The 72,089-nt window shown below is 41.4% G+C and overlaps 1 long non-coding RNA gene across 1 annotated transcript; it reads right to left on the bottom strand.

Moving 5' to 3' along the window:
• Positions 1 to 53,816: 53,816 nt before the first annotated feature.
• Positions 53,817 to 66,971, bottom strand: LOC104004869 (uncharacterized). Its single transcript, XR_677917.1, has 6 exons — positions 66,922 to 66,971; positions 64,955 to 65,131; positions 63,414 to 63,521; positions 56,532 to 56,605; positions 54,820 to 54,854; positions 53,817 to 54,112 (listed from the first exon to the last, which is right to left on the bottom strand). It is a non-coding gene; the product is annotated as an uncharacterized LOC104004869 (long non-coding RNA).
• Between the last annotated feature and the right edge of the window lie 5,118 nt (positions 66,972 to 72,089).

The raw sequence follows: 72,089 nt of genomic DNA, 5'->3' as shown, positions 1-72,089 counted from the left end.
AGAGTTTCCATTGGATTATTGCTCTTTTATTCTTCTTGACATTTCCTAAGTGTCTTCTTGTTAAAATACTATATTTTAATGCAATTATCATATTTAGAATTAGTAAATAAACAGAAACCATTTCCCTATCATTTTATCTCTTTTCCAGTAAATTTTACTATAAAAATATGATACCCTTTAAATTAAAATTTTTAACAAACAAAATCTCTATTTTCTTCCTTTGAACTTGGAGCCCTGGCCCAGCCCATCCTACAGACATGGTGCCATTTATCTTGGCCTTTTACTTTGTCACCCCCTTAATTCTACCAGAGGTATTGCTAACATCTCCAGTTAATAATTTCCACTAACAATGCAGAACTCAATTAGCATAATAAGCATTTCCCATCTGCACTGAGCGCTCTTCCCGTCATTAGTCTGGAAACTAACTACTGTACAGAAAAATCATGGGGAATAATTAGAATTAGCACACACGAGCCACTCAACACAAAGTTCTTGCCATCCATTGGGCATAATCAGTAGGTTACGCAAACGTGGTTATTGTCATTTCCACTCAAACTAGAACATACGTGTGGAAGAAGATGACTTTGGAGTTTGATAAGAGGTTCTGTGGAGACTTGCCCAGGAGATGTCAAGCAAGGCAATGGCCTCCTGAGGGAGGAGCACACAACGCAGTCAGCCTTGGGGCCACCAGCCCAGCTGGGGCCTCTGCTCAAGTAGTTTTCTCTCTTACAGCTTTGGGACCCTCATCTGGAAGAAAAACGAGTGGCTGAAAATGAGGGAAGGCTTTCCTCAGTGCTGTTCCCAACAGCATCCAATGTGTAGACCCCTACATGCAAAGAGACCCCAATGCCTTCTCAGTTCCACATGCTGTCGATGCCTCAGATCGTCCTGGTTGCTGTCTATACTCACCTTGTTGACTACCCAAAGATATGGACCTGCTGAATTCTTGACCTCCATAATGTCAATGGTCTTCACCTCATCTGCATTTTTGCCATCTTTTCCCTGGTCACCCCTCAGACCTTTGCACCATCCCAAAGCACACTGCCTTCTAAATGTGAGTTGTGCCTTGTTTACTTTTTACTTCTGATTTGATTCCTAATTTTTTGTTTTATTTTGTGGATACTATGCATATAAAAGAATATAAAGAAAGTGTACATGTATATAAAAAATATAAGCATGTCACCCAGCATAGTAAAAGCACTTTTATCCGAGATTTGGAGGCCACATGTGATCATTCCCAATGCAAAACCTCAACCTCAGTACCAAAGATAAGTATCACTTTGAATATTTTACAATTATTCTCCTGCATTCTTTCTAGTCTTATTATTTCCCTAAATAATTTAGTGTTGTGTGTTAGAATTTTATATGAATGGTTATCATACCGTATGGATGTCTTCTTCTGTGTCTCGTATTTACATACAATGCCGTGTTTGTGATTTGGCCATGATAATGTTATCAACACAGGTAATTCATTTTTGCAGCTGAGTTTTTCATTCTATGGACACATTGTATAAGTATATAACGATATATTTCTCTATTGTCCTGTCATTGGACCTTTGCATGGTTTACAATTTTTGGCTATTAGAAATAATGCTGCGATGAACATTCTTGCTCATGCACACTGGTATGCACTGGGGATATGCCAGGAAGCAAAGTTGCTGGGCTATAATAGCCTATGTGCATCTTCAAATTCGCAAGACAATGCCAAACTGCTTCTCCACACTCTCATAGATATTTTGTACTTTTCCCAGCATTTAAGAATCCTCATTGCAGTCAGGCGCAGCGGCTCATGCCTGTAATCCCAGCATTTTGGGAGGCTGAGGTGGGTGGATTACTTAAGGTCAGGAGTCCATGACTAGCCTGTCCAATATGGAGAAACCCCGTCTCCACTAAAAATATAAAAATTAGCCGGGTGTCGTGGCAGGCGCCTGCAATACCAGCTACTCAGGAGGCTGAGGCAGGAGAATCGCTTGAACCCAGGAGGCAAAGGTTGCAGTGAGCCGAGGAGATCGCGCCACTGCCCTCCAGCTTGGGTGACAGAGTGAGACTCTGTCTCGAAACAAACAAACAAACAAAAAGTATCCTCATTGCTCCACATACTCCCCAATACTTGGTTTTATTACTTTTTAATTTGTCTTGTAAAATGGTGATATCTCATTGTTATTTTACTTTGTATTTTCTTGATTACTCGTTAAGAGTGGACATATTTTCATGCTTTTATTGCCTATTTGTTTTTTCTGTTCTATGAAATGCCATTCATGTCTTTTGCTTATTTATCTGTGGGTGGTCTTTTTCTCCTGTATTGCTTTTGCATGTTTATTCAGTTCTCTTCTGCCATTTAAGTATTAGTGTTCTTAAAGCTCAGTCTTGGGCTCTCTTTTCTTCTTAAGCTTCTTTCTTCTCATATAATCCCATCTACTCTCAGTTACCATCTAGTCATGCCATATGTATGCAAATTACTTCTGATTTTATATTTCTAGACAAGATCTAATTTCTAGCTTCACATCTTAAATCCAACTATTTCTCAGTATGCTCACTTGGATGTTTCAAAGGCATCACAATTTTAACTTCAAAACCAAAATTATTATTTTCCTCCAAATCTGTTATTTTTAGTGTTCCCAATCTCTAAGTGTTGTACAAGGCAGAAACCTAGAGGGCATTTTGACTTTCCTCTCTCTCCCATACATAATTTCTCAGAAAGGTCTATCAAGTTTACCTCCAAACCACTTCTCAAGTCTATGTTTCTTTCCATGCCCTCTATAAAACCCTAGTCTAAGCTATGTCACCTTTCAGCTATGGCCACAGTTTTCTACTAGCCTCCCTGAATATATCCTGTGTGTGTCCATTTAGTTCTCCACACTAGAGCAAGTGAAGTATCCATTTTAAGTGCACAGTTGATGATATGGGAAACATCAACAGCTTCCCATCTCTTAGAATAAAGTCTGGCATTGCTAACATGTGACCGAGAGCATAGTCCATTTCCTGGCCTCTGCCTACATCACCTCTTGTGATTTCTCTTGCTCCTTGTGCTCAGCTGCACCAGACTGGTTTCCATTCCTTGAAAATCTGCGTTTTTTTTCTGCCCTCATTGTTGGACAGGCTACTCTCCATTCTTGGAATGATACCTACATGGTTCCATTGTGCTTTACTTAGTTATCACCTAAGAATCTTAGCCCAAGCACAACTTCCTCTGAATGTCATTCCCTGATAAGCCTGTCTGTTTTATAAGCTCACCAGGAATTACAGTCATTTTGTATGGACATCTTATGCATCTGGAAATATGAATATCTACCCTCCCCAGGAGTTCCGTGGGGGTGGGGAAGGTGTTTGGTTTTGGTCCCCATTAAACCTAAACCTAATGCAGTGCCTGGCTCGTTATAAGAACTTAATAAATATTTATTAAATTAATAAATTATACTCTCATATCATCTGGTTTTTAAAAGATATATCAGGTTTTATTTTTTGTTGTTACTTGGTATCACTGATCTGTAATAAAGCCCAACTCTGCACATATATGTTGTAAAATGTTCGAAATAAGATCACAGGGCACAGGGGGAGGTGGGAGGGAGTTGGTAGGCATTTTGGTGTGATTTCTAAAATAGGTCCTGGGAAAACACGTGGTAAAATGAAACTTAGAGGCAACTAGGCCACTCATCAAGTCACTGACTCAGGAACTTGGAAGGGCATCTACCGCGTGGAGCATCAAACTGTTCAAGGTGAAATAGGTCAATCCTGGGGCTGCTTCTTCGTTTTTGTTTTGTTTTTGTTTCTGTTTTTATATAACCAACTTATTCTCAAAGTTCCCTTATACATTATTCTGTTTCATTTCATTTTGTTTTCATTCTCTTTCACAATTATGGAGATAAGTTGGAAAGGAAAAGTAAGAAGAGATATTATTTTCAAATTCAGAGTCTTACATGAGACATCTAACATTACTGTCCTGTGAATTCTAAGCAAATTAGAAATAAAATAAGATGATGAAATTTGGGATGGCAGAGAGTCAAAAATTGAGATCCACTCTGGGTCAGAAGAAATGCCTGTAGAATTTCAAGATGTATCAAAGGGAAATCATAATAAGATCCAAATAAACAGGACAAAAACAATACCAGGTATTGCAATTATGCTAACCTAATTAGGATGAATAGTTAAGACAAAATATTTAACTGTTAAATGGGTTTGCAAATCATAAATATAAATATTGTGCCTAGCAAAGGGAATGGTGTGAAAAAAATATAACAAAAACTTAAGTGGGTTGCCGTATTCAATAATTTCCTCAATCATAAATACAGATTGTAAAGAAGACATTCTTTAGAAGACTTCAACTCTTTTGCAGTAAGAAGACTTTGCAAAATTGCAACTGAAAGATTCTACTAGATTATAATTGGTCAAGCTGGTGCTTTACAACCAATCAGAAGGGATAGGCTTCATAAAGTTCTGTAATTTCAGAGATTTCAGAGGAGACTATGTTCATTTCCAGCACACATACATGCACCTTTTCAAGGACACATACTGGCTGTGTTACCAGAAGGAGCATGGAATAATGAAAAAGAATATTCTCTGCCATGTTATTCCTAAAGGATCCTCTGCAACCCCAGGCAATGTATGCCCAGTGCCTGTCCTCAGCACAATGTGAAATTGGCTTTTATTATTAAAGGGCATGGTTCAAGTAGAACACATAGGATGTCCCCTGGGTCAGGGCAATTAAATTGTCCTAGTCAGGAGAAATGAGTTTCTCCTGGATGGCGGATCCAAAATTTAGTTCCAGGTTCCCCAGGTGCCCCCTCTTCTTAGTGATCTCCCTGGAGAGTGCATTCTTATTAAATTTCTTGTGCACAAGTTCTCATATCAAGGTCGGCTTCTAAGGAAACTGCCTTACAAAAGTGACCTGAAAGTCTTATCCATCATACCAATTAGTATTTGTTTTAAGTCAAAGAAATGTATCTCTAATTGTGGAATTGGGTCTATTCACAGAGGTAAAAGAAGGGGTTCCCAAAGGTCCAGAAAACCATCTGACATAACGATTACCACATACAGGTAAAAGGCTTGTCCCATGGGGAAGGCACAGTATGGAAACATGGACTCCGAAAAATAACAAAAGAATAAGTAAATAATAGCTAGTCCCATAGTCCAAATGTCAAATGTTAATAAAGTATCACCCAGCATAAGCCGAACTTCATTGTGCTGCTGGTACTGTGTTGGTAAAACCTCCCGTGCAGAGGCACCCTGCCAAAGAGGCAATGTGGGCATGCTGCATTTCAGCAAAGGATGCTTCGGACAGACTCAGGTCCCATCAGCGTCATCACAGTGGCCCCTGATGGGCTCATATGACAGAAATGAAGGAGACTGTTAGAAGAACAAATGATGCTTCTCCAGCAAGGGATACACTATGTGTGTGGCTGAAATCCCAGAGGTTGAAGAATAAACCTGCCTGCCCATCTCACATAGACCTGAGAATGAGAACGAAAATAATGGCCTGAAAGGGTTGAGGTGAAAGATCCACCGTAACAAATGTGGGAGCAAAAGGAAAATGGCCCATGTTAAGCAAAACTCCATGGTCCAAGTCATTTCTGTGCAGGATGCAAGCCCCTGGGATAGAAGGGACAGACAAACAGAGCCTTGATCTCCTGTTGGAGAATGAAGAAATGACCAAAGATCAGGAGCCAGTGCTACGCAGGATGCAAGACACGGATGTTGTCCACTGTGAATGCTGGTAGACAGTGAAGCTAATGTCCCCTGTCAGAGACTGGAACTGATGCAGCGTGGGAATATCAGAGATGTTAGAATCAATGAGTGCACCGAATAAGAAGTGAGAGGCTTTAAAGAATTGGCAAAGAAAATTCCTCAATAAACATTTGTCCCACTCTAGCACTTTTCTTAAATTAAGGTAAAAAAGGAACTTTTGATGCCACTCAAGGGGGAAATTGTTTTTACAGGTGTGTTTTTCCAGCCCATCACCCTTACTTCCCACACATAGGAAATAGAAGCATGATTTCCTAGTTAACCATTTGATGAAGGATTCATTTTCTCAGTTGACTTAAGCTCGTAGGTCTTCATCTATGTATGCCCAGCCTGAGCTGACTGGCACTTTATTTTGCTGAAATGAGAAGATATATATTTTATTTATATCTTCCCCCCAGTGCAAGTGACTGAATGTTTGTGTCCCTCAAAATTCATTTGTTGAAGTCTTAACCTCAGTGTGATGGTACTAGGAGGTGGGGCCTTTGGGAGGTAATTGGGAGGTAATTAGGTCATGAGGGTATAGTCCTTATGAACGGGATTAGTGCCGTTATAAAGGGACCCCAGAGAGTTCCCTTGCCCTCTTTTGGCCATGTAAGGGCACAATGAGTAGTTGGCAGTCTGCCACTCAAAAGAGAGTCTTCATCAGCACCCCACTATGCTGGCACTCTGATCTTGGACATCTCAGCCTCTAGAGCTCTGAAGAATAAATTTCCATTGTTTATAAGATACCCAGTCTATGGTATGTTGTTATAGCAGCCTGAACTCTGACAACAGATAATATTAACTCTCCACTATGGTCTGTAGCTGAAAACAGCCATGTGGGTCTAGGTTACCGTTTCTCCAATATTGCCTGAAGACCATCTGCATCAGCTACCTGCTTAGCTGGAATGGGAGACGTTTGACTCCCTTCCCAGACACAATGAAGCAGAATCCACCTAGTGGGCTCAGAGCTCTCCATTGTTAATCAGAACCCCCTGTTGATTTCATGTATTAGACTTTGGGAATTTCATGTCTATCTGAGAAATATTATTACATATACCTGAAAATTGGTATTTAGCTTGCAAACTGCTATAACGGTAATATATGAATATGTCATCTGTCTACATTTTCTACATTTTGTGGATAGGAACTGTTAACTTCTAACTTCCCCCAAAAGGGCACCAAAACAACCCATTGATATAGTAAAGCTGAGTTTACTGCTTGCTGCAGCAAGGAATCCACTAAACCATTATGACAGCATCTAAATAGCATCTGAGAGGAGTTCTATGGCTTTGGCGAGGGTTGAGTTTCTGTTTTAAGATAAGTCTTTTCATGCTATTAGGAATGGGCTAATCGGGATTATGTAAAGCGCATGCATTATAGTTTGGGACCAGTGGGTGCAGCAAAAGGAGACTTTAAAGAAAGTTTCCAAGAATAGGCCATTGTTTGGTGAGAAAACAGTTATTTACTGAGACTAGTTAAGCAATCTATTGCCTGAGATGGGGATAAGGACTCAGTTGACAAGTCTGTTCTCCAGATAAATATATTTTTGAGAAGACCCAGATACCATAAAGTAATTTGTAAGTTTATCATCTCGGCAAAGGTTTCCTAGAAGAGAAAAATTACATTAATACAGACAGTCAAAGGCTAAAGTCTTGCTAATGTGGACAGTGAACTGTGTAGTTGCAGATGCCTTAAGTTCTTCAAATTGGGAGTTGGAGTTGCCTGTGTCTTATTAACTCTATGGACTGTTCTGTTGGCTCTGTATCAGTGTCAGTGGAGTAAGACCCAGACTGCAATTTCAGGAAGGAAATCAGACCTGAACCTGGCACTCAGAGATGCTCTTCCAACTGGCGTTAAGCAGAAATAAATAGAAGACAGGATATGCTTCATTGCGTCTCTCAGGTCTAATGTCTGTGGTAATAGGATAAAGGAAATTGAAATGTTTGGTCTCTGATTTCTCTGTGGGAAAGGCTTGAGAATATTTCATTTTTGAGATGTGCTACTGGTCAAGGACTTGCTTTGTCACATCACTATTGTGGCTGCAAATTTCAGGGTTGCTGTATTTTTTAAGCAACATCATCACCCAAACCTGGTACACTTTATTTATCACCGCCTGTGAACTTGGATAGACAAGAGCGATCTTAGTTTATTTTTTGTTGCTATAAAAAAATACCTGAGGCTGTGTAATTTAGTTCATAAAGAGGTTTATTTAGCTCATGGTTCTGCAGGCTGTGCAAGAAGAATGGCAGCAGCATGTGCTCGGCTTCTAGTGCGGCCATTTGTGCTGCACTGAAGCATGACAGAGAAGTTCAAAGGGGAAGTGGGAACATGCAAGTGCAAACAGAGACCGCACCTGATGGGCTTCCTGCCTTTATAACAACCCGCTATCCGGGGAATTAATTTGTTTCTCAAGAACAAATCCAGTCTTAGGAGAGCCAGAACTCACTCACTACCCTGAGCCAACACCTCCCACGACACTGGGGATCAAATTTCAACTTGAGATTTAGTGGGGACAAACAAACTATATCCAAACCACAGTAGTAGCTAAGCATATTATTGAGAAGGGAAATAAACCAACGTAACTAATCAGCTAACTTCAGAGTGTGCTTGGTAGGTAAACTTAAGTAATATTTGGTCCTCACTTATTTCATAACTCTAGGTCATAACATCAAAGAGCCATTAATTCACAAAGGCGTGACCTGTACTCTGCATGTCTGAACTTTGAATAGTAGTTACAAAGAAAAAAACAGAGTGTGCTTGGAGAATGTGTCTATGCAGGCGGCTATAGGATTTTCTTATATTCCAGAGATGTTATGACCTACGTGAGGATAGCAGTACCTTGATGAATCCTGGATGTGGCAGCTGAGATAAACAGGATGGCAAAGAACAAAATTGCTGGAAGGTGTTTGCAGGAACAGTGTTTCCCCAAGTCTTCATGTAATGGTACACATAGAAAGTAGTGGTATTTATAAAATCTACTGGTCAGGTTCAGGAATTTCTGCCCTGAGGACAGGAGAATCAATAGCTCAACAAACCTATGCACATTCAAGAACTCAGGTTGGAAAGCTCTGATCTAGAACAAAAGAGTTTCTCTCTGGATCTGCATCCGCATTCCACCATCAGAGAACAGGAGAGGAGATAGAATCTCAAGTTCAAGAACATTCACGGAGCCCCATTTTTAGGTGGAAAATGGTAGCTTGATTGCTTTAAAAATGATATAGATGGAAGAAAGGCTCTGCTTCTGGTTGATTGAGTTACTTTTTTTTTTTTTTTTTTGTAAGTTGGCCTTTCTCTGTCACTGGAGAGGTGAGAAGGAAATTCCATTGCTGTAGTGGGCTTAGGGAACAGGGGAAAACTTTGCCTTGATCTTACATCTGCTGAATAAAAGAAGAAACCCCTTTGTGGCCATTGAAATTTCATTTGGTTTGGGGGATTAAGGCCTCAGCTTGTCATCTAAGTTGCCATTGTTTGGTGCAAGATCAAATGCACAGCTGGATAGTTTGGGAAAACTGAAGCTAGAGCTCCATGTCCTCACTTTCTCACCAAACAGTGGCTTTTACAAGCACTCATTGCTGCTTGGGTTCAGGGGGCATGCAGAAGGAATGCTGATGCCTACGTCTCCGAGGCTTGACCCAGGGAGGAGACATCATGCGATTACCAATAAGCTCCTTCAAACTGAGAGCCCGTAGGATGCCACCATCACTGACAATGGCTACTTGGGTTTTCATTGCTTGGAGAAGACAATTGCTGTTCATTGTGCCCATTGAGCAGACACGTTTGTGGGCATGCAAGAAACAGCATATAGTAATCCTTGGACTTGATTATATGCACATTCTTTTTTCCTTTTTAATTACTGTAGTCTTCTGTGACACAAGTGGCACTTCTGTTACTCTCCTGAAGGAGGACCCTCTGAATCACCCTCGAGGACAGGCACTTGCTCTGCACAGACTTCCCTGTTTGGAGAGCCGTCTGTGCATCCAGCTTCCCACTCTCCCCAGGCACCAAACAATGACGTTCTGTCTAAGGCTTCTTGAATTTGTCAAACCAGGACAGTAAGGAATTGAATTCTATGACAGCAAGTGTTTTTAGAAACAAAAAAATGAAGGTCAAACTTGGGTATTCTAATTCATTTTCTTCAAAGCAACTAGACATGGTAACAAAGATCTCTCTTTTTCTCCTAGACACACACAGAGACCACACTTAGTGAGAAGCAACATTAAAATTGCTTACACAAATTTCTATAAAAGCAGGCTTTGAAGCTTCAAGTCATTGCACTGTCCTCAGTCCATGATATTTGATTCCCTTTTCTTTACATACAATTTCAGTAAGTAAATTTAGTATATATGTACACACGCATATTTATACATTTTAATTCACACAAAAATCCTGTGAGCTGGTTGTAATGATTAATGTTATGTGTCCACTTGACTGGGCCACAGAATGCCCAGACATTTGGTTAAACGTTATTCTGGGTGTGTCTGTGAGGGTGTTTTGGGGTGAGATTGACATGTGAATTGGCAGACTAGATAGAGAAGACTGTCCTCCCTACATTGGGTGGGCTTCATCAGTCAACTGAAGACCTGAACAAATATCTGAGTGAGAAGGAATTCCCCTGCCTAAGTGGCTGATTGGGATGTTAGTTTTTTCCTGCTTTCAGATTCTAATTGAAAAAATGGCTGTCCTTGGATCTCAAATCTGCCAGCTTTTGGACTAGAACTCACAACATCAGAAGGTTCTCCTGGTTCTCAGGCCTTTGGATTCTAATGAGAACTATACCACTGAACTCTCCTGAGCCTCCAGTTTGCCAATTGCACAAGCCAATTCCATATATATATACACACACATACATATACGTGTGTGTGTGTGTGTGTTTCTCTGGAGAACACTGACTAATACAGTGGTATTATTCTTCCCATCCTAAAGAGCTCAAAAAGGCTTTATGGCACCCTAAAGTCACGTAGCTAGCAAGCTACATCTAGTATTCAAATTCAGTGCTTTTCCCATTTCACCGCAGCTGCCATGATATCAAAGCCCCAGCCCCTCTACTGTAAAGTGTCCAGACCATGTGACTCTCTGCAAATCTGGTACAAATGCAGGGTTCCCTGAAGGTAAATGTCTACAATCCAACAACTCCACTCTCCCCAGGCATCTCCTTTAGAAACACACACCCCTACTCATCAAGAATGATTGATTTGTCTTCTCAGTATCTGCATTTTCCCTGAGCATGTGTCCAGCTCTTACTCATAAATCCTCAAGCACCACCTCTAAACATAAGAGAGGGACCCCACTTCGTCACCCCAGAGGAATCCCAAGGCCCGACTGGGCACAAACATGCTTACTAACCTCATGCACACAGTTACCACATGATTCATAATCCAAAATAAGACCCTTTGGAGAAGAGAGTGGAGAGGTGCTATAAATCCCAACACTAGGACAGCAGATATAAATGGTGACTCTCCTGGGTAGACTGGGAAATACAGTCATCCTGTTTATACACCTAATGTCTATTGAGCATCATGTTAGCAAATGCCGTGGCTTTAACATCCCTGAAATAGAGGATCAGCATGTTCTGATAATCGACACTCACATTTTCTCCTTTTCTACCTGAAAAATAATGTACCAAATTTCAGGTGGTGTTGCTCTAAGGACCTAAAATTCATTTTTAACAATCCAGTCAAAATTCATGTGTGTGACATACACATACACTTGTTTCTTTCTATCCCCTTTAAGTTCAAGGAAAGTGCTGTATCTAAGGAAGTTGCTTTGGATTATTAGAAAATCATCAATTAAAGATAAATGGTCAGGAAAGAAATTTCAGGACTTGCCCATTCAGGAAAGCATGTATAATTGGGTGAACCTAAAACTTCTCGTGGAGTTGTAAGTGTTCCTCATGCTCCCCAGACACATGGTCAAGGCTTCTGGTGCCCTGTGTCTGAGAGAGGGTGGAAAAAATTTCCTTGCCCATTTTTTATCCTGCCTTTGAATGTGAGAATAAACAGGGCTGAAATCAAACATCAATAATTTATTCAAAAGGTTTAAATTTCAAAAAGAGGATTGACTTATTAGAACCAGTTTTGGCAGTAAGAGTGAAAGTTGTTGCTGTTGTTTTGTTTTGTTTTGTTTTGACATTGTACAAAGAAAATAAAATGAATATAATTCAATTTCTCAGTTCCAAACATGTTTCCACAAAAGTCAAGTTGAAATGTTTTTCCATAGCATTTAAAAGAGTACAGTAATAGCACATTAACAAAAAATAGGTCAATGGTCATGACAGATTCCAGAGTACTCCACAGGTTTTACATAGGTGATAAGCTATAGGGAAAGTAGAAGCTATTCTAGAAATGATGTTTAAAAAAGTAATTATTAATTCAGAAAACAGTCTTGAGTTATATTTCTACATTGTACCATTCACAAAAAAGTTGTTTGTAAAAAATCAAATAAGTAAATTAGAACTATAGAAACATTCAACAAATATAAAAACAGACAAATATTAAAAACATGTTTATTATGTTAGTTTAGAAAAGGGATTCATAATTGAAACAATAAGACAATGTCTATACAGTAATAAATGATTCCTTTCTCTACATTAAAAGGTAGAATTTTTATATGACTAAAGATGTCATGAAATATTTAAGTACAAAGGAGAGAGCAGGAAGAGAAAATAAAACAAAATCTTGATTATTAATAAAAAATATATGAAAGACTCAACAGAAAAAAATGGGCAAAATGAGTGAATAGGCAATTGTCCAAAAAAAAAAAAAAGAAGAAAAGAAAAAAGGCACACAAAAGGTTACAAAATATATGGAAAAAGAACCCATCTAAGAAGTAACCAGAAAATTTACATAGAAATCCAATCTAAAAAGCAATTTTAGATCCATAGAATTGACAGTTTCAAAGGATTGGCAATGTTTAATGTTGACTAGAATGAAAAAACTGCTGTTACTCTCACACAGTACTGGTGGGAATGTAAATTGGTCTTTGGAAAACTTTCGGGTAGATTGCATTAAAATGTTAATGCAAAGATACCCAGCACAAGGCTATCTTTGCATTATTTTGTTTTGTTTTGTTTTGTTTTTTGAGATGGAGTCTCGCCCCATCGCCCAGGCTGGAGTGCAGTGGCGTGATCTCAGCTCACTGCAAGCTCCGCCTCCCGGGTTCGCACCGTTCTCTTGCCTCAGCCTCCGGAGTAGCTGGGACTACAGGCGCCTGCCACCATGCCTGGCTAATGTTCTGTATTTTTACTACAGACGGGGTTTCACTGTGTTAGCCAGGATGGTCTCAATCTCCTGACCTTGTGATCCGCCAGCCTCGGCCTCCCAAAGTGCTGGAATTACAGGCATGAGCCAGCGCGCCCAGCCTGCAGTATTTGTTTAGTGAAGAGTTGTAAACAACCTAAGTATTGGCCTTAGGTAGAATAGGCTAACTGTTATAATAAATGAAACCAAATGGTAATGACTCAACAGACAGTTCACTTCTTGCTCAGTGACTGTCCTGATAGATGTATGGTCAATGGGCTGCACTCCTGCTTTTTTTGTTTGGCTCCTTTTATTTTAGGGCTCAGCCAGCCTGTGGAGTTTTCTGAGTCTATATCCGGCTGGGGGAGAGGAGAGACCACGGAACAAAAGCCCAAGGGGGTGTAAAGGGGCCAGGCCCCGAAGCAGCATCTACAAGGTCTCCACTGGCTAGCTGCAAAGCATGCTGGGAAATGTGTCCATGGCCAAGGGAAGTAACGTTTGGTGAACTCTAAGCTGTCTGTGCCTCAGTGTCTAACAGGGGAGAAACATCTAACTGTAGGACAACAATCCATACACAGAGATTGAGGTGAATGTACATGTATCCTTTCAAGTCAGAAATAAAAATGAAAACGCAGAAATAAAGAAAATGATGCCATTTATTGTAAAATAACATCATTATCATATTTATTTAGAGACACATGAATGCATAGGACATAGTGAGTAAGGACGTACTCGAATGCAGTGGTCCCCAACCTTTTTGGCACCAGGAACTGATTTCGTGGAAGACAATTTTTTCATGGACTGGGTTGGGGGGATGGTTTCAGACTGGGGTTGGGGGATGGTTTTGGGATGATTCAAGAGCATTACATTTATTGTGCACTTTATTCCTATTATTGTCATACTGTAATATTATGATGAAATTATTATACAACTCACCATAATGTAGAATCAGTGGAAGTCCTGAGCTTGTTTTCCTGCAACTAGATGGTCCCATCTGGAGGTGATGGGAGACAGTGACAGATCATCAGTCATTAGATTCTCATAAGGAGCGTGCAACCTAGATCCCTTGTGTGCACAGTTCACAATAGGGTTTGCACTCCTATGAGAATCTAATGCTGCCACTGAACTGACAGGAGGCAGAGCTCAGACGGTAATGCTTACTCGCTGCTCACTTGCTGCTGGGTGGCCCAATTCCTCCTGCTGGGCGGCCCAGTTCCTAACAGGCTACAGACTGGTACTGCTCTGTGGCCTGGGGCTTGGGGACCCCTGCCCTAATGGGTAGCAAAAGTTAACTCAGAGACTTTGTTGGGATTCAGATTGTGGTCAAAGGGAAAAGGAGAGTGTGCACTTTGAAGTGATATTTGAATAGTTTTCAATAAAATGAGTGTGTTTGTTCATTACTAATATAATAAAAAATAAGGTTGATAATGATGGTGTTCTACAGCTCTGATTTTGGGGGAATTTTGAGGCCATTGGGAAGTGATATGTGGATTTTTTCTTTTTCTTTTTTTTTTAATTAAAATTTTATTTTTATTTTAAGTTCCGGGGTACATGTACAGGATGTGCAGATTTGTTCCATAAATAAACATGTGCCATGGTGGTTTGCTGCACCTAACAACCCATCATCTAGGTATTAAGCCTAGAATGCATTAGCTATATTTCCTAATGCTCTTAAGAAACAACAGATGTTGGTGAGGTTGAGGAGAAATAAGAATACTTTTACACTGTTGGTAGGAATGTAAACTAGTTCAACCATTGTGGAAGACAGTGTGGAGATTCCTCAAAGATCTAGAACCAGAAATAGCATTTGACCCAGCAATTCCATTACTGGGTATACCCAAAGGAATATAAATCATTCTATTACAAAGATACAGGCATGTGTATGTTCACTGCAGCACTATTCACAATAGCAATGTCATAGAATCAACCCAAATGCCCACAATGATAGACTGGATAAAGAAAATGTGGTACATATACACCATGGAATATTATGCAGCCATAAAAAGGAATGAGATCATGTCCTCTGCAGGGACATGGATGGAGCATTTTCCCTTTTTTTTTTAACTGCCTTTTTCTCTTTTTTCTCCCATACACAAGACTGTTAAAACAAGTGCCTCAAAGATAAGTTTTGCTTTCTATTACACCACAATGTTTCTCAAAATACTGTTTCTAGAACTCATCTGAGCTTCTATATCTGTGGTTTCCAAACTTCAGTATGCTGCAGAATCATAGGGGGGCTTATTAACACAGATTTTGAGTCCTATTCCACCAAAGTTGTAGATTCAGTAGTTGGGGATGCACATGAGAATTTGCATCTTCAACAAGCTCTCAGGTGATGCTGGTGCAACTGACCTGGGATAACACACTGAAAACCATGTTGCATAGAAATGTGCATGTTATTTGCTTTAGATGTCTTGCTTGTATACCACCAGCTATGCTTTCATGAAGGTTATTTACTTCCATTACATGTGTATGGTGTAAATACCACATAACAGTATTTTTCTGAGCATCTCTTCCCAACTACCTGTTCAGTGACATCACCTTGATAGGTTGAAATCAGCCAAAGCAGGATGTTTATAGCATGGAAATCAGCAAATGCTACAAAGTCAGGGTTCCCCTACTACCTCCCACAAGAGACAGTTGTTAAACATTTACTAACACACTGTTGATTACACAAAACCATCATTGCTGCATAACTCTTTAATATGCATGTCTGGGGTTCAAACGGGTGCTGGCTTTCTGGCTTAGACACCCTAAATTCTCCTTACTTCACCTAGAAAGGAGGCTGTTGTCTGGCTAGGATATGTTTTTGAGCTTGGTAAAGCACACTTTCTTGAAAAAAAAGGAAGGGAAATAAAAACCGAAGGCCGTCCAGTTTGGGGTGCTGGGTAGTTCTCTTTCTGCAGAGTGTGGACAGGGGCACAGTAGGAACAGCCATATTTGTTGCTGTGGTCTACACGTCTTCTTCACCATATCATAGAAATGTAACTGAACTATCAGGGATGTCCATGCAAGCCTTCACAGTGCTCATCTCAAAGCCAGTTCTTCCCAGATAAAGCTGTCTCTGCTTTCATTTTCTTGGCTCTCTCTACCTCTTTGCATTTTAATAATTGCTGAGCACAAAAGCATTGCTCTAATACCAACACTGATGTTTCTGGCTCACTGGCTGAATAAGTTGATGAAAGGCTTTTTAAGGTCCAGGAGAAAGATCCTGCCTGGATGTGGACATCAGACAGCTCAGACCAAATCCCAGCTCACTCACTGTCTACACCATGGCATTGGCCAAGTGATGGATCTTCAGTTTCCTCCTGTGTAAGATGAGGATAATAGTACCTAACTCAAGAGTTGTGGAAACTGGGATAGATCATTTAAAAATAAGCTAGTAGAGAAGCTGGCTACATTAAAATAAGCTTCTTACTATTGCCAAAATATATACTAGAGTATCTTCTTTTGAGAAACTCAGGAGAATAATTTTCTGAAGAATGAAATTAGGATAGCCTCTGAAACCTGAATGCTAAATCCCATTATAGTATTTAAGTTGTCCAGCTTTATTCCTATGTGGCATTAACTTTCCATGTATAAAGTTATAGGAAAGAGCTCCTTGCTGAGGCCCTGGCTAATACCTCTTTGTGTTTGAGCACTGACACCTGTGAGCATCAATAATCACTTTGTTCACTCGCATTATTAAAGGAGAAATGTGCCTATGAGAAATCCAGAAGGTTTGCTCTATTTATTTGGGAAGACAGAGAAGGCCTTCTCACATCTTGACATTTTAATGACAGGATAATATAGTATTATCCAACCCAACTTGTCCTGACTCGTTCTGCTTAGGTTCAGCAGGAAGAGCCCACTGAACACCAGGAATACAGTTGCATCAAGCTGCTCTGCATGCTCTGTCCAAATCAGGTTTGGAGACACCCAAAGCATTTTTCCTTAGAGATTGCGTTCCTGTTTTGAATCCGAGTCCTCGTATTCTAGACCTGGCACAGACAGTAGAAATCGCTCAGCCCAACCAGATCATTTTAAGGAGGAAGGAACAAAGCAGAGGGCAGGGATAATCCCTCCCCTCCCATCACAGCTAGGGAGCAGCCGAGCCAGCATTTCACGCCAGGCATCAAAACAATAGTAAACCTCAAAATTTTGTCAGCCTTGTTCAAATTTCTAGAAATTAGTACTGGGATTTTTACATCAAACAAAGCGAACTCTTAGACTGAGAAAAGCTAAGACTAATGTCAAGAACCATAAAGGTCTTACAAATTGTATATCCTGGTAAACTTTTCGAGAACATAGATAGTAATGATTGTAATAATATTAACTGATAAGCCTATGTACTTTACATATCATATGTACTGTACAAATATATTGTTATACTGTTCTGGGCTTATTCTATACAATAATACACTTTAATTTTCACAATAATACATAAGCTACATATGATTATTTCTATTTTAGAGAGAAAAAGATACTAGTAGAAGTCTACAGAATTGAAACCTCAGGCTGGTTAGTGGGAGAGCCAGGATTTGAACTTGGCATTTGTTAGAAGCCAGAGCCCATTTCTTTCTTCTGAACTGTCAAGGACCAGTCTTTCCATGACTCCCCTCAGAACTCCATCTCAGAGTGAAATCTGTGTCCAGACAACGCTGATCTTTTGTTTTGATTGTCTTCCTGCCTCCTTGCCTTTCAGGCAGTGGACAGCATCCTATTACTCATAGAGCCTGACTTTGAAATGAGTTCAAATATCCCAAGCACTTCTGAGGCATGCAAGGTCTTTCTGTTTAAAAGATTGTATGCTTAATCACTTCCATGAGGCTGGGACATCTTGCAGAGGACATGCCAGCTGAAGTCAGAATACTGATAAAACCTCAGAAATCAGAGCAAGAGTCTCTAGGGACCAGGGTGTGGAGTGAGGGATTGGACGGCAAAGGGGAATTGGAAAATTTCAGAACATCTTGATACAAATACTCTACATTTTTATTGTGTTATTCGTTACAGGACTATTTACATGTGTCAAAACTAATCAAATTGTACACTTAAAAATTAATGAATTTTATTGCATGTAAATTATGCTTCAATAAAGTTTATTAAAAACAGTCTTCAAAGTTATAATCCCTAGGCTATAATTCTTAACAGCCTTTGGAAATCCAAAAAGTATGCCTCTGTAACAGTCAATATTTCTGCAGAAAGTAGACGGCATGCCCAAATGAGATAATTTTAGTATAATTCAGTAAAGGGATTGTTTATAAAGAAGCAGGCAAGGTGTAGGGTGAGCACGAGAACAGTCTAATTTCCTGGGCTAGTAACATCCTAGAGCTGCCAACCCTTCCAGCCTGAGAGGGGAGGGGTGGGAGAAATTGCACCCCTAGAGAGGTCAGCAGTGTGGGAAGGCCACTAAGCAGGGGTGGGGGCCTCAGGAGAGTCAAGAGATCCAGCCAGACCCTGAGCCCATCAGAGAGAGGACAAGGGCATAGAAATATATATGTGCAAAGTTATTATGTGTTACAAAAATTAAGTCACTAATTATTAGATTGCAATGAGTTAAAGACATGTATTGCATTCCTTTAAGGAGCCAGTATATATAGACATAAAATTTAATACATTACTAACAGTATACTGAAAATAATTTGTTTTACACAAAAGAAGATGTCGAAGGAGAAACAGAGAAACAAACAAGATGAATAAACAAATAGATACACACCTGACCCTTCTCTAACTCTCCTTATGCGGGTGCTCCTCAATACCCAAGTTCAACCTGAAGCCAGAGGCCCCAGAGGCATTCCCTAAGGATGTGTCCTGGGGCACGGGCTGGACTTGGAAGGAGGCAGAAGGGTCTGAAAGGCAAACAGAGGGTGGCCAGCATGGCCTTGCTGAGCACCTGCCGCTATTTGATTTCCAGTGCTCTGGGGGCATCAGCTCTCCCCCAACCCCCTACCCACCTCTTTCTAGTCCTGCATTTAGTGAAAAGGTGTGAGGGGTGCTCATTTCTCTGATACAGTCCATTCAGGATTCGATCAGGACAGATCAGTGGGTGTGGGATTTCCCTATGTGGGCCCTTGGCCCCATGATCCCAGCAGAAGGTGACCACCAGAGCCAGGAGCCTCCTCTGCAGGGAACAGCTCCTCATGGGCATGGACCACGAGTGTGAGGCCACTGCTGCTCACTAGCTTCCAAGATCAAAGCCGCTGGGGTGCCAGGATTTTTAAATAAAAAGAGATGGAGAGATTGCTTTGGAAATCAGTGTCATCCATGGTTCCGTTCATTCTTTGACGCTTATAACCTATCCATCAACAATCCTAGTGGCTCCACAGAACACATCCAGAAAATGGCTTTGTCTAATCTCCTCCCTGGCTTCTAGTTTAAGTGAAATCCCCATAATTTCTTACCTCAATGATTGCAATCACCCCTTGATCAACCCTGAGCCTCTCTATCCCCCAACCTCCTTAATTCTATTCTCAACAGGACAACCTGTGGAATTCATTCAGAATGAAAATCCAATCACGACACTTCTGGACTCAAAAGCTTCCCTTGGCTTTTCATCTCACACAGACACAGAAGCTGAAATTCTTAGAATGGTTCATCAGGCATTTTTTTTTTTAATTTTTTTGTAGAGTCAGGGTCTCACTATGTTGCCCAGGCAGGTCTGAAATTCTTGGTCTCAAGCTATATTTCCTGCCTTGGCCTCCCCAGTAGCTGGGATCACAAGCGGGAGCCACTGCACTGGCCACCAGAACTGATGTGTGATTGTGTGTAAGCCGTACCCATACCATACACATCAGTTCTCTCTGGCCTCATCACTTACAACTCCCTTCCTCACTCACGCTGCTCCATCCACACTGCCCTCCTGGCTATTTCTGGAGCATCTCAGGAACGTTCCTAACTCAGGGCTTTTGCATTTGTTGTTTGCTCCAACCTTATAGAAAGCATAGCTCTCACCTACCTCTTTCAGGCCTTTTCTCCAGTAATGTAGGCAGAAGTGCTTTGTATATTTACTCGTGTCATTAATTAGAGCATGACCCTGCTCTCCAGTACAAATTTTAAAAAGCCACAGATGTCTTCTATACAAATTCATGAACTTCAGGGATCCCTAGAAGCTTCCTCATGTATTCCCTTAGTTTCAAATGATTTCAGTAAAGCATAAAATCATAAAGACGTACATTCACAGAAACACACACATACACAGTTTTGTGTGTGTGTGTGTGTGTGTGTGTATGTTGGCTTCCTGAAACCTTGCCCAGAAGCAACTACTCTCATCTTCAAAACAAAAGTGAAGGGCAAAAGCCTGACTCACTCTACAGAAATGCTTTCCAGGCAATTATTCAGAAATACCTGAATCAATAGCAACCTCAATGATCGGGTAATGTTTCTCAGTATAAGTCTTCTTGTTTCCAAAGAAACTTTCTTTTTCAGTAGCTCTCTGCAGCTGAGCAAATGCTAAAAGCCACTGGTGAAACCTATTACCTGACGCTAATAGGGTTTGAGAAAGAAGCAGGCAGTGTTACTAATATCCTCATTCTGGACTCTGAGATAAGAGCCCTTTCTATGCTGAGCTTTGTTGTGAGTGAAATTTCTCATCCATGCTGCAGATAAGGTGTCCCCGCTTGTTGAAAGCATTCCTGAGCTTCCATTTAACAAGTTATGAATGGAGCTGTCTGTGCTGCGAGCTCTGAGAAGCTGTTTATCACCTTCTTCCCCAGACGCTCAGTCACCTCTGCTTTTTTAGCTTCCCTGGGTCCTGAAACCATAAGTGTGATCGCTTCTCCTTCACCCTCCATACACCCACCCTATAGGTGGGGGCATTCATTTGAAAGGTGTTCCATTTGGGGCCACCAAGACGAGGACCCCTTCCTGCAGTTACCCAGGAGGCTCTGATGCTGGCCTCTGGATGATGCAGTGTTCTCTGCATGATGCTGAGGCCTGGACCTTGCTGTGAGATAAGAAACAGTGACCATGAAGTAAAGCATTAAATGAACACAGGATATCATGCCTTTAATTAAGCAATTTCAGCGGCATGCATTCCCACTGGCCACTCTGCACTCCAGGCTGACTTGGAGAATTAGTTTGATATTCATAAAAAAAGATGTTCCCAGTGAGCAATTCTATCAAAACGGGTTCTTGTCTTTTCTTTTTGTCCCTACACACCATCCTGCCCCACATCCAGTGGCTTCCTAGCTAGTCTGTTTCCATCTCACTTTCTTCAAAAGCACCCACTACCCACAGGCAGGATCCACCTCCTGGGGCATTTCCCATCGTGCGGTGTTAGTGGAGACCACAGCATGGGCACACAAGGGCATAGGCCACAGCTGCCAGCCACCTAGACAATTACCTTCATCCTTCTCCATAGTAATTTTTAATGTGTTTGTCCTTTTATGACAGCCCTCTTGGTGTTATGCTGTATTGAGTTGCTGAGCCACCATTCCCACTGTTGGACTGAGATGCCAGAGGTTAGAGATCATTGAACAATTTGTATCCACAGGCCCTTGCTCCTCAGGACCATGTCTTATCTGTAATAGTTTCTCAGTAAGTATTTGTTGTAAGGGTAGATGCGTATCCAGTGGATTAAGTGAGCTAAACTCAATGAGGAGACAAATATACAAAGCTTGATTTCTTTCTCCAGCCTGTGCCAGATCTCAATTACATATAATTATTTTAGATAATTAAGAGTCATCGTCAGCTATTTTAAAAGACTAGTACTGTCTAATTGGAACCTTCCAGTCCAGGGAGATGTTCCTCTCCCGGAGCCTCGGAGGAAGGAGGAGTGTGGGCTCTTCCATCTTTCCTCCTCCTCCTCTCTCCCCAGCTTTATGCTGCCTCTGGATGCTCCAGGATCTGCGCAGAAAGCTGGGAAAACACAGCAATGGAGGCAGAGTACCGAACTGACTGCTGGCATTGGCTGTTCTCTCTTGCCACCCTGGGTGGAGCATGGGAGCCACTCTGGGGGTTGAGGGTGGGATCCATGCCTTAGCTGGCCTCCTATGGCCCTGCTTCCTGGTGGAGACTCACACCTCCTCACCATGGCAAGACACCGGCCACAGGCTGCCCACTGTGCCCACCATCCCTGCCCTGACACCTTGGCGGCTGTCCTCAACTCACCAATGCAAATTCTCCAGGCATGAAACAGAAACCAGGCAGGCATCACTCTTGACATTGGGTGCACTTATTAAAAGGACACAACTCCTGTCTTTAAAGTGTTTTTACTTGGTTGGGGCATTAGGCACATGATCAGACCATTACAGTAGACTGTGATCCACATTGTGATGGTTATAAATGTGGGTCTGGGGAGACGAAGGAGGTCACTAACCATAATAGAATTCCCGTCGGACACACTGGCTGCTAAGATCTTGAAATGCATGCTTTACACAGCTTGGCAAATCACCACTTCTCCAAGCTCCCTGAACCTCTTCTCCCTACCCCCACAGCCCCTCGTCTTTCTCCTCTACCTGCCTTGGAAATTCCAAATGGCACCTAAATCTACCAGCTAATGGGTACATTCCTGGTACCGCACAGGCCTCTGGGACCCCACATCAGGACAAAGGCTGTGGTCTATTCTGATTATTTGGTTCCTGGGCCTCAGTGGCTGATAGATATTTTGAACATTGCTCTTGAACCTAACCCTATTCTGAGGGGCTTGGGAGCCTGTGCATTTTCCACCACTGCCCCAGGCAAGAGGTATGGTGGGACTGTGCTCCATCCTGTTTCTTCTTCAAAGCATCCTTCTGGAGAGTTGCACGTCCTCACAGAGACAGGGGCTTTGTGAAATACACCATCAAGCACAGGTGAGAATACGTGGCTTCCCACACTTGCTGCTGTGTCTCCCAACAGGTAAAAGGTCACAGGATAAAGAGCCCTGGGGCCGTCCTAAGGGATGCTGTCCTCCTCTGCAGCCTCCCGTCCATTAGTTCCAGACAGTCTTCTTTCCAGGTGTGGGTTCATTTTCTCCACATGCATGATTTCATCTCTCAAATTCATAATTGGAAATATTTTTCCATTTCTACTTTCCAGGAGATTTTTTATTAGCAGGGCTGGCGCCAAGGGGCTTCTGCTTAGTTCCCAGCTAACCAAGAAACCCATCAGGAACGTGGTCCCCAAGACACCTGACAGCGAGCCCTGATTATCCTGACTGCACCAGGAGGCAGTGAGAAAAACGACTGCCTTCCATCCCGTGGGTCCTTGAGATTAGGAGGCAGTGAGCAAAAGGACTGCCTTCCATCATGTGGGTCCTTGAGATTATTCACTTTTTACATGGAGGCCCAGGAAGGTGAGAGGCTCACCTGAGTTTTCATAGGAAGAGAAAAAATGAATTCCAGTCCTCCTGGTTCTTTAGGATTTGGGAGAGGAAGATGGGCCCAAAATGACAGCTACAATTTTCTTATTTTAAACATAATGCAGACTAAACATGAAATTTGGAAAGCACAAAAGAATGAAAAAAAAACTTGTTAAGAGATAGATTACTGAGATTATTAAGAAACATATAAAGATATAGATATTAAATGGGCATAGCTTATTAAGGGAGATTTAAAAGAATATTCAGGTCATTTAGTTTTTGAATTTTTTTCCGTGTTTCAGTTTATAGATCCTCTGGTTGTATGCCTATTTGAATGTATTATGCTTTCTTTCTATTTGTTTTGCTTAGTTAGATCTGTCAGGGTTTATATGCTTTATTATTTTCCTTAAAGACACAACTCTTGATATTTACGTATTTCACATTTCTTTTTTTCTAATTTGTTAATGCCTGCTTTTGTCTTAAATATATTCTTCAACTTTTTTTCATTAATTTAATATTGTTCTCTTACCAAACATCTGAGTTAAATGTTTTATTCATCATTAAAGCTTAATAATAAAAATACTTAGGATTATAACAGTAACTTGGAGTAGAATATTTATGCTTCTCCAATGTTTATACATAATAGCCTCAAGGCTATTATTTTTTAAATAGTCTGTATTAATTTTTTTAAATCCTTCTTTGATCCAGGAGTGATTCCAGAGGCAATTTTTATATTTTTAAAATGTCTAATGATTAAGACTTTTGTTTGCCCTTTTGTTATTAATATTTTCATTTACCCATTTTTGAATTGCTCATTTCTATTCATCTTTTAGTTGACTATGATATTGTTTAGTTTTCAAAAATAATTTCTGAATGATCTTGTTTCTTAATATTTTTAATTTCTGTTATTGCATTTGTAATTCCTTCTATTAGTTTTTTGTTATTGCCAATAGAAATAGAAATTACCACTAATTTAGCAGCATAAAAGAAGAAACATTCATCATGTCAGTTTCTGTGGGTCAGGGGTCCCAGAAGCGTGGCTCAGCCAGGTCCTCTACCCAGGTTCTCCCAAGGCTGCAGTTAAGGCATCTGCACAGGGCTGGGGCTCATCTGAGGTGGAGGGCCTTGCCATTTCCCATGGCTGTTGCCAGGATTTGTTTCCTTACAGCTGTAGAAGTCTTGGTGGTGTGCTTTTTATAAAGCCAGCAGGAGAAACTCTAGAAAGGGGCAAGACCTCCTTTTAAGGATCTTCACCTAATTAAGTCAGGCCCACCCACAATACTCTCTATTCACTCAAAAACAACTGATTTGGAACTTTAATTATATGTGCAAAATTCCTTCCCCTTTGCTATCTAACACAATAGAATCCTGTGTGTGACATCTCACCATAGTCACAACCTACCCCCTCAAACTCACACATCTGGGGCAGGAGGTCAGGGTATTACAGAAGGGAACAGGAACCTAGAGGCCATTCTAGAATTCTGCCTACTTCATTCCTTATTTTGCCCATTTCCATTGTAATATGTCTGTCCTTTCATGTCAGCTTTGCCTCTTCCTTTGGCATTTTATGCCACTTTTATAGGTCCCATACATTTCCTTAAATGTTGATGAAAATCCTTAGCCCACACTAAGAGAGTAAAGAACATGTCTATTCTGACCGTGGTAGGATTCCTCTCTCACACAATTCTCCGGATTCCCACCATAGTTCCTACATTGCTCTTACCCAGATATGCCTTATGGAGAAGGCTCCTCCATGTTTTAGACTTCATCTTACTAGTCCCAGCTAATCTTTGACTATTGATTATGCACTACATAAAGATATTTCTAAATCCTGTTTCAAGCTTGCCAATTTAGTTGTACACAAATATGAGGTAACTTTCAGTAGATATGGCCAGACAGGTGAGTTTTCTCTGCAGCCATAACCTCTCTATCAATTTTCATGGAAGTACACCAGCATATAGATTGGCTTTTGTCATATGCAAACACAGAGCAGCATTGCTACCTGCATTCAGGGCTCAATGGAATTCCAGCTCTGTCTATTTTGTGCCCCACTAATACTCTGCATTAAAAGCTTATATGAGGCAAAAGCAGTAATATTCTAGCCAAAGGAATGACCTGACTATAAAGATGAACCAAGTGACCAAGAGCTTTTTTAACTAATACCTGAACATAGACACTTAGGAGGTAAGCTGAGTTGCTATTCCTAATGATGAAGACCAGAGGGCTCCCCAGCTACTTAACTGTGTTCATATAAGGAGGAGAAATATCTCCAAAACATCTTAGATAATTCATGTATCTCGAATACAACAAATTTCACTGATAAAACAATTTTTGACCTTTTTTTCGAGTAATGGCAGATTTGGTAATTCAAAGTGACCCATTTACTGTAAAGAAAGTAGAAAGGCTGGAAATATATATGTTTTTTAAGTGTCTTGGTGGCATTAGAAATTTGTAAGAAAGTAAAAAACGTACCGGGTCCAGATTATGGAGAAAACAGATATGCAAAGGGCTAAAAGCTCAACTTCTCGAGCCACTTATCCTTTAGGAGTTTGGTCAATATGGAAAAAGTTGGCTCTGAGGGCAAGAAATTGAACAGTATGTTTGACCAATTCATACAAGACCATCGGGTCCATAACTAACATGCAGATTACTTGCGTTAGAACTCAATGAGCTTTTCACAAGAGTAAGGAGGCATCGCACAGAGATCCTCTTTATAGGAAAAGAATATCATCCTAGTCTCAAAAAATTTATACAAACAATATTTCAATTTAAAAAAAGCAAGTGAAGAAACAAGACAACATGTACAAGAACTAAAGAGAATACAGGCCAATTATAAAACTACAGAGCTTCCAAGTATTAATCAGACACATATTTTAAAATAATTATGATTACTATGTTACAAAATGCTAAAACAAACAAACAAATACATACACACAAAAAAGGACTGAGAGTTTTGGTAGAGAAACTGAAATACTATAAAGATGACATAGCAGATTTATTAAAAAGAAACAAATAGAAAGTTTAAAAATCAAAAATATTATAACCAAAATTACAAACTCAATGTATGTGATTAACAGCTGATTAGACATACTGAACAGAGAATTAGTCAACACAGAAAAGATAATAAGCAACAAATTAGACAAAATGAAATTAAAATAAATTCATGAAGTAGGAATCCCAGAAGACAAGAGAGAGCAAGTGACAAACTCAATATTTGAGGAGATAATGGATGAAAAAATTTCAAAAGTGAAAAAAGACGTGAAGCAGGAGATTCAAGAATCCGTAAGAACCTCAAGAAGAATAAATGAAAAGAATGCACCTTGAAGGCTTTCACAGCAAAACTGCTAAAAATCAAAGCCAAAAAGGAATTCTTAAAAACGGATTTAAAAAGAGAGATTACTTTCCAATTACTTAAAAAATGGACTGACAGTTGACTTTTCAGTTAAAAAAAGAAAACCAGAAGTGACTAGAGTGATATCTTCAAAGTACTGCAAGAAAGAGCTACAAGGCCGGGCGCAGTGGCTCACGCCTGTAATCCCAGCACTTTGGGAGGCTGAGGCGGGCGGATCACAAGGTCAAGAGATCGAGACCATCCTGGCTAACACGGTGAAACCCCGTATCTACTAAAAATACAGAATATTAGCTGGGCGTGGTGGCGGGCACCTGTAGTCCCAGTTTCGGGAGGCTGAGGCAGGAGAATGGCGTGAACCTAGGAGGCAGAGCTTGCAGTGAGCTGAGATCGCGCCACTGCACTCCAGCCTGAGCGACAGAGCGAGACTCAGTCTCAAAAAAAAAAAAAAAAAAAAAAGTAGAAATAACTACAAACATGAAACTTTATATCATGTAAGAATTATCCTTGTAGAATGAGATATTTTCATTTAAACTGCATCTGAGAGGATTTGTCACTAGCAAACCTAAAACAAAGTAAGTGCGAAAGGTGTCTTAGGGAAAAGAAAATCCAAGTGGAGAGGTAATGATTCAGATAGGCATGAAGAAGCACAAACATTATGAATATATAGATAAATGTGTCTACCCAAAAAAAAGTGATAAAAAAATTAAAATAAACTCTTCTGGAGAAAAGACGAAGTGAGAGGTCACATCAACTTGTCTTAGGAACCACCATAGCCTTAGTTCTGAAACAAAGACACACCAAGGAAGAAAAAATTGTAGGTCAATTGCACTGTTGAATATAGATGTAAAAATCCTAAATAAATAATATGAAACAAATCCAGAAATGTATAAAATGATACTATATTACTACTAAGTTACTTGTATTCAACATGCAAGATTTAATATGTTAAATCAATTAAAATTGATGGTATTAAGATAATCTAGGAGGAAAATCATGATCATCTCAAGAGATGTAAAAAAATGGATAAAATTCAACACTCAGAAGGAAGGAAGGAAGGAAGGAAGGAAGGAAAGAAAGAAAGAAAGAAAGAAAGAAAGAAAGAAAGAAAGAAAGAAAGAAAAGAAGGAAGGAGAAAGAAAGAAAGAAGAAAGAGAAGGAAGCCAGGGTAAAAAAATATCTGAGCAACCCAGGAGAAATCCTGATAAAGGGTTATGGGAAAACACTAACAGTGAATATTGCCTTCATTAGTTATTGACTGAAACCCGTCTTTTCTGACCTGAGGGAAGTTCTATTGAACTTTTTACTGTAGGTTCTAATCTAAGTCAAAAGGAGAGGCAAGAAATTAAAGTTATATTATTTAGAAAAAAAATTAAAACACCATTTTTCAGAGATAATTTGATTGCCTGCCTACATAGGAAATTCAAAAGAATCTACAGATAGAATATTATAAATAAATTTAGTGAAATATTAGGTATAAAGTGGAAACATAAAATCAATTTTACTTTTGTGTATCAGCAATCAGGAGCTAAAATTAAAATTTTTAGAGAAAAGTTATAATTTATAATAGAATAAAAATTAAATACATAGGAAAAATAACAAATATATACACATACAATATCTGCATACTAAAACATAAATAAAAAGATATGGTAAAGAAATTCTAATGGGAAGATATACCATGTTCACAGATTGGAAGACTCAAAATTTTAATTAAATATTATGGTTCTTCCCAAAATATCTGAAAATTCAGCGCAATTCCAACCAAAATCCAAACAATATTCTTTTGTGAAACTTGAAAAGTTGATTCTAAAATACATATGGCAATGCAGTGGAACAAGAATAAGGCATTCTTGAAGAAAGAACCACACAGAAAACCTTACTCTAATAGCTATCACAATTTATTAAACAGTTACAGTAAAGAAGAGAGGGTGATGTGGGCACATGGATAGACAAGACACCAGCGGGACAGAAAAATCCACCAAAATTAATGTCTACTTATGTGGACACTGATTTATGTTAGAGGTGAAACTATAGAGAAGAGGGCAAAAAAAAAAAAGGTATTTTCAATAAACAAAGTTGAGACCAGTTATAAAAATAGATGAAACTTGATTCTATCTCATACCATATTAAAATAGAGAATGAAAGGTAAAACCAAAACTGTCTTCTAGAAGATAATACAGTCCATAGGATAATATCTTCATGTCCTTGGGGTAGAGAAGGTTTCCTTAACTAGAACACAAAAGGCACTAATCTAAAAGATAAGGATGATAAATTAGCCTACATTAAAATTAAAATTTTATGTTAACCAAAAGAAACCATAAAAGGAATTTTTAAAGATATTTGCTTCATATAAGCAATCATCAAAAGTTCATACCCATTATATGGAGATAATTCTTACATATTGGTAAGAAAAGACCATGTGATGGAAACGTGGCTGTGGGACTAGTGAGTGTGGCTAGTCCCACCTGCTCCGGTTAGCACAGATATTGCACAGGTAGGTGCTCATTGATGGTGATTGAAAATCTTCCACTGTTCTTGTTACAAGTTTCCTGTGCTTGGGAACCTTCCTGTTTAGACCCCTCTTGTTGACCTGTCCTCTTAGCAGCCTGTGACCCATTGGGAGTCCCACTTACTCCTAGCAGCTTTCTGAACAGCTATCTTGTGAGACTCTGGGAGGATGACTTCCCACCAGCTGACTGGACTTCACTCTCAGCCATGGCTCAGCCCTGCTCCTTCTACCACCGGCTGGCACCACAGGAAGCTGAGGCTTGCAGCTTCACAGGCTGTGCTCAGGGGTCCAGGGCCCACCTCAATGGTCCCAAATGCATCTCCATCCCATATTTATTAGATAGTGTCTGCCTCTCAGAAGAGGTCTGGCTCCCAAACGGAAAGATGGACCAAAGGATCTCATCTCTCCCTTCCTCAACTTTCTCTCTCACCTCCATCCCTGTGAGTTATTCCATGATAAGTTTTAACAGCCTTGAGTCCTGATAAGCAAAATGCAAGCATTGAGAGTTTAGCTAGGACCCCTTTTCCTCTTGAAATAACTATTGCCTGACTACAGAATTCTAAAAGTCTAGTATGAAATTCGAGATGAGCAAAGGTTCCTGGATCTAGGTGGCCTTGGTTATCTGGGGCAGAAAGTCAAGTCTTTCAGCTTAGCTCTCCCAATGAAATGGCTGCAGATGTGTGAAGGTTGGGGGTGGGGGAACTAAACATAGAAAAAGGGAAAATTATGGAGTGATATTTCAAATGACCATGCTCTCTGGGAATGTATTCCACAATATACCCTTAGACTGCTTTACTTCAAAGCTGAAGAATGACAGAGTTTGCCTACATTTTTCTGACTCTTGTCATCTGGAAAGTTCATGGAAAAAATGCAGCACCAGCTAGAGGTTAGCAGAACTGACTCAACTCCAGGTTGATACTTGTTGTGTGGATGAGCTTGCACGACTTGCTTAATCTCTCTGTATTTCAGTTACTCCATCTCTAAAGTGGTGACAATGGGATCCACTTCAGAGGCCTCTTCTGAGGACTGATGATGTAATGCAGGGACAAGAAGCTTGCATGCCTCCTGCCAGCAGACCCCTGCCAGTCCCTTTGTGCCTGTCTTGCGTCTTGACCCAACTCTATAATGCATTAGCAAGTAATGTAAATTCCTTAAAGATTTCAAAGACAAGAGTTTTAAAACAAAGCTTAATATCACATGCAGCGAAACTTTTCCATGTCTCCACCATACCATTTTCCACCCAGCAGTGTGCAGCTCATCCTTAAAGCACACCCCCACTCCATTCCTGTGCCCCATTCTTCTTCCACTTCAGTGCTCACAGGATACCCCCATGGATGGTCAGAAAAATGATCCAAAACATGGAAATAAGTCTAAGAGGTGGAGACTGTGGCCTCTCCATGTCATATGCTGGCAGAGGCCACCTAAACATGACCTAGAAGGATGTACTGAGTTTCACTGTTTCCTTTCAATTAGAGGCCTCAACTTCGTGAAGTTGCATGTTAACTTGCAAATGTTTGCTTGTTAAATATATAAATAATTCTTACGTGAAGGAACATATACTTTAACTTTTCAGACTGGTGGCTGTGTTGGACATTAGCCAGCTCTGTACTCCAGCTGTGTCTACGTTCATTTTGAGCTTCTTAACGCTCTTTGAATTAAGCGTAGCATCTCACTGTTTACCCATTCATTAATGGGTCAAAGAGAATCTTTGACATGTGCTTATTCTATATTTACTTGAGAATAGTGACTTTAACTGTTTGAAGATTATATATTAATATCCTTTCACAACATCAAAAACCCTTTAGGAAATTACCCTTACCACCTCCATTCTTACAGTCTATTTCCTCAACAACTATTGTTTTGGCAAGTAGCCATCGCTCATTCCAGATCTCTTTTGGAAGGCCTTCAGGGATCCGTAGCTAAGGGAGGAAGGTCATCTCCTTAACATTATCCTTTTCTTTTCTTTTTTTTTGAGATGGAGTCTCGCTCTGTCACCCAGGCTGGAGTGCAGTGGCGCAATCTCGGCTCACTGCAAGCTCCACCTCCCGGGTTCATGCCCTTCTCCTGCCTCAGCCTCCCTAGTATCTGGGACTACAGGCGCCCGCCACCACATCTGGCTAATTTTTTGTATTTTTAGTAGAGACGGGGTTTCACCGTATTAGCCAGGATGGTCTCGATCTCCTGACCTCGTGATCCTCCCGCCTCAGCCTCCCAAAGTGCTGGGATTACAGGCATGAGCCACCGAGCCCGGCCTATCCTTTTCTTTTCTCGGTCATGTTTGCATATCATCCTGTAACATGAAAGGTCTTACCTTTCTAAATTCCTCTTTACCTGTATTTATTCCCTACCTACGGCCCTTTCCTTTCTAAAAGGAGATGGTTGCATTTCCACATTTGGGAAATGGGTTGTATTTCCACTTTTCTGGCCTCCACTCTTGCGTTTTGACACTACACATTGCCAGGTGGCATTGGTCGCTCACAGGTCACTCATTTCTTGTTTGGGGAAGATAAACTGCATGCTTGCTTGGTAGTGGGCTTCTTGAGGTAACCCAAGTCCTTGACTTCCAACTGGCTCTGGTCCTTCTCTATGTGAAAGGGCCAAACTACATCAATGGTCACAGCACAAAAACCTAAATTATTAGCTTAGTTAATTATCCGTGGGAATTGCTGGTACCCTAGAATGTGTGTATGTATGTGCATATTTCAACTTTATAACCTGGGGCCAGGGTAGAGGGTAAAATGAGTTTTGTGTGTGTGGTTCAGTCTATTTCTTCAAACATTCTGAATGATAATTAGCTTTGATTTTTCCATCTATTCATAATGATAGCAGAGGGCAACGCACAACAGAAAGGGGGTTGCAAGCTTTCCACTTAGCAATTAATTCTATTATTAAATGCTAAGAAAAAAATAAGTGCCTGCCAGCTGTAGCTTTATTATGTTTTCCCAGAAATAATAATGAGAAGGCTGTGAAAGTATATTATTTATTTCTCCCTTTCTCTTCCACCCTTGTAGGAGAAAGAAAAAAGCCACGGGTGGTCGTTTCTTCACTATGAAAATAAATTTCTTCATTCTGCCATTAGATAGTGGCTTAGACAATGTCTAGAGAAGGGGGTAGGTGCCCAGTGGAATGCTTATTTGTCTTGTTTTTATTCATTTATTTTTTAAATGGAACCTCTACTCTGAGCCAGAATGGGGATTAGGAAATATGGATACTTGGAGCCTCCTCTGTAGAGGCAGGTACACACCTGAATTCAAGTAAAATGTGGTCAACGCCAGATTAGGAAAATAAACAGCACCCAGGGCACAGAGGAGAGGGTGTCCAGTTGGTAATAATATCTGAATTTTAGTGGAAATGTCAATCATCAGTCAGAAAACAGCTATTGATTTTCTTCTGCTGACATTATGCCTGTAAGGAGTAGGTTCTCAATAAACATGAAATGAATGAACCTTAATCTGATCTAGATCTACCTTTTCTTCAGCACATGATGAAACAGTGTGAGGCTACACTGCACATCTCAATTCAGCCCTTAACATGACTCCACAGGGAAGGGGGCAATGGTTTTTGCCAGCTGAGAGGCGCACATTAATGTTTGCAAAAGGAAAGCAAGTTCAAACCAGAGTGCTTACTAATTTAGGCATAACGCCAGGGGGTTTAGATTAACACTGTTTTATTCTCCTGGGACATAAATAGGAAACTGTAACACATTGGGACTAGTGTTGGACTTGGGGTAACTGAAATCTGATATCCTGCATATACTAGCTTTGTAACCTCAAGTACATTTTACATCCCCTCCAAGCCTCAGTTTTGTTATCTATAAAATGGGTGAAATGATGTTTCTTTTATAGGGATATTATGAGAATGAAATTACATGTGGGAGAATTCTGGCATATTGTAAGTCACCAACAACTATTTTTATTTGTTTAAGTCTTGTGTTGTTATTGTGGTTTAAAAATCCATTTCTCTTTCCTGTTATTTGTGGGTGCTGCCAAAAATCATGCTCAGTGACACAAACTCAGGCCTTCATTAAATTCCCTAATTGAGAGTATTTCTTCCTCTGGTTGGTTCAATTCAAAGCCCGTCATGGGAGCTTGTAAATGAGTCAAGAATATCTCATTTTCTCTGTTTCCAGTTCAACCTGTGGGGTACAAACCTCCGTATTCCTGCATGATGAGTGTCACTGTATCTGTTTAAGTGAAAGATTACTCTACTATTTGTGCTTGGAGCCAGTAACATTGGACAAAATTTGTCCTGATGATCATTCTCCTAGGCACAGCATTTCATATGTTGTTTTAAATTAAATTTGCATGTTTTTGTTGGGGAGAAGAGGTGCACCCTTCATTTTGCTACAGTCCCACTACTCCCTGTGCCTCTGATCTGATTTGATTCCTATAAGATATCACCTTCCAGCTTCTGTAGGCCATTGGAAATTATGACCACTGCTCTAAACTATGCCCACACCTACCTGTAACACAAGAGCCTAACATATGAGTTTGGGAGAGGGTTGATTTAATACCAAGACAGTCATCTACAAATTTATCTCCCTGCTTCAAGTCTCTATTTCTTTAGTGCCTTCTCCTCATGGAAAGTGATTGAACTTTCAGAAATGAATGTATTGATTCTATTACTCCTCTACTATAAGCTTTCGAAAGTTCTCTGTAACCCACAGTTTCTACTTCCCTGCCCACCCTCAGGCATTGCTAATCTATGCTTCAGATATTCTAAATGAGTTTCCTTTTTCAAGCATGCTCTGGACGTTCACAACTACATGCCTTTGCGAATAGTCTTCCCTGTGCTTGGAAGACCCTCTCAGAATTTTTCAATCAGCAAGCCTCCCTCAAGATGCAATCATAAGCCTTGCAAAGTGTTTTCTGATTGACAGCCCAAGCATCCAATAGCTCCTTCTGAGTTCTCACAAGAGTGTTGGTTTCCTTATGATGATTATGTTCATCCTCCATCTTCTCTACAGCACACATTCCTTAAGAGAGGATATCTCTGTAGTGTCTCATAGCACAGGGCCAGGCACCCATGGAGCTTGTAGCAGACAGGGCTCATTGTGGACCATTGCCTGCAACTCCACATTTTCCCTTCCCTCCCTCCTAACAGAGCTCAGTTTTGTCAGAGAAGAACTGAGCTTCAGCTACAAACATGCCCAGCTCGAGTCCTGGCTAGGAAAGACAGAAACCCTTTGCCAAATAAAAAAGCAAAGTCTTCCTAGAGGAAGGCTCTTTTCCCTTTAGTCCAGAATGTGGTGCCCTTCCCGGAAAAGCAACACTGCACTGCATGCAGAGGACAAAAGCCACAGTCAGGGACGGTGGTGCAGGAGGGCGAGGATCACAGTCCCTGGTGACACCTGAGCAACTGCACTCAGCTTGGCCTTTTACCTCCAGACATTTTATTTTATATTAAAAGCATACCATTAAAGGCTTAAACCAGTTTTCATTGAGTTTTCAGCTACTTGCAGTCACGTACTTTCCCCACTGATAAAAGGGTCAGCACCTTTTTTTGAAGAAACGATATTGATCACTCATTCAATAGACATGTGTTAATTCTTGGGACAGTGAACAGGACCAAGTTCCTGCCCTCATGGAGTTTATGTTCTAGAGAGGAGATAGTGAACTATCCTGTTTGTCAATGTATAACACAGCAAATCAAATGATGCAGTGGCTCATGCCTGTAATTCCAGCACTTTGGGACGCTGAGGCAGGCGGATCCTGAGGTCAGGAGTTCGAGACCAGCCTGGCCAACAGTGGTGAAACCCCCTCTCTACCAAAACTACAAAAAGATTAGCCGGGCATGGTGGTGCACGCCTATAATCCTGGCTATTCAAGAGGCTGAGGCAGGAGAATCATTTGAACCCAGGAGGCAGAGGTTGTGGTGAGCTGAGACCATGCCCCAGCACTCCAGCCTGGGCAACAGAGGGAGACTCTGTCTAAAAAAAAAAAGGAGAAGAAAAAAATCAAATGTCAAATAATTGTTAATAAATGTCACATAAAGAAAAGAAAAATAAGCAGGATAGGAAAGGGAGAGTGATGGGAGAAGAAGGATGACAGGAGGAATTCTAGAGCAGGGTCACTGGAAGGCATAGAGTGAGCTCTGTATCTACCTTTGGAAGCATCAGTGCAAATGGCTCGATGCAGGCCTTTGTTCCAGGAAGAGTAAGAAGGACAATCCACTAGAGAACAAAGCCTGACATGGAGCAAGTGGGGAGATGATACCAGAAAGAAGAATGCAGGCTGCTGGGCTATAGATTCCATGTGAGGTCACAATCTATGTGTGATTAGAAGCTGGGGAATGTATTGATGAGCTGTGGCCTAATTTGCTGATATATATTTTCCCATTGATTATCCTGCTACGTGGAAAATTGATGGCGGGGGGAAGCAAGATTGGGAGCAGAAGACGATGTTGAAAAGTGGCCTCCTTCAAGCTGTATTTTGGAGGTAGAATCAGTAAGATCTACTAATGTGGAGCTTGAGAAAAATAGAGGCATCAGAAATGATGCCCAGATTTTGACCTGAGCTCTTCAGTGAATGTTGGTGACATTTTCTAAGATATGGAAGAAATCAAGAAATTAAAAGTTATTTTGGACATGCTGAATTTGAGATATCAACTAGATACTCAAATGGAGACATCAGGAAATCAGAGACCAGGAAACAGTTTGGGGCTGAAGATGGAATTTGGGAGTCTTCAGCCATAAAGACAAGGGACTGGGATGAGGTCACCTAAAGAGTTAGTATTATGAACACTCACATAAACTGTGGACCCTGAGTGATAATGATGTGTCAGTGTAGGTCTATTAATTGTAACAAAGACCACGCTGATGGGGAATGTTGATCTGAGGTGGGGTAGGGGCTGTGCCTGTTTGGGGGCCGGGGGCATTTGAGAACTCTCTGTACCTTTCATTCAATTTTACTGTGAGCCAAACTGCCTAAAGAATAAAGTCTATTAAAGAAAATTCAATTAGGCCTTAAAATAGTGTTAGAGGAGAGTGTCAGAGGAGAGAAGGATAGGGTGAGTCGTGTGTTATGAAGAGCTTCAGACATCTGAGAGAGAAGCAGCAGCTAGGGAAGGAAGCTAAAAAGGAATGATCAGTGAGGGTAAAAAGAAAACGAGCGAGTACAGGGTCAGGAAGGCCAGTGAAGGAAGCACTTTAGGAATAATAAAATAAATTCCTTTTTCAGGTGAAAGAGATGAGGGTTGAGAATTGATCATCGTCTCCTTAACAAGGAGCTCCTGTTCAGTGGCGTGATGGGAACCATGTGTGCTCTGATAAGACTACATTATCAGAAGTGGTCTTATCAGAGGTAGGGTACCTTATCATCCGAGCTGTCTCTGTTCAGGTGAGGTTACTAAGTGGGAGGTGTTGCTGCTGATCTCTACAAGGTAATTACCTGCTCTCAATTTCTCACCCCTCGATCCTCACAATTTCTAAACTCAGCATCCTGAGGCCTTTCCCTGGTTCTTGATTCCTGTCACCAGGCATCTGGAAGCATCAAGCAGGCCTGGGAGCCCTTTCGTTTTTCCTGAAAACACAACAGAGCAGGACCATCTTTCCATAATGATGGTAGATCTGTGGATTGTGCTCCACTGCCCCAGATGACTTAGCTAAGCTGGAAATTCTTTCCCAGAATCCACTTCTCTGAATTTTCAATTCTTCTACAAAGGAACTCTGCATGTAATTTGGAAGCCAGAAGAGAAGCAGCAGCTGTGTTGCCACCCGAAGGGTTGTTGTGCATCCAGGTGCTCCTCTGTGGATTCCCCTGGGGGATTGTGGGCAGTGGCCAGGCCCAATGCTCCCAGCTCCCACCTGACCTTCCCCTTCAGCTTCTCTGAGCCTTGAGTCAGGTGGTTGTGCAGCTCCTTGGTGAGGGACACTCACCTATCTGCACCCTATCACTGAGATTGGAGGGGGTGACAGACAGATGTGAGACCAAGATTTTTCCCTCAAATTCCCATTTGTCCTCTCTTTTGCATGTCACATTCATCTTTCTTTCTTAAGCACCAGCTTTGATAACTTCAAACTCAAAGGCAAGCGCATACATAAGTATCTTAAGTAGACTGTATAACCCATGAGGTCAATAACAAGGCCTATATCTATACCTAAATAAAGCATGAGAATGACTTTGTATCACCCATGGTGATTCTTCTTTTCTTATCCAACTGTATATAAATGATCAAGAAATGGTCACATGCCAGGAGAATTTTGCAAATGCGAGATGCTGAGAGCTTGAGAAGGGTGGTTAAGAGAGAGATGTCAGAGGATTCCTACAAAATCATGATCAACCATGTGTGCTCTGATAAGACTACCTTGTAGTGTGACCCAAAACTCGTCCACAAAGTTGCAAAAATCTTAATGTGAATGCATTTATAGTGGCATCAATCAAGAGATGAATTAAGATGTCTAGCTCAGCAAAGAAGAAACCTAAACATCACAAGCTAACACAGGACATAAGAAGAGGTAGCCACAGGGAAGACAGATGATCCACAGGTGTTACAGAGAGGGTGCTGGACTAACTAGTTTTTCCCGTTGGGAATATCGGGTCAGGATGATCTACATCTCTATGGGTCAAATAAATTCCAAGGGTCATATGAATTACATTTATTTACCCACATCTGATGACTGATGTGTCACAAGATTCTGTGTCCACTTTTGTCCAAGTTCTTGACTTAGCTCCTGCCTCCCAGCCCTGTGTTTATGCTGTAATTCAAACTCTCATTGCCTCTCACCTGAGCTACTATAAAAGTACCTAAACCAGTCCCCTCATCCAGTCTCTTTTTCCATTCCATTCCCCTTACAATGCCCCATTTAACCTTCCTCAAATGCACCCCTTGTCATGTCAGTGACGTGTCCTTTGTTCCTCCAATACCTAATATGGTGCATAACAAATCATATTTTATAAGAATCTGTTGAATAAAAGCTGGCATTAGAAAATTTCCCCATGAAGGCATTATATATACATATATATATGTGTGTGTGTGTGTGTGTGTGTATACACACATTAATGTATGAAATGTTTTTTCTACAAATAAAGAATGCAATAAAATGCAAATAAAGTGACAATTCATGTTATCATCAGAAACACAGCTGGCTGGAGAAAAAAACCAGTGAAATTTATCCTGAATCTCCTCTTACAAAATCCTTTTATCTTTCATTAAGGTACCTCTTTTCATCTGTTCTCATCCCTGTAAATCAACCATTCCTATGTGTCTTTTGTTTTGCCCCCTCTTCACCTAAACTATCTTCAGAAAAATCCCAGTAGGTGTCATGTCTCAGGAGAGTGGAGATATTTTATGTATTATATTTGACCTTGGGAAAATGGGCAGTGAGAAACCCAAGAGAGAGTTAAGAAAGTATTTGGCAATATCAACAGACATTAGGTTTCCTTGAAGATGTACTCCAAGAGTATGATACATATGAATAAACAATCTTGAGAGAACATTTTGTTGGCTGAATTGCACCCTCTGAAAGCATATATTCAAGTCCTCACCCATGAACGAGATCTTACTTGGAAGCAGGTGTAATTAAGTTAAAATGGGACCATGCTGGACTAGTGAGCCCTACACCTAACGAGGCTGGTATTTTTAGAAGAGAGGAGAAACAGAGACAGGCCCAGGGAGAATGCCCATGAACAAGGAAGCAATGATTGGAGCATTGTGTCTACAAGCCAATAGTCACCAAGCATTGCTGACCCCCACCGAAAGCTGGAAGAGGCCAGAAAGTATCTTTCCCTATAGCCTTCAGAGAAAATATGGCCCCAGCGCTGTTCTGAACACAGAAGATACATCAGTGAACAGATGAGAGGGAAAATCCATGTCCTTATGGGTTGTAGTTGATGAAAAACTTTGCTTTTTAGGAATAATCAAATTGACAGCTCAAGCATTTTGTCTAACTTATTTTCTGTCCAGTTATAACTCTAATATAACTCTAATATATATATATATATAAAAGATAATTTAACAAATTTTATGAAGATGTATGGATAGGTGTGAGTCCATATAACTCAATTGTGTAGAGTAGGATAGCTCTCTACTGGTTCTGGGGAAAAGCGGGCAGGGGGTTCCTAAAATATGCGGAAGGCATTATATTGCAAAAGAGAAGCTTTTAGGAAATGGCCTCTGGATGCTTCTGTGGGTTTTTTTCTGCTCTTTCCCCAAAGATTGAATATTGTTTAATATGCTCTTTCTGGCCAAACACCTGTCAAATTCCTATTTTTAGTTGATTTTAATTAGGAGCAAGAACTAATACCCTTTTAATTAATTGGATGTCTTCTCTCCTCAGTTCCTCTGCTGCTTCTCCCTCCACTAGATAACCCCACACACAACTGGTGTAGGGTTGAGGAATCTATTAGTCGGAGACCATGAGGATCATAAATACAGAGCTTCACACACACTTAGATATTCAAATTTATTCACATGTCCTTAATTAGTAATAATTCTAATTGAGTTTGAGTCTGCTATCTTGAAAAATATGCAATTTGTTCAGCAAGTGCCCACCAGTTTCCTCCAGTGGTTTTTTTTTTTTTTTTTTTTTTTGTCATACATGAATTACTGAAACATGAAAACAACATCTTTCTTTTTCAAACCATCACATGCATCATTCCCTCGCAACTCTGGAGGCATCTTTTCCACTGCCGGCTCTCCTAAGCGAACTACACTTTAGGAACTAAGAAGTTCTGTGTGTGCTTTCAAATCTCTTTACTGTAGGAGCCAAAGTTTTCTTTGTTCACCAGTTTTATAGCTCTATTCCTCTCCTACATTAATCACAAATAATCAGCCACTCATCTTTAATTCTTTTACCTTCTAAAAAGCTCTCACATCCTTACTTCCCTTCTACCCCTTTTCCTGAAAGTTTTCAGAAGTTTCTTAAGTGCTTTCCAACCATCCTCATCATACTATACTTACAGATCCTTCTAAAATGCAAAACTGGTCATGGTTTTTGTTTGTTTGTTTTCTTAAAACCTGTAAATGGCTTCTTTCATGTGCGTCCCTGTGAAGAGACCACCAAACAGGCTTTGTGTGAGTAACATGGCTGTTTATTTCACCTGGGTGCAGGCGGGCTGAGTCTGAAAAGAGAGTCAGCGGAAGGAGATAGGGGTGGGGCCATTGTATAGGATTTGGGTAGGTAAAGGAAAATTACAGTCAAAGGGGGTTTGTTCTCTGGCGGGTAGGAGTGGGGGTCGCAAGGTGCTCAGTGGGGGTGCTTTTTGAGCCAGGATGAGCCAGGAAAAGGACTTTCACAAGGTAATGTCATCAGTTAAGGCAAGGACCGGCCATTTACACTTCTTTTGTGGTGGAATGTCATCAGTTAAGGCGGGGCAGGGCATATTCACTTCTTTTGTGATTCTTCAGTTACTTCAGGCCATCTGGGCGTATACGTGCAAGTCACAGGGGATGCGATGGCTTGGCTTGGGCTCAGAGGCCTGACATTCCTGCCTTCTTATATTAATAAGAAAAATAAAATAGTGTTGAAGTGTTGGGCCGGCAAAAATTTTTGGGGGGTGGTATGGGGAGAGAATGGGCGATGTTTCTCAGAGCTGCTTCAAGCGGGATTAGGGGCAGCGTGGGACCCTAGAGTGGGAGAGATTAAGCTGAAGGGAGGTCTTGTGGTAAGGGGTGATATTGTGGGGATGTTAGAAGAAACATTTGTCATATAGAATGATTGGTGATGGCCTGGATACAGTTTTGTATGAATTGAAAAACTAAATGGAATAAGAGAAGGAGAAAAACAGGTATAAAAGGACTAAGAATTGGGAGGACCTAGGACATCTAATTAGAGAGTGCCTAAGGAGATTCAGCATAGTCCTGCCAGCAAAGATTATTTATTTACTTCAAGAGTTAAGAGTGGCAGTTTGGGGATAGCACCAGGAGATATCAGCTGTGATGGCTTGGAAAAACAGTGTAAACCGGCAGTGTAAACAAGAGCAGGGCATGTATGAGTAGTTGAGAACGGTGAATAGGAGTATGACTAGACAGAAGATAGTAGGGATGACAAGTTTTTTGGGGCACAGTCTAAGTTGGTCTGGTGTCTGGAATGAGAAGTGTCTATACAGGAGCTTAAATGGGCTGTACCCTGTGGCATTCCGAGAACAGGCCTGAATTCTGAGAAGGGAAAGTGGTAAAAGTATTGTCCAGTTCTTTTTAAGTTGGTGGCTGAGCTTGGTGAGGTGTGTTTTTAAAAGACCTTTAGTCCATTCCACTTTTCTTGAAGATGGAGGACCGTAAGGGATATAAAGCTTTCACTGAATACTAAGAGCCTGAAAAACTGCTTGGCTGATTTGACTAATAAAGGCTCATCTGTTATCAGACTGTATTGAGGTGGGAAGGCTTAACTGAGGAATTATGTCTAACAGAACGGAAGAAATGACTGCGGTGGCCTTCTGAGACCCTGTAGGAAAGGCCTCTACCTATCCAGTGAAAGTATCTACCTAGACTAAGAGGTATTTTAGTTATCTGACTCAGGGTATTTTGAGTAAAGCTAATTTGCCAGTCCTGGGTGGGGCAAATCCTCGAGCTTGATGTGTAGGGAAGGAAGGGGGCCTGAATAATCCCTGAGGAGTAGTAGAATAGCAGATGGAAAACTGAGAAGTTATTTCCTTGAGGATAGATTTCCACGATGGAAAGGAAATGAGAGGTTCTAAGAGGTGGGCTAGTGGCTTGTACTATAGTATAACCTGCCTTTGCTGGTGTGTGGCGATTAAGCCTGGTGGAACCGCCATCAATAAATCAAGCGTGATCAGGCTGAGGAACAGGAAAGAAGGAAATTTGGGGAAATGGAGTGAATGTCAGGTGGATCAGAGAGATGCAGTCATGGGGGTCAGGTGTGGTATCAGGAATAATGTGGGAGGCCAGATTGAAGTCTGGGCCAGGAACAATGGTAATTGTGGGAGACTCAACAAAGAGTGAGTATAGCTGAAGGAGCCAGGAAGCAGAAAGTATATGCATCAGGTATGAGGAAGAAAATAGATTTTGGAAGTTATGAGAACTGTAGAGAGTGAGTTGAGCATAGTTTGTGATTTTGAGGGCCTCTAAAAGTATTAAAGCAGCAGCAGCCGCTGCACGCAGACATGAGGGCTAGTCAAGTTTGGACAGAAAGGCTACAGGGTGTGGTCCTGGCTCTTGGGTAAGAATTCTGACCACGCTAACCATGCCTAGGAAGGAAAGGAGTTGTTTTGTAGAAGGTGCTGGGGTTTGAGAGATCACTCGGACACGATTGGCAGGGAGAGCACGTGTGTTTTTATGAGAATTATGCCAAGATAGGTAACAGATGAGGAAGTAATTTGGGCTTGATTGAAGTAATGGGGGCTGTCTGTGAAGCTTTGCAGCGGTGCAGCCTTGGTAATTTGCTGAGCCTAATGGGTGTCAGGTGAAAGCAAAGAGAGGCTGGGACGAGGGGTGCAGGGGAATAGTGAAAAAAACATCTTTAAGATCAAGCACGGAATAGTGAGTTGTGGAGGAAGGTATTGAGGACAAAAGAGTGTACGGGTTGGGCACCACAGGGTAGATAGGCAAGACAATTTGGTTGATAAGGTGCAGATCCTGAACTAACTTGTAAGGTTTGTCTGGTTTTAGGACAGGTAAAATGGGGGAATTTTAAGGAGAGTTTACAGGGTTTAAAAGGCCATGCTGTAGCAGGGGAGTGATAACAGGCTTTAATCTTTTTAAAGCGTGCTGCGGGATGGGATATTGGCGTTGAGTGGGGTAAGGGTGATTAGGTTTTAATGAGATGGTAAGGGGTGCATGATTGGTTGCCAAGGAGGGAGTAGAGGTATCTTATACTTGTGGTTTAAGGTCGGGGGATACAAGAGGAGGATGCAAAGGAGGCTTTGGATTGGGAAGAAGGGCGGCAATGAGATACAGCTGGGGAAGAAGGGTGGCAATGAGATACAGCTGGGGAAGAAGGGCGGCAATGAGATACAGCTGTAGTCCAGGAATAGTCAGGGAAGCAAATAATTTAGTTAAAGTGTCTCAGCCTAATAAGGGAACTGGGCAGGTGGGGATAACTAAAAAGGAGTGCTTAAAAGAGTATTGTCTAAGTTGGCACCAGAGTTGGGGAGTTTTAAGAGGTTTAGAAGCCTGGCCGTCAATACCCACAACAGTTATGGAGGCAAGGGAAACAGGCCCTTGAAAAGAAGGTAATGTGGAGTGGGTAGCCTCCATATTGATTAAGAAGGGGACGGGCTTACCTTCCACTGTGAGAGTTACCTGAAGCTCGGCGTCCATGATGGTCTAGGGGGCTTCCGACACGATCGGGCAGTATCAGTCTTCAGCCGCTAAGCCGAGAAGATCTGGGAAGGAGTCAGAGAGCCTTGGGCCAGAGTTCCAGGGGCTCTGGGAGTGGCTGCCAGGTGAGTTGAATAGTCCAATTTTCAGTGGGGTCCCACACAGATGGGACGCAGCTTAGGAGGAATCCCGGGCTGCGGGCATTCCTTGGCCCAGTGGCCAGATTTCCGGCACGTGTAGCAAGCTCCTGTGGGAGGAGGTTCTGGAGGAACGCCTGGCTGCTGCGGTTCAGGCGTTTGGAAGTTCTTGTGTGCTGGTTATGTGGCTGGGGTTTGTCTCACAGTGGAGGCAAGGAATTGCAACTTTTTTCTATTATTGTACACCTTGAAGGCGAGGTTAATTAAATGGTGTTGTGGGGTTTGAGGGCCGGAATTTAATTTTTGGAGTTTTATTTAATGTCGGGAGCAGATTGGGTAATAAAATGTATTTTGAGAATAAGACGGCCTTTTCACCTTTTAGGGTCAGGGCTGTAAAGTATCTCAGGGTTGCTGCCAAACAAGTCATGAACTGGGCTGGATTTTTATATTTGATGAAAAAAAGCCTAAACGCTATCTGATTTGGGATAAAGAAAAAGGAGCATTAACCTTGACTATGCCTTTGGCTCCAGCCACCTTTTTAAGAGTAAATTGCTGGGCAGGAGGGGGAGGGCTAGTCAGGGAAAGAAACTGTAAGCCGGACCAGGTGTGAGGAGGGGAGGTGATAAAACGATTATAGGGTGGAGGAGCAGAGGCTGAGGAAGAATTGGGAACTAGCTCGGCCTGGTGAGGAGCAGCCTAGGGAGGAAGGGAGAGGTCAGATGGGTCTGTAGAAAAGGAAGATTAGAAAGACTCAGCGACGCTTGGGGTTGGTACTGAGGGGACAGGCGGGAGGGAAAGAAGGAAGATTTGGGACAAGTTGCACTGGGCACAGGGACTAGGAAGGGACTGAGTGTGTAAAAGAATGCCTGGAGTCAGGCACCTCAGACCGTTTGCCTATTTTATGACAAGAATTATTTAGATTTTGCAGGATTGAAAAATTCAAAGTGCCATTTTCTGGCTATTTGGAACTACTGTCGAGTTTGTATTGGGGTCAAGCGGCATTGCAGAAGAAAATAAGGCATTTAGGTTTTAGGTCAGGTGTCAGTTGAAGAGGTTTTTAATTTTTGAGAACACAGGCTAAGGGAGAAGAAGGAGGAATGGAAGGTGGAAACTTACCCATAGTGAAGGAGGCAAGCCCAGAGAAAAGAGTAGAGACACGGAGAAGGGGTTGTGGGGGGGTGTGGTTCTTGCCCTCCAGAAAAGCAGAGAAGGGGTTGGGGCATGGAAATAAGGGATTGGGGCACAGACATAAGAGGTCAGGGTGCAGAAATAAGGGATTGGGGCATAGAGATAAGAGGTCAGGGTGTGGAAATAAGGGATTGGGGCACAGAGATAAGAGGTTGGGGTGTGGAAATAAGCAATTGGGGGGTTCTTGCCCCCTAGGAAAGCGGGACTTGCTACTAAGGGTGAAGGAGAAGGGGTTGAGGGGGACTTGCCCCTGCCCCAGAAAAGCAGGACTTGCCGCTAAGGGTGAAGGAGAAGGGGTTGAGGGGTACTTGCCCCTGCCCCAGAAAATCAGGACTTGCCACTAAGGGTGAAGGAGAAGGGGTGGAGGGGTACTTGCCCCTCTCCCAGAAAAGCAGAGAAGGGGTAGAGACAAGGAGAGAAGGGGTTGGGGTACTTGCCCCTTCCCCAGAAAAGCAGGACTTGCCGCTAAGGGTGAAGGACCAAGGCAGGCGTCCCTGCGTGGTCTGACACCCTTGAAATGTGAGTGTATAATCAGAGGCGTCCCTGCAATGATTAAACACCAAGGGAAGGCTGCCTTCCCAGTCCATGACTGGCACCGGAGTTTTGGGTCCACGGATAAAACGTGTTTCCTTTGTCTCTACCAGAAAATGAAAGGAATTGAAATTAAGAGAAGGGAGAGATTGAAGTGTGGCACCAAGATTGAAAGGAGAAAGAGGTTGAGGGATAGTGAGGGAGGTTGGAGAAGAGAGTAAAAAGAGGCCGCTTGCGGGATTTGAAATTGGTGAGATGTTTCTTGGGCTGGTCGGTCTGAGGACCTGAGGTCGTAGGTGGATCTTTCTCATGGAGCAAAGAACAGGAGGACAGGGGATTGATGTCCCAAGGGAGGTCCCCCGATCCGAGTCACGGCACCAAATCTCATGCACGTCCATATGAAGAGACCACCAAACAGGCTTTGTGTGAGTAACATGGCTGTTTATTTCACCTGGGTGCAGGCGGGCTGAGTCCGAAAAGAGAGTCAGCGAAGGGAGATAAGGGTGGGGCCATTGTATAGGATTTGGGTAGGTAAAGGAAAATTACAGTCAAAGGGGGTTTGTTCTCTGGCGGGTAGGAGTGGGGGTCGCAAGGTGCTCATTGGGGGTGCTTTTTGAGCCAGGATGAGCCAGGAAAAGGACTTTCACAAGGTAATGTCATCAGTTAAGGCAAGGACCGGCCATTTACACTTCTTTTGTGGTGGAATGTCATCAGTTAAGGTGGGGCAGGGCATATTCACTTCTTTTGTGATTCTTCAGTTACTTCAAGCCATCTGGGCGTATATACGTGCAAGTCACAGAGGATGCGATGGCTTGGCTTGGGCTCGGAGGCCTGACAGCTTCCATGGTTTTTGGGATAAATCCAAGCCTCTGATATACAAGTGTCCTTTACAATCTGTCTCCTGACCACTTTCCCAGCTTTATTTCCCCTCCCCTCTACAAGGTATCTACACTCTCACACTTCATACTTCCTGGGCTTACTGGAGTGGATGCTGTCCTATGGCCCAGATGCACTTCTAGGACTGACACATTCATTCCCCGGCTGCTGGGATTGTTGGTGGCAGACAGCGTACAGGGAAATCCTTCCCCAAGAATTGTCCCCAGCCAAAGGAAGAGACCTGCCTAGCTTAAAGCAATACCTTTTGGGGCAGGAGGCGGGAAAAGATAGGGATTGAAATTTATGAAGGCTCCGTGTGTCAAAGCCTGGTCCTTGCTCGAAGCAGGACAGTGTTGCAGGCTGCCCCACCCCCAGAGCTTCCTGTTGAGATTGGCTTGCATTGCGACTAATCATGGTTCACATGCTCCCTCTGTGCAACCTTACTCGGTGATCCCGGGGGAAATTCCTCAAGAAATGTATTTGCATGCAAATCTCCATTTCAAAGATCTGTGCCCTGGGAAACCCAGCTGAAGTCACTTAGGATTTCCATATTATATAGTGCACCTTTTCACTACTAGGTTTCTAGATGGCCTTTATCTGGGCTGCTCTTCTCCCACTCTGCCTGTTTTCTTTAAGGATCTTCTCAATTCTTTCCTGTTCCGTCTAGAAAGAGTTGAGCAATGCTCCTTGTGCACACCTGCACTCTGTACATGCTGCAGGTAATCATTTGATTGCCTGCTTTTCTGCCTTTCCTAGATTACATTTCTTCAGGACAGAAACTACTTATTTTCTTCTCTGTATCCCTTGTGCTAAGACTAATGCCTATCACAGAATAATTGTTCAATAAATATTTGTCACCTAATTAAATGAATGAATGAGCCTCCAGCTGAAAGAGTTCAAGCCTTGGGAGATAAAAGCCATGCAGCTTAGGAGGACAGAGCAGAAATCTGCTGTCTGTTTAGGCAAATAAATTCATTGACTAATCAATTGGACTTGAAGGATTCGTAAATACCTCAATAATGAGGAAGTAATGTAAATGGAGATTTAGCTTTGGTTGAGTGGGAGCATGAATTAGTGGTCTATCTTTTTAGTAGCCAGACAGGTTGAAAGCATGGTTGATTTTTATTTGAATGAATTTATTGATTCCATTATTGATTTTAATGGTGATGCCAGTCATTGTGCTAAGTTTTACATAAGGTGAAAACTAAACCTAATTAAGGCCCTGCGAGCATGAACTAAATAAACTGCAATACAAAGTTGAGTGATAAGTACCACAGAAGAACATGTGAAAGTTTACAAACTGAGAGATCTCATCAGGCAAGTGACAATCCTATCCAAGGCTTAAAATAGGAACCAGGCCAGCCCTCCCTTGCAGTGCAGGATTCAGACTGAGGGTCTCTGATTGGTAAGTATTGAGCTATGTCTTGCATTAGAGGTTGTCGGATCAGCACAGTAATTCATCTCAGGTAATGCCTGAAGAGCTAACAGGCATTGACCAAGACACTGAAAGCTCAGCTAATGAAAGGTGCTAGCCACTGGTGCAATGGAAGCTCCTGCAGGATGCTTTGCTTTGGCCAGGGTGAGCTTAGATTGAATTTGTAGGTATAGAGCTGTTTCTCAAGGACAGCTCATGGACCATATCAACTGTATTGTTAAATCAAAATCTCTAGGAGGTTTGAGCACCAAATCTACATTTTAACAAGTTCCTGGTTATTTTATCCATACTGAGTTTAAGAATTAAGAATTTTTGGTGTGGGGACTTGGTGAATTGGAAAGCAGGAACAGCTTCTTTCTCTTCCTGGTGTGTGCGCGTTCCTGAGTGTGTGTGTATTTAAGAACAGTAATGGGGGCATTGAAGAGGTTGGAAGAAAGCCATTAGAACAGTATATAATTGATTTCAAGTACTATTGTATTAAATATCAATAAAACAGCTTTAGGCTTTTGTTTGAGTTTAATGTTTGGTCTTCCTAATATAGTAGATTAATTATTTCAATAAAACAATAAAATTTCTATGAGAGGGTAAATGGCATAACAATACACTCCTTCTCAAGTGCAGAACTTGAAAACACCATTCCCAAGCAGAATATAAATGCATTTTTTGGTGTATTATTCTCTGATATTTCCTCTTTTGAATAGCAGAGAAAGAAGTATGTGTGGCACTGTGGTTAAATATGGAATGCAGGCTCTAAAGGATTCCCTTTCCTCTGAAAGTCTTAACAGGCGCCTCACCTTTCTCTGGTTTTACTTCTAGTCTCATGCAAAGACTAAACAACAACAATCAACTCGATAAAATAGTGTCCATAGGCCAGCTTAGATTAGGCTGGTTGCATGGAAAGAATGTGACTGGGAATTCATATCCTAGAGTCAAGCCAGAAACTTAATGATTAAACAAATCACTTCCTTGAACGCAGTCTTTTTCCAAGGTTCTGTTATCCATACTCTCAGGAAGCTGTGAAGAAGGGAGGTCTACGTGGGGGTCTCTTTGTACTGAGACTCATCAGCATCTCGGAAAGCGGAAGGGCCTGAATTATTGCAGGCACAAGTGGGAGGCTGGGACAGCATTTCTGACTTCCTGGTGAGTTCTAATTTTCTTCTGAAATCACGGAGCTCCAATAACTGCAGTCTCCCACAGGTTCATTTCTTGTCAGTATTGTTTGCATGAGTAAAATATCACCACTACATCCAGCCCAAAGGACCCGGTTACTTTAGTGGGTGGATGTCACAATCCAGAGAGGGACAAAGGGGGTTTCTATCTGCTCGCTGAGTGGCAGGGCAGAGGCAAGGCAGGTGCACAGAGATGAGGTCTAAAAGACTTCCTAAAATTGTGAGGCCACCCACTTGACTTTCGCTGTGGTAGTCCTACCAGATTGCAAGACCAATGCAGGTTCCTAGTGCCCTTAGGGCAACGGGACACCAGGCTGCTTCCTGGGCTGAGACAGAGAGGCAGTTCTCAAGTACAAGGCACCGAGGATGCTCACATTTATTCTTGAAGCTCTTTCTTTCCATGGCTTGTGCCTTGGTACAAAAGCTCTGTAAAAGAGCAGATCAGGGACATTTGGTACGGGTCTGTGCAGGGACTCTGACACCACCACCAGCAGTGGTCACAGGTAAGCAGGGCTGCATCAGGGTATGAAGCCCAGCCCAAACGGAGGCAGTGATAGGAGCCTTGCTGGTTTCTGTGACTTCAAGAACAAAGCTGCAGTTCTTTATATATGTGCAGTCAGAAATGAGGCTGAGTCTGGTGGGGCAGGATTGCAGGGAGTTCCATTGTGTTGGAGATGGGAAGGCAGGTGAGGGCTGATAGCTGAGCAGGACAGACAAGTGCAAGAGGAAATCAAGAGAGGGCATGAACCCTTCAGACTCCCATGGTCAGGAAAGGCTTCCCGGAGAAGAAGGCTAAATCTTGAACCCATAGGACAGGAGGGGTATCCAGAAGTAAGGGGGGCAGCCTCAGACATTTGTGTGTCTTCAACACTAGCCTGTCAGCTTCCTGAGGTCAGGGGCCATGCCTGGCCCACCTGGGATATCCCACAACCAGTGCTAGGAGGGACTGGCCAGTAGGGGTCCAGAAAGTGTCTGCTGCAGGAATAAATGAGAAATAGAAAAAGGCTGGAGGAAATTGCTAGGACATCCCTAGCCTGAAGGGTTCACCTAATTGCACTGCTTGAAGCCAAGATAGACAGGCAAGGTCCACTTCCACCAGAGTCAGATCTAAACTCCCTTCTGGAAAAACTGGGAACTTGGTTCACAGGCAGAGAAGTTACACCTGCTTAGTGGAAGCTGAAGAGGTCACGGTCTGCTCCAAGAAAGATGTGGGATGGAGGCCCAGGGAGAAGGGAGGAGACCCCTACTGCAAGGAGCAGGGAGGACTTGAGTGTATGGAGTGACCACTCGGGAGAAAGTCCAAAGGCTGCCACCAGGACCCCCGGGGTCCAGTGGCCACCAGACCCTCCTTGTAGATGTTCCCTTCTCAAATAATCTCTTGTCTTCCATCTCCCATTTCTAGACTTTGCAAATAAAAAGTCAAGGGATTTTAGGAGAGAGTTCACAGGACAGTTCTAAAGATAATTAGAGGCTCAGAAATGACCTGCAGAAAAGATTGGGGGCAGTAAAATCTCTCCTCAAGGAGCACTAAGGAGAGAGTCAATGTATTAATAATAAATAACACTCAGGCCTCACCATGAAGCAGGCTCACATCTAAATTCTACACATCATTTCAACTCCAATGGATTTTATAGTGGAGATTATTGTGTGTTGTGGGTTGAACTAAGCTCCCCTTGACTCTTTCAATTTGTATGTTGGAGTCCTAACCTCCAATACCTCAGAGTGTGACCATATTTGGAGATAGGGTCTCTACAGGGATGGCCAAGTTGAAAGGAGGGCATCAGGATGGGCCCTAATATGCTGTGACTGATGTTTCTATGAAAAGGGGAAATTTGGAGACAGACACACACAAGGAGAATTATGTGAAAAGATACAGGGAGAAGATGTAGAAGACATAGGAGAAGACAAGCCAGGGAGAGGGGCTTAGAGCAGATTCTCCCTTGCAGCCTCAGAAGGAATCAGTCCTGGTCACACTTTGATCTCAGACTTCTGGCCTCCAGAATGGTGAGACAATAATTTCTGTTATTTAAGCCACATGGTCTGGGGTACTTTATAATAACAACTCTAGCAAATAAATACAGTGTTGAATAGTCTTATTTTACAGATGAGTAAGCTGAGGCTCAAAAGGCTAAGTAACTCATCCTCCATCACAGCAAATCAATGGCAGAATCTGGATTCAAACTTAAGTCAACTGACTGTACAGTCCCTCACACATTGCAGCCCCTTGGTTGTTATGGAGACTTGAGAAGTAGATAATGACAACTGATATGTTTTGGCCATGTCCCCACCCGAATCTCATCTTGAATTCCCATGTGTTGGGGGAGGGACCCAGTGGGCGGTAATCGAATCATGGGGGCAGGTCTTTCCTGTGCTGTTCTCATGAGAGTGAATAAATCTCATGAGATCTGACAGTTTTAAAAATGGGAGTTTCCCTGCGCAAGCTGTCTTCTCTTGTCTGCCACCATCTGGGATGTACCTTTCACCTTCCGCCATTATTGTGAGGCCTCCCCAGCCACATGGTGCAGTAAGTCCAATAAACCTTTTTTTTTTTTTTTCCAATTGCCCAGTCTTGGGTATGCCTTTATCAGCAGAGTGAAAATGGACTAATACAACAACCTAGGTGAATCTGCATGAAGTCTTAATGAGGAGACCAGTGAACACCCTTAGATGGAGGTGAACTATGAGGGAGGAGAAACTCCGTGCATATGGATTGTCAAACATCAGCACTAGGGAAGTTGCAAAATTCTCACCCTTTCAAATAAAAGTTACCAAATGAGATAATCAAACAAATGAAACACTGTCACATCTTGCAGAAAGAGAGGGGGATGAATAGGATGGTCTCCTCTAGGGGCCATTCAGCTCTGGCTTGTCCTGGCCTAGCAAAGAGCAAGGGGGCCTGGGAAGTGACATCTGGAAGCCAGGAGCCTGGGGGTGGGGAGGGAACTGGCGGGGAATCTCCTCCATTACCCAGCCTGGGGCCTTGCCACATACTTACAGGAAGAGGCTCGACTCAGTCACAGGCCAGTGAATACCATCCAGGAAGCCTAAGGGCTTGATTTTGTTTTTTCCTTGATTCCTAATCTGGGTTTCTTATTCTGTGCATTATAATACTTTTACCTATAATAATTACAGATTAATACAGTAATTAGAGTCTTCAAGGTACCTTTATTTTATATTTTTCATAGCAACAGTACCAATAAGAATTGTTGTTTTCTAATTCTATTATTCACCTATTAGCTGGCTTTCTTCGCTAAAGAACTTCTTCCCCTCCACACTTTTTATTTTTCTGCCCTGTCTGTCTTATTAATATTTTGAATATTGCTATGGGCTCATGCATTTTTATGCATTCAATATGTCAATTACCATCCTCTTCCTTTTTCAAGCTCCAGTGTCCCAAGTTAGGACATCCAGAGCCCTTCCCTCCAGTTTCAATGTCCTTTGACATCATGCCCTTAGACACTGAGTGCTCTGAGAGCCCCTTTGCTTTCTGGCTTTGAGGAACACACAGTCTTCAGCACAATTACTCAGGCCTGCATTGCAGCATGGAAGAAGACATAGGAAAAGTCTAGCTGAGTGGCTGTGGCTGTGTTATTATAAAACTTTATTCACCAGAAGAGCCTTGGCCCTTGGCATGGTTCACCACTCTTGCTCTAAACAAGTCCTCATCCGGTATCTTTTCTCCTTTTGTTGTGAATCTATGTTTTGGTGCCATGAGAAAGGGATGCTACCATGAAATCACAGTGCATTCAGACTGCCCCCAACCACGTCACTAGTTTTCCAGCAGTACACTTGGTTCTATCTAACAGCAGAATAGCAGGATGTTATGAAAAGAACACAATATTCAGAGAAGGCCTGGGGTTAAGGCCCTACAAGGTTATCCTCTAGGTGTGTGATCTGGACACACCTTGCTACCTTGCAGAGAGGGTGGGAAGTTTGAATTAGAAAAGTGGCTTGTGCATTACACAGAGAGACGATCATGTTCTGCCAGTTCTTATCATCGCTACCATGTTGGTGATGGGGCTAAGCAAAACAGAAGACTAGACAGGAAAAGTCATGTTCAGAAATATGACTTTTTATAGTGGAGATGATTGTGTGTGTGGGTTGAACTAAGCTCCTCTCAACCCTTGCAATTTGTATGTTGGAGTCCTAAGATATAAATTACAGTTCTCCCACAGAGAATAGAGAATTTATCCTCTCTCTGTGTGTGTGTGTGTGTGTGTGTGTGTGTGTCCTGTTCTTCAATGCCAAATAATTGTGTCCAGGGAAAATAGAGAAGCACAAATGTCACTCTCAAAAAATAACAGAGTAAGGGTTCTAGGTTGTAAATGCCTCAGTTCAAATCTTGGCATTAGTGCTTGCTTCTGGGTAAAATTGAGTATATTTCTCATTCTCTCCTTGCCTTCAGATTTCTCATCCATATTCTGAATATTAAAAGCACCTATTTTATAACTTTGTAGTAAAGAACAATCCACATAAAGCATGTAGCAGAGTGTAAATCCTCATCCCTCTTCTAAAAGAGGCAGTTTGGGCATAGGGTGGCGGGAAGAAGGGAGAGGTTCTTTACAGAGTGTGTGATCCGCATGAGATGGCATGCCGAGTGCTGTCCTTTGCATGGCTTTATTTTTACTTTTAAAGACGAGAAAGCTAAAATGGAATGTCTAAAAGAGTATACAGGTCCTAAAGCCACACAGCCAGGGTGATGGAAATATGATATGATTCAAATCCCGACTCAGCGGCCCTAAATACTGTGCTTCAATCTTTAAAACCCGAAATACATGTGGACCAATGTTTGGAGCAACAAGAGGCTGTGCCCTTCTCCATTGTCTAACTTTAGGGAGAGAAGCCTTCAAGACACAGAGAGACCTGGCCCCATGGAGAGAAAGAGTGATTCACACCTAGGAAGGTATAGTGTAGCCAGCAGTGGTCAGGAGACAGCACCAGATTTTTGCTGGTGGGAGACTTTTGATTCCTTTTCCCTTTTGGGCTCAAAGCTTTGATAAATACAAACTCTCAGGACTAGACATCATTGCCTGTGGTAGTTCCACGTTTTATATTCACCTAAACATTATACTAGCTTCAAGCCTCTATTACTTGGTTGGAAAGGCAAATCTGGATTTAATAAAAGACATGTCAAACCCTTATATTCACTTTTGGTCATTTGCGCATCAGTGAAAACAATGAATAGAACTTCTAATGGTAAAACCCTTCGATGAAGCACAAATATTTATTCTAGGCTGAGTCATATCTCAGGAAAGCAGGCCTGTCATATCTGAAAACTGCCCCTGCCCAACTGTGAGTTCCAGGATTGCACCCACTTCATTCTTGAGCAATTAAGGGCAAAGACTATCTCCCCTGACTGTGGCCTCTTTCCATAGTCCTCAGCACCTAGAGGGGCTCAGCAGATCTTTATGGAATGATGAAATGATTTCCTAGTCACTGTGGTTTGATTATCCTTCAGCAGCAGGTCATTAGGGTTACAAATATCTAAAAGGACAAGATTGAATGGACAGTCTTTAGCACTATTATATTCCTAAACATTTCTATTTTTCATTATTACTATTCGTAACCATTTTTAAAAGTACAAATGAGACTCAAATGACAGTCAAATGCCTGCTACTTAATAATTTCTTCTTAGAGCCCACGATTGCTCCAGAAGGGCTCTAAGATAATTAATGTACCCACTTGGCCATTTCTCCTTCAGCCTCCTCCTTATCCCAGGCCCATCTCCTCCCTACCATCACCTCCCTGCAGGCCAGTGTAGCACGAGCACACAGAACACAGCACGTGGCACATAGAACACAGCACACACTATTCAGCAGAAGCTTCCCTGACTGTTCCTTCCAGACACCAGTTAGGGGCTGAATCTCCACTGCCAGGGAGAAGCAACCAATTACTGTGGAAATGAGCAGACTCAGTGGCTTCTCTGAGAAAACCTTTATAGTTATGAACAAGACAATGGCAATTACATAATGTTGGTCGCTTTTAATCAGTCTTGTTTGTGTGAAAGAAACCCTGAAATAGTTGAGCTATGACAGCTTCTGGCAGGCAGTAGGCTACATGGCTTTCCAATAGCTATTTGGTTAATTAAAAGCGTTTCAGGCATTTCTTCATCTCCTCTAAATAGCTTAGGTCACTAAGAGGAGGGATTAGGCCACTCCAGTTCCATTTTGCATCACACCCTTCCGACTTACATTACAGACCACTTAGATACTGTAGGCTAACCAATCTTCAGGAATGTTCAAAATCAGAGGGAGAAAAATGCAGAGAGAAGTTAGTTTAGGAAATCAGATAATTAACTTTAAATCCAAACACCAGTTGAATTAGAAAAGACAAGACACATATTTAAAATTTTTTAAAGTTAACCCATTTCAAAGGCACTCTTGTAGATGTCAGGAACATCATTGGTTTCCTTTGTTCCAAGGGGTAAGGAGATATTCGTGTTGACAGAACCTTGAGCATTGCTGAGCACAGAGCATCTCAGATTTATCAGAAGTACAGCCAGTGATCAGAGCTCCGCGTGTGTGGAGGCCATACTGATATTGATTGGCACAAATGATTCCTCATTATTGTGGTAGTCAATAAGAAAAATGTTAAACATAATAAAACTCAAATAATCTTACATTTTTAGTACAAATGAGATTATAGTCCTCCTTTTAGTTGCTTATCATTTTTTAGCAAAACAACAAGTTGTCTTATTTACCTTTCAAATAATTAAAAAAATTTCAGTCTGCATTGAATGAGAATACTTCAAAATTATGGCTCATCAAATCATTCATTAGTCCTTGTAGATTCATTTACTGCCTACCCTCAATGTGTCAGGTACTAGCCTATTAGGTTGGTGCAAAAGTAATTGCGGTTTTTGCCAAAGGTAAAACCGCAATCACTTTTGCACCAACCTAACAGAAGAAAAGAAGGCTACAAAATATAGTTTTACAACATCCCTGCCCACAAGGACTCCATAAGCTAGTCAGGAACCCAATAATTTTACCAGGTGTTGATTGCTTCCTATTTATGGGAAGCAGAGGAAATAGACTGACAGCTGTCTATTGTTCTTAAGCAAGATAGAATATACCAATGTCTTGGCACCCCTTTAAGAGGGTAATTAATACCAGCTAGCTGCTGTAACAACTACCGTATCTGCATGGCTTAACACAGTAAAGATTTATTTATTTTCACTCAAAGTCCCTACAGGTCAAGTGGTTCTCCTCCATTGTGTAGCCACAGCATCTGGAAAATCTGGAATCCAAGGGTTCAGTGGTAGAACAAAAAGATGGTAGAGGAAGTACAGGCCTGAAAGTGATAGACATCATTTCCCCTCTCATTCCACTGAATAGAACTGAGTTATATGGCCCCAACCTAACTGCAAGGAAGGCTAGGAAACGTACTTTTTCTGAGACTCCAGGAAAAGTCACAATATAGAGAACACAAGGTTGCCCCTCCTGCAGTCTATTGCAGAAGACCAGACACCTGCAAAGATAGAGGAGGTGATGCAATGCTTACGAAGATCCCATTTAACAAGGTATTTGCTTGTAACTCGTGCTTCTTTATTTTCTGTTCTATTTTTTGATAAAAGATTTGAGCCTCACTTTCCCTTACTTAAAATACGTGGAGTTGCTCCTGTATTCCTGACCAAATCCTGATATAATAATTAGGAACATGGATTTTCATGTCCAAGAGACAAGGGTTGACATAGCAGCTCTCCTACAAGGGTGGAAATGTTAATCCTACTTATCTCATAGGGCTGTTCTGACAAATAAGGAATAAAAGTACACTGTAGACTGTACAAAATCAAAAGAAAATAAATATTCCATCTAATGAAAAACCACCGTTTCCGAAGGTTATTTCTTCTCCATAGCTTTAATAAAATGACCTTTTAAAAGACCCTTTCATATGAGGTTGATACCTCCGAGAACTTTATCTTTCCGTAGAGGTCTTTGAAACTTCTGTTCCACATTCGTTCCTTTGTTTTGTCCAAACCTGTAAAGGAAGAGACATACGGCCCAAGGCTGCATGAGCTCCCCCAGACCATCCCTCAGCACAGCTTGGTGAGCCCAAGAAGGCAATAGGATCTGATTGCAGAGGAGCCCAGTTAGAACCCCTTTCCTTGTTTGGTGTAAAATGAGATTTCCTGAATTTAACATCCTGTAACTTTGGTTTATACAGCTGAGACTTCTTATTAACGTCTGAGATTGGTTTGCGTCCTGGACACAGGCTGCATACCATTACAGAGGGATTTATTTGACTCCTCTGAGAAGGACTCCATTTTGTCCTCCAAAAGCATTGCTTTTCTCAGGTTTATCCAGGAAAGCATGGGTGGCCCTTACATAATCTGGAAATTAATTGTTGACTGTGGAAAGAAGGGGTCGTAGGAAATTCCTAAATTCTAACCTGAGCGCCAAGTCCCAGATTCCTTAGGTTATTCTTAAATATCCCTTGCACCCTCCCCTCCACCCCGACACATGCTTTTTGTCCATTTGTTTGTCTTTGAGCCTTATGTACATAAAACCAATGTATTCTTTGGAAAATGAGTGCGAAGACTTTGTGTTTTTAAATTTAAATTAATGGTCTTGTGCAGCAAGTACAATGGGCATATAACTGATTTTCCAGGGAATGTTGAGAGTGAAATGGGCACCTAGTAATATTCACTCTGCGATAACAGTCAAAAACTGGGACTATCCTTGCCAAACTAAGACTTGTGTTCACCCTAAACATAAAATAGAAGTCTTTTAAAAATTTTTGATACAATGTTACATTTTTTCAATTTTTACATATTCAGGTCATTGAATAGCATCTCATATTACACATACGTCATGATGTCTACCTTATACGAAGCTATAATAAATGACCTCGTGCTTTTCAAAACTAGTATCCTTCTCATTGCTCGTGAATTTGAGTTTCTTTTACATATTTATTAATCACTAATATTTCAAGGCCTATAAATTGACTATTCATAATCATTGCCCATTTTTCTGTTGTGTTTTCCTTTCCTTCCTGATTTACGTGAGCTCCTATGAATTCTAGATGTGAATTTTTTTGAAAATTTAAGATTTTATAACTGTTTTTCATTAGTATCCCTTCTTCCCTGTTTGTCTCTGACATTCTTGGTTAAATATATATTTTTAATTTAGAGGTAATTATATTTACAGCTAACCCTTATTTACATTTATCACTTTATTAAGTTTTCCTTTTTGGTTTGTGCTTTTGAAATCCTACTGAATGTCTTCCCTCATCTCAATGATGTACTTCCTCATTTTCATAAGCTTTAAATCTTTACATTTTACATTTAGGCTTTTGTTCCATTTGGAGTTGATTTTTGAGGTGTTGTGAGTTGGGAATCTACCTTTAATTGTAAAACTTTAGGCCCAGGTTTCCCAATACATTTGCTAAACCTCTGTGCTTTCACTACTTCACTACACATCAAGTTTGCAGGTTTCTCCATCTGTTCCTGGCTTGTATGTCAATTTCTGTTCTAAAATACTATTTGTTTGACAAATGTTTGGAAGCATGTCCTCTTATCTGGTAGGGCTATTCCCCCATCTCTTTTCTTCATTTCCAAAGTTTCTTAACTATTGAATGTATTTTTAATTGATTTTCCAATTTGCCAAAACCTGCTACTGAAGAAATTGCTTAGAATTGTATTGAATTGATGAATGGATTTTAGCAAAACTGATTATTCATAAAATTAACTCATCCAACAGGTAGCAGCAGCAAAAATGGCAAAATGAGGACTTTTGAGAATTCCTTTCTCTATGGAAACAAAACCCTGGGGGAAAATGGTCTGAATCAACCTTTTCAGAACTCTGGAAATTAGCCTGAGACTTGAAGCAATTCAGGTTGCATTTATATAAGAAAAGTGACAGAATCTTAGTAAGAACAGCAAGCTTTGAAGGATTTGAACTTGCCCAGTTGCCTTCCTTCTTTCTCCATCTCTTCAGGGGACTTAAAACCAACATCCCACACTCATAATGAAAACCCAGCAGGAGGCAGAACAGGATTGGAGCTGCTTCAAAGCCTTAGGTCCAGAGAACTCATCACCTATGAAGATCCTCAATAAGACTCAAAGCTGATTCTGCCTCAGAAACCACGGAGACCCAAAGGCAAATTCAAAGTGCTGAAAGTTAACTCATCCAATCAGTCAACTCTTGTACAGAACTCCTTTTTTTTGTTCTTGGAGTTTGTTTTATTCAATAAAGGTGTTTTATATTGTTGTTGTTGTATTCTTAAATACCGTATTTTAGTTGCTATTATAAATGGTACTTCTATTGCCGTTTTGTCTAACATTTTCTGGTGGTCAAATTTCTAGCTAGTGTGGAAGAACACTGATGGTTTTTACTTATTGATTTTCTCTCTGGCAATCTCACTAAACCTTATGATAGTAGTAATGGCTCCTCTGGATTACCCATCCCCTCTTGATAATCTCTGTTGAAATAATCACATTATGTGCAACTAATGACAATGTCACTGATCTTATAGTCTCTATGTGCATTTCTTTTTCTTTTCTTAATGCTTTGACTCATTCAGTTGACTGCCATTCACAGAACAGATGTTGAACGGTTGTTTTCATTATCATGTGCCTAAAAAGAATGTGATTAAAATTTGCCAGTTCAATATAATATTGGATGTAGGGTTTTGATAAATAACTTTCAACAAACTACAAGAGTCATCTTCCCTTTCTAGTATTCTAATGGCACTGGTTTTTTAAAAGTAATAAATTGGTATTGAAGTTGTCTTATGCTTTTTTCTGTATCCATTTCCATTAAGATAATTATTTGGATTTTTTCTACTTTTCTGAGGCTGAACTGTCCTTGAATCTCTGTTACGAATGCTGCTTGTCATGAGATACTATTTTTCATGCTGTCATTAAATTAGTAAATTAATTTTTATTTAGGATCTTAAATCTACATATATAAGTAAAACTGATTTTTTTCTTCTTATAATATCTTTGTCTAATTTTAGAATCAATCTTATAAAGTGTGAAGCCTCATGAAATGTTTTGAGATGACTTTACTTTTTATATTATATGGGACAAGTTCCATCAGATAGGGATTACCTGTTTCCTGGAAGTTTAAAATTACATAGCTACCTATAGAAAATTATATCATTAATATTTCATGGTTACTAGTCTGTACACATATACACATATTTATATGTGTATATATACATATACACATATTTATATGTGTATATATACATATACACATATTTATATGTGTATATATACATATACACATATTTATATGTGTATATATACATATACACATATTTATATGTGTATATATACATATACACATATTTATATGTGTATATATACATATACACATATTTATATGTGTATATATACATATACACATATTTATATGTGTATATATACATATACACATATTTATATGTGTATATATACATATACACATATTTATATGTGTATATATACATATACACATATTTATATGTGTATATATACATATACACATATTTATATGTGTATATATACATATACACATATTTATATGTGTATATATACATATATATAAATAAATTTGTATTGAGCATACATATATATATACACACGTATATACCGAATTTGGCTTCTCAGAAACCCATCTATTATCAATGAGATTTCCATTTTATTGGCAGACAGTTTTTACAGTGTTACTCTATGTTAAGTTTAGTAATTTGCTTAATTTACTATCATTTTCCAATTTTCATAGTCCATTTTATTTATTACCATCTTCTCTCTAACTTTGGGATCATTTTTATCAGAAATCTAGCTGACATTTTAGTATTTCCATTTCATGGGCTGAAGGATTTGTTAATTATCTGGTGTGTGTTTTTGTGTGCTTTTTTTTTAAAGCAAAGATTTTTTGACTTGTACAAAAGAAAGATATAGACAAACTAGATGCTAAAAGAAAATATGCAAATAAATACTCACTATGAAAAGTGAAAAATAATAGGAAACATTCTAATATATAATGACAATATTTCCTTCCTTTCATTTCTTGCCTTTGGAACTTTTTTAAATTTTTATTATATTTTTTTAGATGGAGTCTCGCTCTGTCACCCAGGCTGGAGTGCAATGACCCGATATTGGCTCACTGAAACCTCCGCTTACCAGGTTCAAGTGATTATTTTGCCTCAGCCTCCCAAGTAGCTTGTAACACAGGCATGTGCCACCACACCTGGCTAATTTTTTAATTTTTAGTAGAGATGGGATATCGCCATGTTGGCCAGGCTGATCTCAAATTCTGGGCCTCAGGTGATCTTCCCGCCTTGGCCTCCCAAAGTGCTGGGATTATAAGCATGAGCCCCCATGCCTGACCCCTTTGGAACTTTTATTAAATTAATGTTAGTACTTCTATCTTCCATATCTTTTAACTTTTTTCTCAATCATCATATTACTTTATTGCTTTTGAATGTATTCTGGAAGACATTATTTAAATTCAACTTACAAATTGATTCTTCAGCTATATCTATTATCTATTCATCTGTAAAAATCCATTCATTAAGCTCTTTATTTCATCAATTTCATTTGTCATGCCCAAAGACTTCATGTATGCTTGTTCTTGCTTTCAATATCTTTTTTATTCTGAGAATATGTGTATATGTGTATATATATATACACACACACACATTTAGAGCTCAGAAAAACGACACTCCAAAAAGAAGGCCGCTGAGCAGTGAAAGTTTTTCTCTTTCTCCTGACCTTCTGTCTCTCAGTCCTTAGCCAGCCATAGAAATGAAAATATCTCTTTCCCAAGGTGGGTCATAGAAACCAAAGTCCCACTGTCCCTAAGCCAATCATAAAACCTGGAAATATTACATAAGTGTTGTCTCTGCTTTTTTGTGTACAAACTGGCCATAGAGAAATTATCTGACCTACCTTGTTTGACTGTAGATCATAAGACCCCTAATATGGTTTGGCTCTGTGTCCCCACCCAAATCTCTCCTTGCATTGTAATAATCCCCTCATGTCAAGGGCAGGACCAGATGGAGATAATTGAATCATGGGGTCAGTTTCCTCCATGCTATTCTCATGATAGTGAGTGATTTCCCACGAGATATGATGGTTTTATAAGGGGCTTCCCCTTTCTCTCAGGACTCATTCTCTCTCCTGCCACCCTGTGAAGAGGTGCCTTCTGCCATGATTGTAAGTTTCCTGAGGCCTCCCCAGCCATGTGGAACTCTGAGTCAATTAAACCTCTTTTCTTTATAAGTTACCTAGTCTCAGCTATTTCTTCATAGCAGTGTGAGAATGGGCTAATACCACCCCATTCCAGAGAGGGTCCTGCCCAATTCTCAGAAGGAAAGAATGCAGGCTCAGAGAGGCTAAGAAGAGTCCAGATAGACAGGGCTTGCTGGGTGTCCCCACTCTGCCTATTAGCATTAGATCATATACTTTTGGTCCAATCATATTTCTATACAGCTGTTCATACTTTGTTGAACCTAAGCATAAAAACAGACAATTTCCTCTATATCTTTGCATCTTCATTCTGAAGGCTACTGTGTATATACATTAAGTAAATTTGTATGTCTTATCTCCAATTAACCTGCATTTTGCAAGATGATTTTTCAGTGAAACTTCAGAAGACAATATACATATTTTATATTCTTATTCTATATCACTCTGTTAGTTTTGATTCCTCAAGTATTGATATTTCTGTTTATTTGGTGGTTCTCATAGTGCTTTGGCCAGAGGGATTTCCTGTGAGATCATCTTTTATTCTCATGGGACTACTAGCTGCTTTGTTTACAGTGTGTGCTGGATAATGGAGTAAAAGCATACCTTTAGTTTATTTTCCTCCAAGAAAGTTTGGGGCTGTTCCAGGGAACAGAGTTCCCAGTGTTACATTCTAGGGTCTGGACTCTCCTTACTGCCTTCTCCCCACCATAGAACTTTCTAGGATTTCCTTTCCAGGCACTGCTTTGTCCCCATGGTTATCAACCTCTCTGTCATTACATGTCCCACTTGGTGGAGGTGGGGCTCAGGGGCTCTGTCAGGCTGGCCAAGTCTGCTGTACCATTTGCTGAGGACTCCACCCATGCTGTGGTCTAGTTTCAAATTAACATCACCCACCCACCGTGGGCTGAGACAGGGCTGACCCATGTTTTATTCTTACTCTGTTGATGTTAAAGCACTGACAGAGATCCATTCAGGGAAGCATGAGAATAAAAGCAAAACTAAACAACCAACGCAAAACAAGTCCACGCCTCCCTGGCTGTGGGTGATGATTCTCTCCGGCTCCAGGCTGCTATCCAGTTCCTCTTCTACCTTCCGCTGCAGCCATGGGCACTCAATGATCTTCTCTCCTGCTAAGGGCTCCCTACAATCTTTATGTCAGGTTTATAAGGTTCTGATGTCGTTGACCTCCATGTATCATGCACGGCCTCTTAAGAATACAGTAAAGACACCCATATCTTAAGAATCTCTTCTACAACCTCTAGTGCACTATTTAAAATTCTTAAAATAAAAGAATCCAGGATACAAGATGCAGGTGGTGATGGTCAGAATGAAGGGCCTGGAATAGAGATTCCTAGAAAGAAGTCACATGAGGAACATTTGGAGGGACTGGTGAGCTGGCAGCCATATCAACCCAAGGCCCACTCTTCCTGCCATGGTTGGTGGGACTCAGTGTTTAGAGAACAGCTGGTACAGCCTTGAATTCTTAGATCACATGCTGGTCACATTGCATGGCTTTGCTGAAGGTGAAAACTTGCTTTCAATATTAAAACTAGACAGAGTAATCATTGACAGACAGCAGTGAGATGATATCTGGTGGAGTTAAGATACCTTGGGAATAGACGGCTGCGTTTGGAATTTATTTGATGTACATATGCAGTCTGTCATCTTTCCAGCCAATCCCATATTGTTGTCTTGCCTCTCCATTATCTCCCCAACCTGAGAGATTAAAGAGAAATATTTTGTTTGTCAGCTCAGAAGTAAGCACTGTCCATTACTTGATAAGACTGAAGCAGGGTTTAACAAGCCAATTTGCACCAAATAGAAAATGTCCTATCATGCTATCAGCTGGTCTCTTTGTTTGCGCATACTGTTCCTGTGTTCTTGATAATCTGGTAAAACCCAGTGAAACTTAGTATATATGGATTAGTCAGAAATGAATGCTCACTTTGGAAGCCTGCTAGAAGAAGTCAATGCATTTCTCTACAGGAAGTGCCTAGATTTATAACCTACAGGATTGAGGACAGTGAAAATAAGAAAGGCATTTCAGGTAAATTAAAAAATATCTCCAGAATCTTCTGATTCTATCTCAAGTGAGAAGCCAAGTCCAAAAAGGCTGGAGACCAATTTCTAATTATCATCTTTGTATTTGTATAAGCTTTGACATTTTGGGGGGGATAAAAGTATGTGCCTATGAATATCCAGATGTTAACTCCTCTGAATGAACAAAGACAGGGCTTCTCCCATCAGCTGGGAAATTCAGTAGGTGAAGTAGAACTTAGTAGAGCCTGTGTTTAGACCCTTAGGGGATGTTTGTTTAAGAACTCTACTACTGGCTGGGTGTGGTGGCTCATGCCTGTAATCCCAGCACTTTGGGAGGCCGAGGCAGGCGGATCTTGATGTCAAGCGTTCGAGACCAGCCTGACCAACATGGTGAAACCCCATCACTACTAAAAGTACAAAAATTGGCCAGGCCTGGTGGCGTGTGCCTGTAATCCCAGCTACTCAGGAGGCTGAGGCAGGAGAATCCATCTACTCAGGAGGCTGAGACAGGAGAATCCCTTGAACCCGGGAGGTGGAGGTTGCAGTGAGCTGAGATCGTGCCACTGCACTCCAGCCTGGGTGACAGAGCAAGACTCTATCTCAAAAAAAAAAAAAAGGGAAGTACTCTACTACTTTACAATGTGCAAGATCTGCACTTGCCTTCTGCCCATGAAGAAAGGGACAGAGAACTAATGGTCACCGAGATGTGCACGTGTGATCAGCACTGTGGTGAGTGCTTCGCACACATTTTCACAACTAACTACCCAAGAATTTTGTGAGGTGTTTTATACCATCCATAACCTGTAGATGAAGAACTGAGACTCCTAGATGCATTTGACTGCCCACAGTACTAAGAAGCATTGTGCGCATGTTGCTAAAGACATACAAGACATTATTTTCTCTCTTTACCTACAAAATCTCCACTGAGCTTTCTTGGTGACAAGTCTGAGGTACAGCACGTAGGTAAACACTGACTTAATGTGTCTCAACTGTTAAGGAAGACATAAAGGTAAATGGCAGTGATTAGCCATTGTCACCATGCTGTTTGCCTTCGTGCTGAAATTGTGTGTAGCAGATAGGCTCTGAGTGGCTCTATTTCTCATACATACTTTTGTCTTTAATGTGGGTGCTCAAATGTGGCAGAAGTTCAGCTGTAGAGTGACGTGATCAGCCAAACGGTCCACTGCGGATAGAAGCGAAAGACTGTAAGACAGGTCAGGAACACAGAACTATTGGTCGTCCCTTCCAAGTGCAGCATTGGTCTTGGCTTCTGATCCAGGTTGAACCTAGATTTAAAGAAAAATTTAACCATATTGGTTTGTTAATTAGGAATCTCAAATACAGCCATTGTTGTCCACTGAGGTCCTCAGCAACAGAAAACATTGAAGAAAGAGGCGGAGAGTGAAGAGAAAGAGAGAGAGAAAGGAGGAGAAGGAGAAAGAGGCGGAGAGAAAAGGAAAGGAAGGAAGCAAAGAAGAAAAGAGGAAGGGAGGAAGGAAGGAAGAAAGGAAGGAGAAAGAAAAGAAAGAGAAAGGAGAGAAGGAAGGGAGGGAGAGAGGAAGAAAAAGAAAGGATGAATAAAGGGAGGGAAAGAGAGAGACGAAAAGAAGGGCAAGTCACTCTTCATCTCTGTGTGTATACAGATACATCTTTGCCCTCGTAGAATTTACTGCCTGAGGAAATTTTCAATAAAATGTTAAGATTCAAATGGTAGATAAATGAGGCAAATATGAAAGGTCCTTTTATACACGGGAGAAAATTCAATAAATTTAAAAACAGCAAAATTTTTCTTGGCCAATAATCTAATAAATAATAGATTTAAAACCATCTTGTGATACTAGGCATAGATAGAAAAATTTGCATGCACACGTGTATGTGCACGTGAACACACAGAGACCCCCACTCTGATATTGGTGAGACTGGGCTGAATTTAGCATGCACCAGCTCCTGAGAGCACTTTCCAGTCCAATAGCATAACAAGAAACCAGAGCCTTCTGTGATTGTTGTTGCTCTTTTCCTGTCACCAGGTGATCCCATCATTTGGAATTTTACCTAACGAAAAATTTAACAGAAGCAAAAGTCTATTCAAGCACATTTCTTGTATCTAAAATAATACAAATTCCCCATCAATAATTGGTTAATTACTGTATGTAAAAAATACTAGATTTTTCAACAACTAAGAAAATGTTGGTACATTTAAATACTACATGGAACTGCTGGGCATGGTGGCTCATGCCTGTAATTCCAGTCCTTTGGGAGGCTGGGGCAGGTGGATCACTTGAGGCCAGGAGTTCAAGACCAGCCTGGCCATCATGGCAAAACCCCATCTCTACTAAAAATACAAACAAACAAATAAAACCGCATGTGGTGGCTGGCGCCTGTAGTCCCAGCTACTCAGGAGGCTAAGGCACAGAAATCTCTTGAACCCGGCAGGTGTAGGTTACAGTGAGCTGAGACTGCATCACTGCACTCCAGCGTGGGCAACAGAGCAAGACTCTGCTTCAGAAAAAAAAAGAAAAAGACTTTTAAAATGCCCAATCATATATGTTTTATTGATACCTAATGCACTTATGAAATTGCCTAGCTACTGCAAAATATATAAGCTTTTAAACATACGTGCTGTAGAAAAGAGTTTTATGATATAGAACATACCTTGAGGTTAATTTTGAAATTTGAAAGAGCGTAATTTGCATATTATAGCCCGAAGAAAATAACAGAATTCTCTACCTCACACTCTTTCCTTCCTCCTGCTCCTACTCATACATCCTTCTTTCACCACCGCATCTCCCCTCCCAATAAAATCTAAGCCATGTGACTTTTTTCAACATCTGCTTCCTTTCTTTTCTTTCACAGAAAGCACACATGAATAATCAGACCGCACTGCTGCTGTTAATTGTAAAAATCATTAGTAAACTTCCAGGTGCTGTTTACTATATAAGCATTGTAATTTTCTATCCTAAAATCAGCAACTCCCCCACATCATTGTCTGCCCCAGGGCATGAGCACTGTGCAGCTTTGAGGTTGTCAAAGGCAGTTGCAGCCCCATTTACTGGGACTGAAAGAGATCGATCCACACCTGCAGCGTTTGAGGCAATAATTCCTGATATTAACCAGACCTCATGAGGAGAGGGCCCTTTTGCCAGCCTCCTCATGATTCAACACTCTCCAATCCATGTGGAATCATTGAATATGCTGTGATTGGCTGACACCCACCATGTCCATTCTTCCCCCTTTCTGCCATCACTCCACCTATTGTCCAAAGATTCTGGAAAGAAACCTGTAGAGAAGAGAAAGCCAGTTTAGATGCCATTTGTCTCTAACTTGTAAGCCGGCATGCCTGAATTTTTGCAATTGCAAATAAAGTGCAGAGGAAGAACAAACTCAAGAACCCTCCAGAGCCCAAACTGCAAGATGCAGGAAGAATCCTGGAGATTCTTCCTGGAGATTAACTGAGAGAAGAGATCATAGCACAGAGAGGAAGTAACTTGCCCAATGCCATACAAACTCTGCCTAACGCTTTGGTTACACAAAACAGATTACAACTTCCATCTGTTTCCTTGAAGGCACCTGTGGTTTTCCTCAAGAAATTCAAGATAAAAGAAAACAAAGCTTGAGTTTACATTTTCCCAGGTACTACAATGGCATCCCTGGGTACACCTGCTGTTCTTTCTCTGGGGCTTCCAATTCCTGCTCTGCTCCTCCAGGCAGGATTCTACACAGCCTTCCAGTAACACTGCAGGAGTGTCCCTCGGGTAGTCTGGCTACACCTTTGCCTATAACCTGCTGCACTGTATATTCTTACAGCCATAGCCACTATTTTCCTGCACTGTGTCATCTGTTTGCCTGCTCCTATTTCAGTGGTATTCGAAGTGCCTCTGATAAAAGTGCTTTTCCTTCTTTTTCTTTTTATATTTTTGGCCTAGTTCAATACCTCGGTGAATGAATAAAATTCATTAAGAGAGCATTTATAATATCTAATGTTTGAATGAATGTTTGAGATAGAAAGTTCTTAGAGACCATCTAACCCAACTTCAAAATTAATTTCTGCATCACAGGTGCAAGAATGTTCAGTGACTCCGCGAACTATGTTTGCACTTTGGCATCAACTCCACCTCCTGGAGTCTTCTCTACCACTTTGTCTCAGAGACAAAGCCTAGGACGGCATTTCTTAGAATCCCTTCCCCATAGGCTTCCATGAAAAGGAAGGAGGCCATGTTAGGAGGCCACGTTCTCCAGCAGCTGTGGCGGGAAGAAGCACAGGTGACTCATAGACCAGTGTGGGGAGGAAACAGATGGGATGGTCTCAGCAGCTCCCAGGCAAGCTCCTCCACAGCTCCTGCTGTAGTGTTGCAAGCTGAAAACTTTAGCAATAACTTCACTGTCCTTTGTTCCCTGGCTTTTCCAAAATTTTCTAGGTTTTATTTCCTTGCATTAAAATCTTCCCACAACAAAAGAGTCATCTTTTTAATGCATGGTGCTGGGTCAATTAGATACACAGAGTTGAGGTGGAGGATAAATCCTGACCCCTCCCTCATAAAAACAAAATCCAGACAGTTTAGATCTACATGTGAAAAGTAAAACAATAACGTTTTAAAGAAAACATACAAAAGCATCTTCATAACCTTGGGGTAGGCAGACCTTATACAAGACACAAAAAATTGCTAGTCATAACACACAAAATGATAAATAGAACTCCAATAAATTAAGTATTCTCTGCATATCAAAAGACACCATTAGGAAAAGTCAAGCCACAGAATAAGAAAGGATATTTGCATGACACATATCTGAGAAGACTTCCCAGAATATATAAAAATTTACACAAATCAATAAAAAAGACAGATGTCTCGAAGTAGGTACCTCAAAAAGGAATATCTAAGTAGACGAAAGCATGTTAAAAACTTCTCAAATTAAGTAACTATTAGATAAATGCAAATTAAAACCACGATATACACAAGAGAAAGTCTATAAATGACAGACAAAACAAAGTATTGTGTTTGGAGCAACTGGAACTCACCTACTTTTAAGAGTAAGTTGGTACAACTATGCTTGCATGTCATTGGAAAACACTGGAAAACTGAAATTATCTACTCTAACTGAACATCCATCCGTCCTACATCCTAGCAATTCTACCTCTACATGTATATTAATAGAAATGTACACACATGTTTACAAAAGACATACGACTATTTATAGCAGCAATATTTGAGTAGTTCTTATCACAACCCATCGATCAATCCGTAGAATAGATAGGCTGTGATGTATTCATACATGTGCCACTATAAAGCAACGAGAATGAAATAACTATACATTTTCCCAACAAATCATAATTTTGATGACTCACAATCAAAATAGCCTGGATACAAAAGAATACATGCTGGATAATCCCATTTACATAAAGTTTAAAAATCAGAAAAAAAAAAATCCGTGGCTTTAGAACTCAAAAATAGTGGTTACTTTTTGGGAGGTAATGATTAGAAGGAGGGGGACTTCTTGTTAATGTCAACTCCTTAGTCTGGATTCTTGTTACATGGCATGTTCAGTTTGTAAAATTTCATTGAAATTCACTGTTAATATTTGTGCACTTTTAAATAAATTTTATACTTTAATTAAAATGTTACATTAAAAAAATTCAGCCTGGGGATACCTGGAGTGTCTTCTATTTTCCTGACTGACAGAGTAAATTATTTAAAATTTATAGTTAATAGGTTTCAGGGCCATGGTTATGAAGATGGTGGTGATAATTATGACAACAATGACAAATATCTTCAACTACAGTGAAAATAGCACTACTGTTTACTAGGTGACAGACAATATGTTGGTGACTTTTTGATAACCTGACACTGTCCTGGGAAGCAGGAATTGGAATTCCTGTTGCACGGATTGGGAAATTGAAGGTAGCTAATTTGTTCAGTCACCCAGCTCCTATCAGGGTCAAACTTGACTCTTGGACAGAATCTACTGATTCTATGCAGATTTCCCACTTCACGAAAGAATGGCACGGTTTTTCATCTGTAACTCAGAATCCCTTCTCAGTTTGTAAATACTGAGTCACTCAAACTGACGCCCCTATCCACAGTGACACGAAAGTGCTGGGAGTTCTGTCTGTCTGAATGAGGCAGAGATCAATGCTGATGGGATTTCTGCCCCCACTGTGTAGGGTCCCTCATGAATTTGTGGTGCTTTGTAATGACCCTCATCAAAGTACATAACTCAAGAGATGCAGGATCTGCCAATCCTAAGCAGCTCTTCCCATCTTTTGTAGGAAGAACTTTCTCACATCCCTGGAACTGGGCAGGGATGAGAACAGCCTGTGGGGCTGGCAGTTGCCTGTCAGGGTCTCATCTACAGAAATGTCTTCTCTTCTTTTCATCCTGTTAAATTGGAGATTGCGAATCTCTAGAATCAGATAAAATGTTATTTTCTCATTTGGTAAAAATAGAGAACATTTAACATTTCATAAAGCTGTAGGAGAGGGTTTGGTAAAATGAGCATTTTAAACCCCCACCTCAAGGAGTATGTGGAATACCAAAGAAGATAATTTCCCTTCAGGGGCCTCCATCTCCTCACAGAGTCCCCCATCTCACAGAGTCCTCCATCTCCTCACAGAGTCCCCCATCTCAGAGGACAGCATAAAAGAAAGGAAGATGGAAAGTGCTCCTCGGAGGAAGAGGAGTCCTCCATCTCACAGAGTCCTCCATCTCCTCACAGAGTCCCCCATCTCACAGAGTTCACCATCCCACAGTCTTCCATCTCACAGTCCTCCATCTCCTCACAGGGTCCCCCATCTCACAGAGTCCTCCATCTCACAGAGGAGTCCCCCATCTCACAGAGTCTGGGTCTCCTCAGAGTCCCCCATCTCACAGAGTCCTCTATCTCCTCACGGAGTCCTCCATCTCCTCACAGAGTCTCCCATCTCACAGAGTCCTCCATCTCCTCACAGGGTCCTCCATCTCCTCACAGAGTCCTCCATCTCCTCACAGAGTCCCCCATCTCACAGAGGCCTCCATCTGCTCACAGAGTCCTCCATCTCCACACAGAGTCCTCCGTCTCCTCACAGAGTCCCCCATCTCACAGAGTCCTCCATCTCCTCACAGAGTCCTCCATCTCCTCACAGTCTCCCATCTCACAGAGTCCTCCATCTCCTCACAGAGTCCCCCATCTCACAAAGTCCTCCATCTCCTCACAGGGTCCTCCATCTCCTCACAGAGTCCTCCATCTCCTCACAGAGTCCCCCATCTCACAGAGTCCTCCATCTGCTCACAGAGTCCTCCGTCTCCTCACAGAGTCCCCCATCTCACAGAGTCCTCCATCTCCTCACAGAGTCCTCCATCTCTCCACAGTCTCCCATCTCACAGAGTCCTCCATCTCCTCACAGAGTCCTCCATCTGCTCACAGAGTCTCCCATCTCAAAGAGTCCTCCATCTCCTCACAGAGTTCCCCATCTCACAGAGTCCTCCATCTCCTCACAGAGTCCTCCATCTCCCCACAGTCTCCCATCTCACAGAGTCCTCCATCTCCTCACAGAGTCCTCCATCTCCTCACAGAGTCTCCCATCTCAAAGAGTCCTCCATCTCCTCACAGAGTCCTCCATCTCCTCACAGAGTCCCCCATCTCACAGAGTCCTCCATCTCCTCACAGAGTCCTCCATCTCCTCACAGAGTCCCCCATCTCACAGAGTCCTCCATCTGCTCACAGAGTCCTCCATCTCCTCACAGAGTCCTCCATCTCCTCACAAAGTCCTCCATCTCCTCACAGAGTCCGCCATCTCACAAAATCCTCCATCTCCTCACAGGGTCCTCCATCTCCTCACAGAGTCCTCCATCTGCTCACAGGGTCCTCCATCTCCTCACAGAATCCCCCATCTCACAGAGTCCTCCATCTGCTCACAGAGTCCTCCATCTCCTCACAGTCTCCCATCTCACAGAGTCCTCCATCTCCTCACAGAGTCCTCCATCTCCTCACAGAGTCCCCCATCTCACAGAGCCCTCCATCTGCTCACAGAGTCCTCCATCTCCTCACAGAGTCCTCCATCTCCTCACAAAGTCCTCCATCTCCTCACAGAGTCCCCCATCTCACAGAGTCCTCCATCTCCTCACAGAGTCCTCCATCTCCTCACAGAGTCCCCCATCTCACAGAGTCCTCCATCTCACAGAGTCCTCCATCTCCTCACAGAGTCGCCCATCTCACAGAGTCCTCCATCTCCTCACAGAGTCCCCCATCTCACAGAGTCCTCCATCTGCTCAC

This window comes from Pan troglodytes, chromosome 12, assembly GCF_028858775.2.
Source record: "Pan troglodytes isolate AG18354 chromosome 12, NHGRI_mPanTro3-v2.0_pri, whole genome shotgun sequence".
Taxonomy (NCBI): Eukaryota; Metazoa; Chordata; class Mammalia; order Primates; family Hominidae; genus Pan; species Pan troglodytes.
The sequence above is the reverse complement of the archived record's forward strand: the minus strand, read 5'-3'. Positions and strand labels throughout refer to the sequence as shown.